Genomic DNA, 71,306 nt, shown 5'->3' on the forward strand with positions numbered 1-71,306 from the left:
TGATGAAGTCATGGAGCAGGGTTTCGAGTTCAATGATACTATTGAAAGGGCAGCCATGACCGCCCTCACGGAGTTGTGTGAAAAACATAAGGTGGAAATAGGGTCGAGTTCTGCTCGATTCTATCCCATAAAACATCAAGATGATGGAATTTGGAGAAGGAGGATTAAGGCGTTGAAGAATTCATCCCGTGTGGAGCATGATGTCCTGGTTGCAACCGCCTCAGACTAGATGACTGCTATGTATAATCTTCATCAATCATGCATAAGAGAGTATTATAATCAAAGAAAGAAGAATGAGGATGCCAAAATGGAGGTATTGGGTGCTAGACATGATAAAGAATTATACAAGAAAGCGGCACTAGACCGGGAACATGATATGGAGAGGATTATGAGGGAACAGTCTAGAAGAATAGATGAATATGAAGAAAAGCTCAGAACAATGAAGGAATTTATGGATGCTAGTAGGAATACGGCGGAGAGGGCACGAGAAGCAGCTGAATCCAATGTTAATAGACTTGAGGCAGAAAGGTTTCAGCAGCTAGATGAAATATTATCCCTTCGTCTGGCCTTAGAAGAGATGCAGGCTCAAGTACCTGCTCAGAACATAGTAAATGTTCCACCGCCTCCACCCCCAGAAGAGCCACAACCACCAGCCCCAGATGAGGGAGATCAGTTTGTGGATATTGTAGGTATCGAGGCTGACATAGCTCCACTTGCAGCTCCTGAAATTGACCTGTATGCCCATGAGAATTTAGAAGGGTTTGATGTTGACATGGAAGATAATTTGGGAGAAGCTCCAGTGGAAAATCATCAATTTGTATGGGCCAATGCAAATGCTGACGGGTTTGATCCACAAGGTTATGGTCCTATGCAACAATGGGAAGAAGCCGAGCATGAGGGCGAAGAAGAAGAAGAGGATCCAGAAGAGATTGAAGGGAATTCTAGTGTCAGCACCTCCGCGTCATATTCATCATCTACATCAAGTGACCAGAGTCAGGGAGTGAGAACTCGGTCAATCAGCCTCCACCTGTTGCTCCTCCAGGACAGACCCTAATGATAGTGGATCAGGATATACTACAGGCCGCTATGGCAAGGCTAGGGATAAATGCTGCAGAACTGGGTATCCATCCATATGATGGCTGAGGGGAGACCATGACAAAAAGATGTTGTTGTGTATTTATGTAAGATAAGAACGATGAAATGATGGTAGTGGGGTTGCTTTGTAAAAATCAAACTTGAGTTGATGTAATATAAATAATGATGTATATAAGTATGGTTTGTGTGTGACTACAATAGTTGTGTTGTTATGTGTGAAAAACAAGCATGTTCATAAAAATGGTGGCAAACTATGGCTTAGATATTAATACTCTGATCAATTTTTGGCAGAATGACGGATCCAAGAGGTCCTCGTGCTTCAGGGTCAGGAGGCCATGAGGAGAGTCCACCCAGGGCCCTGACACTGGCTGATGCTATAGCCAGTCTCATGAACTCGGGGGCTGAGCAAGCCCGGCTGCTTCAAATGATTGTACAGAATACCGGAAATGGTGGGGGTAGACGGGATCCGGAATGTGGTGTGTAACTTACACCCAGTTCCTAGAAACCCGTCCTCCAGTTTTTCTGAAGGCTGAGCACCCGTTGGAGGCAAACGAATGGCTTCAGACTATGGAGCAGAAGTTTCGAGTGATTCCGCTATGCACTACCACTCAGAAAGCAGAATTTGCCGGACTAGTTACCTGGCAAGACAACCTGTTGGAAGGGAGATTACTTGGGAAAATTTTAAAGAAGCGTTTCGTATGCAGTTCGTACCAGAGGGGATTCTGCGAATGAAGCTGGAGCAGTTTCTGAGGCTTCAGCAGGGGAGTTGTAGTATTCTAGAATATACAAATGAATTTGATCACTTAGCTCAGTATGCTCCAGAACACGTTAACACAGAGTCCAAGAAGAGGTACTGTTACCTCCGGGGACTTAACGCCCGGATGCAGGAGAAACTGTCCACCTACACCTTTGCCGACTATAGTTCTGCGGTAAGTGTGGCCATTACCGCGGAAGAGAAGATGAAAATGCTAGATAAAGCCTTGAAGAAAGAAGAATCCTTGAAAAGAAAGAATATTTCCTTTGGAACATTCGGGAATGCCCCGTAAAGAATGAAGGTTGTATACCGAGGTCCTCCTTGACCTGCATATCGACCTTCTTTCCAACACCGACCACTTCAGCCCTGGAATGTCAAAAATCCTACAAACATTCCTCGCCCTGTAAGTGCATCGCCTTCTGGGTTTCACAGTCCTACTCCCCTGGGGAACCCGCAAGTTTGTTTTAATTGTGGGAAGCCGGGACACTTTGCCTGGGATTGCCGTTTTCCTAGAGTTGGGGGAAACGTGAACATGAAAGCTCAAACCTCTGGCCAAGGCGTCGGCCAAAAATTTGTTCGACGCAAGTTTCTGAACACCAAGACTGGGCAAGCACATTACATGAATGTAGAAGAGATTACAAAGGGCGAGCCTATTCTGGCAGGTACGTTTCTTGTAAATGACTACCCTGCCATGGTTCTATTTGATTCGGGTGCATCACATACTTTCATAAGTAGAAAATTTGTTAAACAGCGCCAACTAGAAGTACACACCTTAGACACCAAATATGCTATCCAAGCCACTCGAGCTACTCAAAATACAAATCAAGTAGCTCGCAATGTGATTCTGAATTTAGAAGGAAATAAGATGGGTGCTTATCCTTTAATTTTGGAAGATCAAGGAATAGATATCATTTTGGGGGTAAATTGGATGAAAGAACATAAAGTTCAAATTGATGTGGATAACCGGATCGTTAGTATGAGGGATAACCAAGGACACCCTTTTGAACTCCAATTACCCGCTCGTCCTTGTCTAGACCAGATGGTTAAAAAGACTAGAGCAGTGACTCTAGAATCTATTCCTGTGGTTAATGAGTTTGTAGATGTATTTCCTGAAGATCTTCCTAGGTTACCGCCTGACAGAGCGGTAGAGTTTACTATTGAGCTAGAGCCTGGCACTGCCCCCATTTCCAGAAGACCATACCGAATGCCACCTAAGGAGTTAGCAGAATTGAAATTTCAACTCCAAGAATTACGAGATAAAGGTTTTTGTTCAGCCTAGTACTTCGCCGTGGGGCTGCCCAGCACTTTTTGTTAAAAAGAAAGATGGTACATTGAGGTTATGTGTGGATTACCGTCCTTTGAATGCGGTAACCATTAAGAACAAGTATCCGTTGCCACGGATTGACTTGTTGTTTGACCAGTTAGCTGGAGCCAAGGTCTTTTCTAAAATTGACCTTCGGTCAGGATATCATCAGATTAAAATAAAACCCGAAGACATACCTAAGACAGCCTTCTCAACCAGATATGGGCTATATGAATATTTGATCATGTCCTTCGGATTGACAAATGCCCCAGCGCATTTTATGTACCTCATGAATTCAGTATTCATGCCAGAGTTAGACAAATTCGTGGTAGTCTTTATTGATGATATCCTAGTCTTCTCTAAAACTGAGGAGGAACATGCGTAGCATCTGCGTATTGTTCTAAATAGACTCCGGGAACACCAGTTATATGCCAAGGTTAGTAAATGTGAATTTTGGTTGAAGAAAGTTCCATTCCTTGGGCACGTCTTGTCCGAAAAAGGAATTAAGGTGGATCCCGAAAAGGTCAAGGACATATTGGATTGGAAGCCACCAACATCTGTCCATGAAGTGAGAAGTTTCCTAGGGATGGCCGGGTATTACCGTAGGTTCATTACCAACTTCTCAAAAATTTCCAAGCCAATCACGGAGTTATTAAAGAAAGAAGTGAAATTTGAATGGAGCTCCGAATGCGAAGAATCATTCCAAATATTGAAGAAGCTACTAACTACAGCACTAGTACTGGCTCAACCCGACCTGGAGAAACCCTTTGACATATACTGTGATGCCTCAGGAACAGGGACAGGATGTGTTCTTATGCAAGAAGGTAGAGTGATTGCCTATGCTTCTCGACAACTGAAGCGACATGAAGAACATTACCCTACCCATGATTTGGAGCTTGCCGCTGTAGTTCATGCATTAAAGATATGGCGACACTACCTTCTAGGTAGTGACTGTCGTATCTTTACAGACCACAAGAGCTTAAAGTACATCTTCACTCAAATGGACTTGAATATGAGGCAGAGACGATGGTTGGAACTAATTAAAGATTATAAGTTAGAAATCCACTACCATCCAGGTAAGGCTAATGTGGTGGCCGATGCTTTGAGCAGGAAGGCTCAATGCCACTGCACCACTATTCAATCTAGCCTTAAAACCTTGTGTGAAGAGTTAGAAGATTTAAGTTTGGAAATAGTGACGCAAGGTACTCACCAGAACATTATCTTGCAAGACACACTAAAAGAACGAATTATAATAGCCCAGAAGGAGGATCCATGGGTAAAGATGCTTCACAAACAGAAAGCAGAAGGAAAAATTTCTAAATTTACTCAAGAAAAGGATGGAGGACTTTATTTCAAGAAGAGGATTGTAGTTCCCAAGGATGAAAATTTAAGCAAGATGATTCTGGATGAAGCACACCTGTCCAAGTTCGCTATTCATCCCGGAAGCAACAAAATGTATCAAGATTTGAAGCAGAGATTTTGGTGGGCCATGATGAAACCAGAAATTGCAAGATATGTAGCTGAATGCGATACCTGCAGAAGAGTTAAACCAATCTTACAAAAATTGGCTGGCTTACTTCAGCCTTCGGCAATTCCTGCCTGGAAGTGGGAAGATATTTCCATGGACTTCATAGTCGGGTTACCTACTACTTCAAAAGGGTATGATTCCATATGGGTTATCGTTGATCGACTCACTAAGTCAACCCATTTTATTCCTGTCAAGACTACATATCCAGTATCAACCTATGCAAAGATCTATATGGCTCGGATCATATCCCTGCATGGGGTACCAAAGATAATTATTTCCGATCAAGGCTCCCAGTTTGTTTCCAGGTTTTGGGAACAACTGCAAAAAGATATGGGAACTACTCTGATTAGAAGCTCTGCCTATCATCCTCAAACAGGGGGACAAATAGAAAGAGTCCACCAAATCTTGGAAGACATGCTAAGAGCTTGTGTCCTTACCTTCTCCAAGCTATGGGACGAATGCTTGCCCCTAGCTGAGTTCTCCTATAATAATAGCTATCAAGCTAGTATTAAGATGACACCTTTCGAAGCTTTGTATGGTCGAAGGTACCGAACACCTTTGAATTGGTCAGAAGTAGGAGAAAGGACACATTTAGGGTTGGATTGGGTTGTGGAAAATGAAGAAAAGATCCGAAAGATTCACAAACACCTTTAAATAGCCCAGTCCCGACAAAAGAGTTATTTAGATAAAAGAAGATGGTCTTTAGAGTTTCATGTTGGGGACCTCATAAACTTGAAGGTATCTCCGATGAAAGGAGTGCAACGTTTTGGAGTAAAAGGTAAACTAGCTCCAAGATATATTGGTCCTTATGAGATTCTGGAACGAAAAGGTCCGGTAGCGTACAAGCTTTCATTACCAGACCAGCTTGCCTCTATACATGATGTATTTCATGTATCCCAACTTAAGAAATGCCTAAGAGTTCTAGAAGCAATTCTAGAAGATCCGGAAGTTGAGCTAGAACCAGACCTGACCTATGAGGAGAGGCCTATTAAAGTTTTAGATCAAAAGACAAGAGATACACGAACCCGAAGTATTAAGTTTTACAAGGTGCAATGGAAAAATCATACTCCAGATGAAGCTACTTGGGAACAGGCTGAAGAATTAGAGTCCAAGTATCCTGAGTTATTTGAAACTGTCAAAATCAGATAAACAGTTAAGAGCGGAGCAACCACCCCACTCTCTTTATACAGAAAAGAGAAAGATGTTTCATCTGACGCAGTTTCCTTTCCATTCTCCAAACTGAGGGTTTAACATCTGGAATCTCGGGATGAGATTCTGTTAAGGGGGAGAGGTTGTAACACCTCGTGTTAAATGACACCCTAACGATGCCAATGAGAAGTGGTAATAATGTTGGAGCAAAAAGAAAGAAATTTGACTTAAAGTCAAATTTGAGCCGAATTTAGCCAAAATTGCAATTCGGAGATTTAAATTCGGAAAAATATAGCAAAAATATGAAATGGAGGCTCGAGAATGTTTAGAACTTCAGGGAATAAAATTAGAGACTAATCCTAGTCCTAAACCCCTCAAGAAATGCAATTGAAAAACAAAAATCAAGTAAGTACTGTTCACTGTCCGAAAACAGGAATTTCTGAAAATAATGCAAGTATCCAACTTGGAAAATGAATTATGCCTAATTTTCCAAGTAAGTGGACAAAGGCAACTGCACAACAATGAAGTATGATCTTTGGACGTGTTTGACAGGGTGTTGTTGATCAGGAATAGTGAAGCAATCAAATTCAAATTGAGGCTCAAAGTTAGCACTCTGGCCATTTTTGGCCTAACTACTGAACTGCACTCTTCCAAAGTCTGGAAACAGCAGCAAGTGGCTATGTTTGGAGCAAGATTCAAAGTAAAGTAGTGCAAGAGGCATACGAGTTTATGTGCAAAATGGAACCCCTGTTAGTTGTAGAGCATGAATGGTTAGTGGTTGCGCTAATTGGAGCAAGATCTAGCTATTCAAATCAAGTTAGAGGAGGGGTAAGCGACCATGCAAAGTGACTGTTGAACTGAATCCAAGGTTAAGAACGAATTCAGTTTACCCGAGAGAAAAATTTAAAATTCCGGCCTTTGGGATATTTATCTCGAGCAAGAGTCAATATATAGATTAAAGAGCTCAAGTTTATCTCCAACTTTGTTTAAGGGGCTCTTGGACCGTTGGATGCAAAATTGACCGTGGCTAAGGTCTGAATTTTCGGGTGAAAGAAAGAAAGAAGGGGGAAAGAAAACAGAGAGGCCGAGACATGTCGCCGCTGGCGCCTTTGCCTGCTGTCCAGTTTGGTGCCTAGGGCCACCTCCTCACCACGCAAGCCTACGACTAGGCCACGGTGTCGCCCATGCGCACAGTGAAACTTTTGCATATCTACCTCTCCCGCGCGTCGCTCTTTACCGTGCTACTTTTACCGCCGCAAAAAGCACACCGCCAAGCTTTTGCCGCCGAGCAAATTCCACTGCCAAATCGCCTCCCGCCTCGATTCCTTTCACCTACAGCCCCACCAATGCCTCCCTGACCACCGTGCCTACTTGTTGTTCCACTTCTCCGCCGGCGAGCCCTTAACCGCCGCCGTTTCCGTCCGCCGCCGTTTCCGTCCTCTGCCGCCAAGCTCCCTGCTCACGGTGAGCCCTCCCTTGCCGTCGCTTTTCTTCCTTGTGGTAAGCTGTGGGTAAGTTCCTAGGTCACCAGGAAGCTGTAGAGGTAGTTAAAGGACCGAGTTGTGCTGTTGCCGTGCTTGGCCATGGCCGGCCGTCGGTCAAGCCGCCCGCCGCGGTGGAGAAGGTAGCTCCGACCGTCTCTCGGTGAGCCGCCGCCGCCTACGGGTGCGATGTGGCTTAGGGATGCCTCCCCAGCCCGGCCCCATCGCCGGTGGGGCGCCGGCCGTCGAGCCGCGCCGCCCTCTGCCGCGCTCTGTTTTGGCGTGAGATGGAAGAAGAAGCTGACGCCGGGGGCCCCGCGCGTCGGCAGGAGAAGGGGGAAAGGGTTAGGTGGGCTGGTGGGTGAAGGAGTAAGGCCGTGGGCCGGTTCAGCAAGCCGGGCTCTGGGGGAAGAAAAGAAAACAAAAGGTGGGCCGGTGGGCCGCCAGAAGAGTAGGAAGGAGAGAGGAGGAAGTGAAATCGGCCCAGCAGGCCGGCAGTGTGAGAGTGGGCCGGCGGGTAAGGTAAAAAGGAGGAAAAGGTGGACCCATGCCGCGGGCCCAGCGCGAGTGAGAGAGGGTAGAGAGGAGGCGAGTGAGAAAAGTTGGGCCGGGGGTTTAGGGATAAATTTAGGTTTTTCATTATTAGATTAATAGATTAAATTCGTTTTTCACCATTTAAATCCCAGAAATTTCTAAGAGTGTCCAAAATTAGTGAAACCAATTTTGTTAGGATTATTTTATTTTCCTTTATGCATTAAAATTCTTATACCTTAGGAAAAATAATAAAATTTAGGTATTTGTTTAATGCCTTTTCAGTAAGGTATTTAAATAAATACTTAACCTTTATTAAATGCATAAAATATGGAATAATGTTTTCATATTCACAAATTATCATTAACCCATAGGAGATAAGTTTTGATATTAGAAAAATATTTATAATGTTTTCTAAAAATAAAAGAAAGGGCTTAAGGTAGGATTAGTAAAGAAAATAAAAATGATGGGTTAATCTTTTCGGGTTTTTGTGTGTTGGCTTGCAACTTTATCATGATAAATTATGTAGTCACTTGTTGGCTTGCAACTTTATCATGAAGGAATGTTGTATAGTCTTGTATTCAAAAAGTTGCATCACTAACCCATGCATGTACTATATCGTAGACACCAAAGCACCAGAAGGGGAATTCTTGGAGTTATCAGAAGGACCTTCGGAATTTTAGGAGATCGTTGAATTGATCCCCTATGCAGCCAATCCGTCGGACAACGCTAACATTTTTATAGATCAAGGCAAGCCCCGGTGCATTTATACCTATCTACTTTGGAGTTAATATAAATGCATTAAGTCTAGGAATTGATTGAAACCTATTCTTGTGCATGATCCTACCTTGTTTTAAGAACATCTTTGCCACTTGTTCAATAGTTAGTAATTAACCCATGCTTAGCAATGCGTAGATACTTTAAGTAACTTGGTTACCGAACCTTAAGGTAAATTGTTGGGTCATACATGCTAGATATGGAAAGTTAGCTTGGAAGTTTTGAAAAGCTGACAGAAGCTTGAGATGTTAGTTCTGTCTGCTAGATTAATTTGGTTAAGGCTCAATCGTTGTCTTAACCTTTGATCAAGTGAATGTCACCTGGTTGCTTACTGGGTATGGGACCAGTAAAGCCTGGTAGGTTAGTAGACTCTCTGATCGGGAATATTTCGTACCCACGCTTGACGTGCTGGAGATTGGCAGGGGCGTAGCCTGAAACTCACATGGAGATTGGGCCAGACGTGGGGTCCCATGTGGGGGTGCGTTCCTAGGTTCGGGTAGTCTTATTCCCAATCTTTGGGTATGCTAATCGAAAGGTCGTTATGTACGACCCGGACAGTTGTACACAGCTGGTGATCAGGGTGCTCTCCTACAGGATGTAAATTGATCCGGATCACCGCAATTCTCGGTTATGAATGCACTTGATCACTGTTGAGCATCGTAGTGTAATCTCATGAATGCAATGTCTTTCCGAAATTCATTTGTTGTATGACTTAATTTCCTACTGTTTGCAAAAGTATCTCTTTTTCATCATCTAGACTGGTTAGGTAATAACTCAATTGAAGGAAAAGACAAAGTTAAGGTTTCACTTTTAGTAAGCTCTTTTTGGCAAAAGGTGAGTCAGCCAGTACACTAAACAGCTATCATGCAGTTCCAGAAAAGGTATTATATTGGTTAGTCGGGTAAGTCTTGCTGAGTACCCAGTACTCAGGGTTATCCCTCGTTGCTATTTCAGAGCCACAGCAAGAGTCCGCCGAGGAAGAAGCCTCGAAGAATTAGGGTATTTTTACAAGTCTCATAATACCCTAGAAATAAAACTTAGATGTTTTTCTTTCACCTGGACCAGTTTATGTTTTAAACTCCTAGAACCGCTCTAACCTGCACTATTCAGTTTGTTTGAAACTATGGTCTGTAATAATCCGTACCCCAATATGTATGTAAAAATGTAATGTTTGTTGATGCCTTTCCATCGTGGAAGCGATCCTGGTGTATGGCTATGAGACACGTCGTGGATCTTTCGAGGAGTCTTAGGGACACTCGACGGACTACCGGACTTACGCTGTTTTAGGTGCGTTTCGGATAATTGCTGTTCCGACAGCGATTCGTTGCACTTAAACCAGCTTAAGTTTGGCGGTTCCGCCACAGAAATATCCCTTGGTAGTACAGGGAGAATGAGATTTGCGTTGGTGCTTTGTACCTTAGTGGGGATGAGATGAAAATAGCTGCGAAGCGATATAGAATCAACCATACATTTTATAGGCGATATTAGTTATTGATGATGGTTAAAGCTAAAAAAAATTGACACTGTGTTGCGCCGCGGCCGCGTGGCTCCCTCTTGCATGCTGCCGCTGCGTCCCGGTCGTAGTCGTTGGTGATGGTGACGTGCCACGCATCTCCGTCGTTAACGTGAGCAGTGCGGCGAGGAGCCATCAGAAAGACTAGCAGTAGCAGGGACAACAAAGGCGACACATGGACCACAAAGGTCCAAAGGTCGATCCATCGTCATATTCTTTGAAACTGCATGCAAAAAAAAAAGGTCCAAGGGGTGGTGATTGAGTTAATTGGTGATATTAGGTTAACGGGGTATATAACAAAACATAACAGGGTATATAACAAAACAGAGGGAGAGTAAAATTCAGAATAATCAAGATCGATCAACGGTGACTTGCATCCATTAGTCAAAGAAGAAGCAGGCGATAAAAAAAATTAAAAAAAAAGCTTAGGGCACAGCATGTAGTGTGCTCGAGTCTATGCGCCGATACAAGCAATTGAATGAGACTGAACGATAGTACTGCAGTATAGGGCAACCAAATTTCCATAATCATTGAGATGATTGCTAACCACGGTTGCCTCGTGGTGACACCACCATCCCGGTGAGACCTTATGACCCTGTCGCCGTCGGGTTTGGATGGCGATGTGGCACTAAAAAAAAGTTCTAAAACAAAGCGCCATTAAGATATCTCTCTAGGACTTAATAACGGCCCAGGTCTTGGCAACATCATCTTGGGCTGTGGGCAGGCCCCCCAACGGCGTTGAGACGTCTATGCTGCCATCGTTGTTGAGCCTTGAGGCGGCGTTGCACAGCACACACGTCAACGACGCCGACTGCTGCGTTGAAATATTTGAGTTTCCATATAGGGAATTTTTTTATTTTTTTCTTTTACGATTTTGCAGGAATAAATAGCCGATCCAGAAATTTGCAGAAATGAATCCTACCGCCAGATCAAACGGCTACTGCCGTTTCAACCGGCAGTGAGAGAAGTTACCACCGAATGAAACGGCAGTAGATGTGCCGGTGCACCACGTCAGCGTCAGGAACCACTTACTGCCATCTGAAACGGCGAGCGGCACATGGATTGCTGGCGGTCGTGGACCAGGGAGTTATCACCGGATGGGACGGCGGTAACAGCATGCTGCCGATTCAAATGGCAGGAGCGGGAAGTTACCGCCGCCTGATTTAGTGGTAGGCGGCCCACCTTTAAAAGCCGCGGAGCGGCTGGGGCTGGGGCACGCGCACTTGCCATTCGGAACCAGAGCAACCGAGAGAAAGGGAGGGAAGAGAGGAACTGGGAGAAAAGAGGAAGAAAGGGAGAGAGGAGAAAGAGTTTGGAGATAGTTGGTATTGGTTCCTAGAGAGGGTTAAGCAAATTCTTGTGAAGGTCACGGAGGGTGTTTGTATAATTCATGATCGACACAAAAGGCATTCTACAAGCAATCGAAGACCTATAGAATGGCAATGTGGAACATCGCAGGACGGCGCAGTGGACGGACTTGAAGAGTAGGTGGTGCATGAGGCATATGGAGGCAAAATTTCATAGCCAATTCAAAAACAAGACCCTTATGCAAATGTTTAAACAGCTATGTAACTAGAATCAGGAGAGTAAATTCAATCTACTTTGGAAGAAACTTGATGAGTTTACAAAGAAACAATCTGAAGAGCTAGGTAAGAGGCTGGTAAACAGCGAGGTTGACCACCCTGTGTCTCTAGAGGCTGTCGGACTGGATGGTCCAAATGTCAAATGAAGACGGGGTAGGTCCATTAAGTAATTCTCACAGTGGATTGAGCATGAGCCGAAGGAAAAGTGGGCATTACTGTATGACGAGAGAGGTGTTAGGTGGGGTATAATGACTACAAACCTAGCTGAGGTGTACAACTAGATCCTGTGTAGTGTTAGGGGACTGCCCCTAGTTGGTATCATGGAATTCTTCTTATACCACACCATGAAGTACTTGAGGGAACGGTACGCGGTGGCCAATAAGTCAATGACTGATAATCATAAAATTTATGGATACAAGATGATAGCCTACATGGAGTAAGCAATTAAAAAGGCTTGTAAGCATCACGTTACTGAAGTGGGCGTCGTTGAACGCCGGTATGAGGTTATTTGCAGGGACAAAGGTCGATTGGGAGGGAGGCGTGAGAAACACATATGGGAGTGCATCATTAGCAATGAAGGATGTGTTTGTGCATGCCAGAAGCCAAGACTGCTTCACAGGCCTTACACCTATGTCATTGTTGCATGCCTTGAGGTAGGGAGACTTCAGCCTCGTAGGTTCGTACCACATTACTTCCTTGAGGAAACTATGTAGGCCACTTGGAGGAACGAGGTTTCTGGATAACATTTACTAGGAAACTTCATAAATAACTTTGGAAATACCGCGCATTACATTTCTGACCCTGATTCAGTAATGTTCCAAGGGGTTGAGCGACGCAAGAACAGACGCATCCGAAACAACATGGATCAATCTGAAGCTAGTCCTGAAGTGCGCCTCTGCTTGAAGTGCCATGAAACATATCACACGTACAAGAACTACCCTGCAATGACATATGGAGGCGGAAGTAACCAAGCTGGACCATCAACAGGTGACGCAAATGCTCCAGCACATGGTCGAGGTCGTCGTGCACATAGGAACAATGACGGCCTTCTGTGATTAATGTATGCAACACTAGTATTGTGTGTTGTATGTTTATGAACTCCTACGTTTCTTCAACTTAGTCATATGTAATGTAATTTGTCACGTTTGGTCTATGTGGAGAGACTCGTGTAATTCTTAGATTGTGGATTGAAAGCTAAGTTGTAATATTAAGATATTTTAATAAATCTGTATCCTGTAATATTTCATTTATGTTGTCCTGTAAATTGTATTTCAAGTTACTGATATGTGTTGTAAATTATATTATTTCATCTCCATATCAGCCAAAGTTGATGCAAATGCTTGGGCGGTTAACATCGCCGGTGACTTGATTTGTACCAATCCCTGGTACAAGTGCCCATACCATCATAACAAGGATCGCCCACCGTCTCCGCCTTCCTCCGGGGGTGCTGATTACTATGAGGCTGGACCCTCCCAGCTTTCGCAAAGCCAGTTCTACTAGAAACTAGAGATGGCTCTATCCCCGACTATTTCAATTACCCAAGGCATGTTAGGTTTAGCAATAGCACATATTCAGGATAGCATCCGTGCCGCACATGCCACTGCAATCTATAATTAATTGTTCGGTCTACAGTCATTGGTGTTCATATGTTGTGCACGAATTTCATTTTTATATGTTGTAATTTCGCTGGAAACAACTATGTATTTAATGGCTGGAAGTTCGTTCAATTTCAATTATTTCCTCAAAGCGCTCTATCTCTCTCAAATTAGGAAGTTTCATATTGCAACCAATAGTTACATATTCAAATATTTAGTACTTCCAATGTAACTTTATATTTTTTAACTTAGAGAAAATATTACACGAAAACAACATAATAAAAAAATACTCGAAGTTACATTTTAACCGGCTATAGCTGGCACCCACCGGCGGAGTCGTGGGAGGGGTTAGCTACCGCCATTTCACGGTAGCCGACGGAGTCGTGGGAGGGGTTGGCGGTAGCTACCCCTCCGCTGCAACCTCACGCAACTGCCATTTGAATTGGCAGTAACTCCCTTTCATTTTTTTTAACCTACCGTACCGCCATTTGAACTGGTGGTAGAGGTCTATTTCTACAAATTTGCTATTTATTTTTGCAAAATCGTAAAAGAAAAAATAAAAAATAAAAAAGTGATGCCAGTCTCATCTCATGATATCTTGGATCGTGCTCGTGCAGAGAATGCTATGGTTTAAACATTTGGAGTTATAAAATTCAACCACAAGTGGTGCTTTATTGGAACAATTTTCGTTGAAATGTTCCCCTTTTTATTAGATTTACAGTGATTTCTGGAATGATTCTTATATCAAGTTGTACGAATGTAGCTCAACTGGTAAGATTCTTTGTGATGGAACCTATCCACCAGGATTCGAGTCCTCAACTCAGCACTGTTGCTCGTATTTTCTGAATTTATTCTAGGATTTAACCGATGCTATTCTTTCGGTGGTAAGTGACGTGCCCTTCTTTAACGAGGTGCCAGTGGTGACTTCATCAATCTCAAGGATCCGTCGGCTCAGGCTCTTGAGGATGCTCATAGAGGTAGGATTCGTGCGTGTATTTGTAGGGTTAAGTCTCCCTGCATTTCTAAGCATCTACGTCTATACTGTGTAAAAAAAAAGGAGCCCAGCATTATAGATCAGATTGTTGTTGGGCCTTGAGTGGCGACAAATATAAACTTGATTAGATTTGATGAGAACTATAATTTAAGAAATATAAGAAGGTTTTAATTTAGGACAAAACTAGAATGACTTTTTTTTTACAAACGGAGATATACATGATATGTGTCACAAAACTAGAATGTCAATACTATGTAATTGGTTTTATAATTAGCTCATGTTTAGTCCTCCTAATTGGTATATAAACATTCGATGTGGCAGGGACTAAACTTTAGTCCGTGGAACCAAACACCCCCAGAGTGGATGGATGGGTGATTTTAGATCTCAAATTTGAAATATAATTTTACTCTCAAACAGTGAGTCCGACGATTCCAATGTATAGAATAAATACAATAGAATAAGATCCAGTACGTGTACAATTTACTTGTCTTCTCATTTTTCAAAAAATTATTATATGGAAATGTACTATAATATTTAGAATATATGTTTATAGATGTAAAATTTAACATTTTAATACAAAATGTCTAACTAGTTTATCCAAACGATGAGCTAGGTTTCATAGATTGTTAAATTAAGTTTTTAAAAAATATAGAAGCAAGTATAAATGTACAAAGTCATAATCTAATAAGCAAGATGATTTTTATAGATCGTAACAAAAAGACAAGTAAAGAAAAAAAAATACTTAAATGTTGTGTACCACATGTTACCCTTGGACACACTAATATGAAATTCTCATTCGAATTGGTCTAACTATGTTGAAGTTTGCAAAATTAATTAAATTTAACAAAATAAATATTGCAAGCCTCAGCTTTTACATGTATATCAATTCCTAAAAAATGCATTTTACAAAAATTAATAGAATCATAATTTTACGATTAGATATTTTTATACGCCAAAAAAAAGATCCTAGCTAGGACCTTGATTTTTGACAAAAAACTTCGGCTCCTGTTTGTGTGCTCCTCCAGTAGCCGCATACATGCATGTGAAAAAAATTGCTCAAAGCACATCATGTAGTGTGCTAGCAACTAGGATTTCATTTTCTCAACAACATGATATGAGTGCTTACCACTGTTACCTCGTGGTGACAAGGCGATCCGGGCGACAGCATATGAACATGGGTGTTCCATCTCTCGGAGGCGATATGGTATAACACTATAACTAAAAGTTTAAAATAAATGAATGGTGCAAACTCACTGGGTCCAGTAGCAAAGCCTTTGTTTTGTTCAGGCCTGACGAGGCCTCCACAATCATTCGGCCCACGTTTGTGGAGACCTTGTCATCTCGGTGGTCTCAAAAGTGCTCAAAAAAAAAATCTCGATGTCTCAAATTTTGCAGAAAAAGTAAGGGCATAGAGACGCAGCACTTATTTTTTTTAAAGAAAAGAAACAATAAGATAAAAATCATGCTATTTAATGAACTACACTCAAACCAATGATATCTAATCGACTCCATTACACTAAGGGCCTGTTTGGCTCACTAGTGTTAAAGTTTAACACCCGTCACATCGGATGTTTGAATGCTAATTAGGAGTATTAAATATAGGTTAATTATAAAACTAATTGCACAGATGGAGTGTAATTCACGAGACGAATCTATTAAGTCTAATTAGTACATGATTTGACAATGTGGTGCTACAGTAACCATTTGCTAATGATGGATTAATTAGGCTTAATAGATTCATCTCGCGAATTAGCATAGGGTTCTGCAATTAGTTTTATAGTTAGCTCATATTTAGTTCTCCTAATTAGCATCCGAACATTCGATGTGACACTGTTAAAGTTTAACACCTCGTATCCAAACACCCCCTAAGTTTTTACATTCTTGCCTGATAAACGAACTATCATTATGTTGCAAGAACCGTCACCAGGGTCCAGGGACACACGACTCAATTTTTCCCAAATCTAGACACCTGCAAACTTGGCACACCCGCCGTTGCTACAAGCCTAGAATATGTTGCTCAAGGTAAGGTAGGTTCACCGACACTAATTTAACAGGTCATTTATCATAAAATTATCATAAAATAAACTGAAGCCACCTTTCCTTTTCAATTCATCCAATAAACATTTTTTCAACAGTTCATCATAAACAGATTACAAACATTTTTTTCTGCAACCATATATTACCAGCAGACCCATAGACATCTTAAGAGCTACAGTACATCGACCAATGTTTCAGCCTTTCAAGCTATTCTTACAGTTACATAAGACTACATATCACACCATATTATTCAGGCAGCGTACAGGTCACAAACAGTGTGCTATCCGGATAACTAGGTCACATTAAGACTGACAGTTTTATGAGTTTTTTGGGCAAAACTTCAAGACCCTGATGTAGTTTTCGCCATGGGTGGTCACGATTTTCTTAATGCCAACCGATAGGCTGGTAATCTGAGGGCGCAAACGTGTGGAGATGTTATCCACTCGGGCATCAGGGGCAACCTCGCGAACACGCTTCTTCTCAATTTGATGCCTGGATCTGGATGTGGGTTCTGCTGGGCGGTCTGTGTCCACGACAATGCTTCGAATGATTTCACCGGTTCTTTGCGATATCAAGCGAAGCACACCGTCGATGCCACCAACTGCCAGTGCTGTCGTGTCACCTGGCAAGTGATGTGCACTGTAGATGACGTTTGGGCTGACTCTTTGTTCCCAAAGAGGCCTGAGAGTCCTGAAGCGACAACAGAGAATAAAAATAACTATGATGAGATCACAGTCATGATTTGCTTAACTTTGTCATTAGCATTTGAACTATTGTTGGCAGCAATTAATAAGATAAGGGAAAGCGCTATGAAAATGTGGTTGGTCAAATGAATCTTAGAATGGGCAGATGGCTAACATGATTGCGGTTATCCAATTCCAATAAGAGTTCACATCTAGATAGTAATTCACCAGACTTATAAGCCGCACAAAAGCTTTAGAGGTATAAACTTATAACACACCATGCTAAAGCAATCTGAATTCCCAACTAGCTCATGCGATAAATCATGACAGCTAAATTCATAAAAAAATATAGATTAAAATGAAAAGTAATGACCTTTTCATACAACACAAAAGTACAACACAACAAATTAAATATCTTATACTAAATGCTGCAATAAAAATTTACGCCATGATATTTGCAACTGTTTATTCATCTATTCAAACTTCAAAGTGAAAAGGGATTCCTAATTTGATCAGATAAACATATATGCAATTCCTTTCTTTTGGGACAACTGCAGAAACAATGCTAAAATGCTCATGATTTGTGATCAGTACAGCCTCAGCTATTTAGCAAACCAGACACCTGTGCAGTATTGTTTACTGACCTTAAGTCCCAGCAATGTGCATAACCAGCAGACGAGCCAGCGAATATCATGTGTGAATTTGTGCTGAAAGATAAGGATCTAATTGCTGAAATGGTGAAAAAGAAGACAGAATTCAATTAAGTTACTGAGCTCACAACAGAATGTTTCAAATGAGTTTTGATTAACGACACTTACCATGAAATATCCAATAAGTATATGCCTAATACAGGTTATCTATCAACCAAGGACATATTATCCAATTTTTTACAGGCAATTAACATTTAAAAGTTATGAGTAATAGAAGAACTTGTTAACCTTATATAAAACATCAGATAAAAAGGAACATTTATATAAGCACACACCACTTCTCGAAGTAAAATTAATTTCTCTATCTCTCTGCTTTGACTGTTGTACAGTGCTAATGTCATATAGGAAGGCAACAAAAAAATAATGACCAATAAGCAGAAAAGTTCTGCCATTATCTTGAAATGAAAAAAAAGGGGAAATCAACAAGCTAATAAGACTGAAGCCACAAAAACACAAGAACTGGGCTACCTAGGACCACCTCTAAAAGGTTCTGTATTATTACAGAAAATTGTAGTAATTAGTCATCCTCATCATCACCAAAAAATGGAAGTTGCCCATGCTAATGATTGGCAATTAGTTGAATGCTCACCTAATGGTGCATAAGCTGATTTCAGAACACCTATTTTCTGCCCTGAGGTTTGATCTGCAATAGCTATATTTCCAAATGTAGAACCACCAAGAATCAGCTGGTCATCTGTTATTGTCAAGCATGTCACAGGAGAAGAGTGAAGCCTGTATTGCACATTTTAAACAGGGATTATTCCAGAAGACATGTAGGTTACAATCAGAAACTACAGATTAACCTCAAGAAACAATATTTTTCTATATGCATGACTGTCATAATTCTTTGTTTTCATTACTCTTAGATTATTTTTCTACTTCAATGGTATGGCAAATAAAGTCAGCAACTTCAGGTTTCAAAATTGATCGAGTAATTCCAGTGATCGACTCAGAATACCTACTGGGTGAACTAGAGCTTGTAGTTGCAAACATAAATGCCAACAAATTAAAATGAAGAAAAATCTGGAATGGCACGTACCGATAAATACTTGAACAACTTCTGCTGTACATATCATATACAAAGGCTCGACCATCCTCACAGCCAATTACAACCTCTGGATCCGCATAACTGCACAAGCAAATGAACATTAGGTAAAAATCCTAATTAAAATAAAAATAACACTTCCTAGGCTAATCATAATGGTGGAACGTTCACAAACTTATTCATGACCCCTCCAGTGCAATTTCATGCTCGAAGAAAACTTCAAAATATTAGTAATAGGTGGCTAGCAGCTAATACTAATCTTGTAATTAGCCTGAAAAGGCATGGCAGATCAAGGAATGAAAACCAGCCTCCTCACCTCATGCATAACCCATGATTGAATGAGGCTCCACTAGATTGAAATATGCTTCTTGGTTCACTCCGTCTCCATATGCAAATTTGGGAGCTAGTCAAACCTACAATCTTCACAGAGCATTGGAATAAATTTTCTGGTACGTAAAAAGAAGTTAAAGTTTTGTCAAGACATATGCTGTGGTATAAAATTGTGAAACAAAGCTATTTCAACTACAAGAACACGGTTCTGTAAATGTACATCTTCCATGAATAAAACAAAATAGTTTGGATGACACGGTAATAACTATCGGAAACACCAGTTCAGTCAGTGTGTTACACTATTGATGCATTGGAAGAACAGCTTAAATTTATGCCATATAAATAGGTGATACATGTACTCTACACTACAGCCTGCTACAAAGAAGCATGTGGTGACAAGAAACAATATTTTAAACTTTCTGTGTGCCTTTACTCAAGCAATATTTCAGTCAAACACAGACCATGGCAAGTGATACCCAAATATGAAGAAATTGAAAATGCAACAATATTGATTACCTTATTTTCATCAAATTCAAAATCGACCAACGTTTTAGCATTTGGCACATTGTACTCATTCATGAATTTGCAGGTTTCAGCAGACCAAAGTCGGAGAATCTGTCAAAAAAGAAAAAACAATGTCAAAACTACAAACTATTCGTGATGAGCGATAGATCAGGAACAATAGTGAGAGAAAACAGATCAAGCACTGAAAACAATTTGAAGTCATTCAACTATCAGAAACTTTGGATGATTGATCAATAAGACAGGTCAACATATGAAACAACAGCATAATCATGTTATGTTACATTCTATTTTATTATGGTCAGAAGAGCCACTTTTACAACATTATTTCCACATAAAAACTGCCAGGGATCCAACATGCAAGGGTTCTAAATATTGGTGTATTGCAACATCTAAACCAAATGGCTCAAATCTGGTTAAAAAAAATATGGCTCAACAATATTAATAGAACGCCGACTATGATTTTTAGTTACCATAACTCCAAATTAAATTTGATATTTATGTTGATTAAACATATTAAGAACATTATATGATGCAACACCCACCTTATCTCCAACTCCAGTTAAAATGGAACCACCCTTCATACGGCACAAAGTAGCCCTGAAACAAAAAGAAATAAGAAACTGAAAGCAAAAAATATGAATATTGACTATTGAGCCACTACCCATATGATCTACAGTAGCTCAAAAAATAGTATGATTTGTAAAAGCAGAAAATATAAAGTATACAATGTTCGATGACCTAACAAACGAGAACCCATGTCATTATACACAATATATATAGGAGGTATAACATGAGTGCTTACCTCATTGGGTGACCAACCCACTGATAGGCATCAGCTGGTCCATTAGACAAAGAGGATGCATGCTCATCCATTGCAAGAGCTTCAAAGTAACTTTTTACTGAAATGTTAGAGTTTGAACCTCTTGCTGGTGGATTCCTCTTGTAATACAGATCCCTCATGAGATGAGCGGTTACAATTATCCTATTCCTATAAACAAAGGAGAAAAATCATACTGCACATATTAATCAACACTGGTACATAGCCACAGAGTTTCAGAAATGTCACAAGGAAAAACTTATCAAACAATCCAAACAGGAGAAATGCATCATGAAACAGAGAAAGTCGAACCAAAAAGCACCATCTATTGCAGGAATTTATGGCACAACAATTGGTACCTGGAACCAGAAATAACAGTGGCTTAAAAGATATGTAGGCTGTGCACAGACATCCTTAATACATTTTATAGCACATAAAACACACATGGCAAACAGCCTATCCTTCAGAGGCCCAGTTCTTCTATCTAAGATAAAAATTACCGTTTATGAGGAGCAGGTTATGATTATTGATTACCAAGCTTCCTGATGAAATTAGTACCTTCCTACCACCAAAAGCTAAGTTTTTCCCCCTTTCCTCCCAAAAAGAACAAGCACATAAACCACAAAATGATTTTACTAGACGCCGGTTCCTACTGTTCATTCTGAACTTCAATTAAACCGAACCCACCATGGATGAAAGGGAAAGCAAGAAAAGATGCACAAATCTGCTGTCCGCAAAATCACGGATGAACAAAGATTAGCCACGGAGGCCAAAGATGATATCACAAAACGAAGGGGCCCGCTGCTGACTCGAGCAACGAGGCGGAGAGCTGAAGGGAAAGGAGAAGAGGGGAAGCGGCGTACCAGGAGCTGCAGACGGCGGAGCATCGGGCGAGGTCGAAGTGGTCGTCCAGGCGGGAGAAGACGGAGCGGAGGATGTCGTCGTTCAGCGACTGCGCCGTCGAGCCGGAGCCGGAGCCGGCGCCGGAGCCTCTGCGGCGCTTGAGAGCCGCGCTCCCGCTCCGGCCCCGGCTGCTGCCCGCCTCCATGTTGGCCGGCGGCTGCTGCTTCTCTCCCCCGTCCTCCCGTGCGGTCCGAGACCGGACCAAGGGAGAGAGGCCTCCTTCCTTGCCGGAGCCCGGAGCCGCCGCTTTACTCCAACTGTTTATCTTGGTCCGGTAATGGGCTTAGAAACATTTTTTTTCTTTAAGAAAAGATGGAACAAAAATAATTCACGGCTCTCGCTGTCAGTGGTATCACAGATTCACAGTCTCCTAAGAAGAAGATGTTTTATCTCCATAGTCTTTTCTACATAATTTAAAGAAAATTAAGAAATCACATCTACGACCCTCCCTCACCCCCACTTCTTCCCCTTGATACCGACGTCTAAAAATTAAGAGATCACATCTACGGCCCTCCCTCATCCCCCACTTCTTCCCCCCGATACTGACATCACCTGCCCGCCCTCCGTCTTGCCAGCACCATCCCTGGCGCCGACAAGGCCCGTCGTCGAGCCCTCTACCCCCACCGCTCTCCCTCCAACTTCCCCTTCTTCTTCTCCGTTGATGGCCGCTCGCCCCCGCCTCCACCGCCGCCCTACCCGTCTCCGACGGCTGGGCTGCAGGATCTGCCGCCGCTATCTTGACTGCTCCCGCGCTAACCTGTCGCTGGTGCTCACCCCGCTGCCTCCACCGCTCAGCTAGGGGTCCTCCGTCGCCTGACTCCGGCGGCGCCCGCGCTGCCTCCGCTCCGCCATTGTCTCAACTGCCACCACCGTCAGCTGGCAAGCCGCCCCGAAGCATCCTCTAGGCCCGCAAGCCACAAGTAAGCCCAACCCCCAACCCCAAATCCAAAACCCCAAACCCTAAGACTTGCCTGCGCCATTGTCGGAGCTGGGGGAGGAGAACACCGCCAGCTGTTCTAGCCAACTAAAATACGGCCGGGCATTTTGTAGTCTTTACCCAATCTATTTTTTTTTTTTGAAAAACACCTCTATCTATTCTCCACCTCCCATGTAACCATCAATCAGGCGGTCGCCTATTCTCCACCTCCTATGTAACCGTCAATCAAGCGGTCGCTCTCACATCTCACTGCACGTTCTTAGCTTGCTACTTGTGGAGTGAAGATGTGATAATTTTAACTTTTATTTTACAAAACACACGCTATAGCATGAACATTCACCTCTATAAATACATGTACACAGTTCCACACTATAAGCACCTCCGATAGATTGAAATGGTAAATTCAAGACTTACGAAGTCACCATATGTGTCTCGCTTTATCTCTACCATAAAAGAATAATTCTAGTTAAATTCAGAAAAAATGCGAATACCAAGTCAATGTCGGGAACCCCGACGAACTGGTTCCAAAAAAAAAACTTTATTAACTGAGCTACCATCCGTGATCCCAAGCGCTCGGTTGTTGGATGTACGGCCCTCTTTCGTATTTGGGGCACCATCTGTTTTCTAGAAACATATTTTCTGCGTACATTGATGAACTTTGCTGAAATCTAATCTTTTTTGAATTTACAACAAATACTCCCTCCGTCCAAAAATGATAGATGTATTTGGATTGGAAAAAAGTCTTCCGAAGTAGATCTTAACTCTTAATTTCTCTTATAATATAATATCACTAACTAAACACTCAATATCATCTCAAAAAGACTTTGAATATAAATATATTAATGCAACGCTAAATGTAGCGGTCAAAATTTGTAAAGTTTGACTTTTTTTTATCATGGACGTGAGGGAGTACCGCCTTAAATTGTAGTGTAGATATGTGCAGAGTAACCTTGCCTAATATCCTCCAAACCCGAAGCTTTGCAAATTTAAAAGCCATCTACATTTTAGATTTAATGTCCTGTTTTCAATTCCTAATCTAAATCATCTCAACTCCCTGTAATTCCTGAATGAATTCTAAACTCCAAGTCCTTCACGGGCCGAATTCTAATTCCCCCTCAAAAAACAGCCCGTAGACCCGTTTCACTCCGGTGTGTCTTTTTTCCCTTTCCTGTCACCCACAACCCACGTGTTCTTCTCTCCAGCCTAGCCCAGATCGGCCCGCGTCGCTACTCACTTGTGGTTTTGAGGACACGAGTCTTCCAAAACATTCTTGGGAATTTATTATTTGGAGTCATCTAAAAATTTGGATTTTTTTTTGAATTTGCAAGTTGCAACACATTAAGCGGCTGAATTTTCCAGGAAGGGAATTTCATTTTTTTTTATAAAGGGCTTCCATTTCTTAGTCAAACACATTGTACATTGATGAGGTCATACTGACCCTGGGATACATTCTGGAGTGCTGTGCATAGAGCACAACCTAACTGATGCAAATCACAAGAACAGGAGAAATTACATGAAGTGAAAGAAGTCACAGCCCTTGCTTGAACAGCAAGAAAATGTGCAGAAATATTCTCCTGTCGACTAATCTTCAACACCCGATGAAACTGCTGACCTTGATAGCTAAAAAACTCTGAAAGAACAGGTCGAAGCCTCCAAGGGGCAGAGGCAAGATCCTTCTGTAGGAGCTGAACTGCTTGACTACAATCAGTGCCAACGAGCATCACCTGGATTTACAAAGCTTTTGCCACTCTAGCAGCCAAACCAAGAGCAGCTAGCTCTGCCATGAGAACAGATTCCACCTTCACCTTTGCTTGAATCTGCAAGGTCCATGACTCTGTATTCCCTGCATAAGACAGAAAAATTCCCAAGCCCGCCTGTCTTGGAGTAGCGCCAGGAACATCTGGAGCTAAAGATGTATCAGAACAACAGCACCATTGATGGCCAAGAGACCGAAAGCAAACAGGGACCTGCAAACTAAGATTAGAAGGCAAAGCACATTGCAGTGGAGGTGTGTGGCCATTTGGAGCACAACTTGCATAGCTTCTGTGTAAACATGCATGAAAATCAAACAAGATGGAAGTACTAATGTCGGCCTGCACCTCATGATTCAACCTACTCACAGACCATTTTATATTGTTGAACCTATAGTCATTCCTTGCTTTCCAAAGATACCAAAGTCTAGTAAAGATTTCCTGCAAAATATCATCTGCAAAATTGTTTGATAAGAGAGCAGACAAAGTACTCTGTAAACCATCCAGTTCCTGCAACAAACAGTCAGTTCTCAAAGCTGCTGCAAACCAGACAGCTCTAGCAAAATCACATCCAAAAAACAGATGAAAATCAGTTTCAATAGTACCACAACTTTTACAGGTGCTATCAATTCTAGAACTGAAAGTGGCTGCTCTATGACCAGTTGCTAGAGAGTGTCTAATAAGCCTCCAAGAAAAAGCTTTGATGCAAGGAGGAATGGTTTTATGCTTCCAGATTCTAATGAGAATAGAAAGAGCAGGAGAGATAGCACGCGGACCTTGACTTGGCAAGGAGTGAGCAGTTTGAACAGCAAGGTACTTATAAGCCTCTTTGGTGGAGCAGGTTCCTTGAGAAGAAGGTTTCCAACACAACTGATGAACAGAATTAGGACAGACTTTTGAGACATGCAGGATAGCATCAGCAACTGGTTGTTGAAAGGTCGAGTTAATCAGATTTTCATTCCAAGAGGACTGATGATCATTCCATAAATCAGAAACTAAGTTAGGTAGCTGCCTTTATGAATCTCCAGCACTGCTTGAAAGTAGTATGGCTCGGGAAATATTAGATTGATTATGAAGAGGGCTCATGTACATATATAGGCAAGGATGACCTAGGGTTTGGAAAACAATACTAATCGACGGTGATCCTTGCCTAATCCAATACCATCTATACATCCCCTGAAGAGGGGGAGGCGCACGGCCAAAGGGGGCGGCGCAGGCTACCACCCAAGGCCCATAGGACCGGCCTATACAACAATCTAACACCCCTCGCAGTCTGGTCATCGGCTCGCCGGACATTTAAACTGGACCTGAATTCTGAAAACATCGATGAAGGAAGCCCTTTGGTGAAGATGTTAGCATACTGTGAAGAAGTGGGCACATGCATGACACAAACAGCACCAGTGGCGACGCGCTCCCGAACAAAATGAAGATCAATCTCAATGTGTTTGGTGCGCTGGTGTTGAACCAGATTGGAGGACATGTAGACAGCACTGATATTGTCGCAGTAGACAAGGAGGCGTGCCCAGGGGGAGCATGGAGCTCGACCAAAAGCTGGCGCAGCCATGTAGCTTCAGCAACAGCGCGATACTCAGCTTCAGCACTAGAGCGAGACACGGTGTTCTAACGCTTGGAAGACCATGACACCAAATTATCACCAAGGAAGACCGCAAAGCCAGACGTGGACTTCCTGGTCTCAGAACACCCTGCCCAGTCAATGTCGGAGTACACAGTCAGCTTTGCACTAGAAGAGGGGCGCAACAACAAGCCAAGAACCAAAGTGTCATGAATGTACCGAAGAATCTGCTTGAGAGCAGCCAAATGAGGTTTCCGAGGATCGTGCATGAACAAACAAACTTGCTGAACAGCATAAGCGATGTCAGGCCTGGTGAAGGTCAAGTATTGCAAAGCACCAGCGAGACTGTGAAAACTGGAAGCATCCTTCACAGGAGGACCATCAGACGCCAGCTTGGGATTAGTATCCACCGGAGTCGAGCAAGGCTTGCAATTTGTCATACCGGCACGGTCCAGAATGTCAATCATATACTATCGCTGTGAGAGGAGAAGACTAGTACCACTACGCTGAATCTTCATCCCCAAGAAGTGATGTAGCTCCCCAAGATCCTTCATGAAAAACTCCTGCTGCAAGACAGGATGGTGCGCCAAAGAAGATCCGGAGAGGAGGCTATAAGCACAATATCATCAACATAGAGCAACAGATAAATCAGGTTAGAGCCACTACGGTAGATAAAAAGCGAGGTGTCGGACTTGGCCTCCACAAAGCCAAGAGTAACCAGGTAAGCTACAAAGCGACTGTACCACGCCCGGGGGGTCTGCTTGAGGCCATACAAGGACCTGTTCAACCGACAGACAAAATCAGGGTGAGCTGAATCCTCAAAACCGGCAGGCTGTGCACAATAGACGGTCTCCGACAGGGTGCCGTGAAGAAAGGCATTCTTCACATCAAGCTGATGAATAAACCAGCCGCGGGAGAGAGCCAGGGACAGGACAGTGCAGACTATGGCAGGCTTCACAACAGGGCTGAAAGTCTCCTCAAAATCAACACCCGGTCGCTGAGTAAACCCGCGGAGAACCCACCGAGCCTTGTAGTGTTCAAGAGAGCCATCGGAAAGGAACTTGTGCTTGAAGATCCATTTACCAGTGACGATGTTGGCTCGCAGGGGATGTCGCCAATTGGGGTCGACGAGGGTGCTGCGGAAGGACATCGGCATGGGTGAGAGGAGGCGGCATGGTATGATGCCGGGAGATGAAAACCACTCTTGGCGCGTCGTCATGCCATGTTGGTTCCGCACAGGGGAAATTGGCATAGCGCCGCGAGGCAGCAGGGGCGCAGGGGGTGCCGAGGCGGACACCGGGGCGTGGGTGCAGCAAGTGAAGGGGGCGCAGATGGCGCTAGGATGCCAGGGGTGCCAGGACGGGCGCCAGGGTGGGTGGCAAGGGCGCTAGGGCTGTGGGTGCCAGGGGCCGTGGGTGCAGCGCAGGGCGACGGGGGCGCCAGAAGTGCAGGGCGACGCCGAGCGTAGTGGCAGGGCAAGGGAGGCACCAACGGGCCGGGAGGCGCCAGGCTGGTGGAGAACCGATCTGACGGACGGAGGCCGGCGGAGAACCGGTCTGACCGGCGGAGGCTGGCGGAGCACCGGTCTCACTGGTGGCGGCCAGCAGAGAACAGGTTTGACCGATGGAGGCCGGAGGAGCAGGGTCGGGCCGGCAGATGATGGCCGCCGGCGAGGCACAGGCCGCATGTGGCTGTGCAGCAGGAGGGGGGCTAGAAGTTCCTGCAGGCAAATGAAGCTATGGTGGTCCTATGGGAGCCAGCACAGGGTTAGGAAACTCATCTAGGAACTCAAAAGTAGCTGCCGATCGGGATGGCGAGTGCCCCGCAAAAGGAAAAGCGGCCTCATCGAATATGACATGACGGGAGATGATGACACGGTTCGACGTGTGGTCAAGGCAGCGGTATCCTTTATGGTGGGGAGAGCAGCCAAGGAAGATGCAGAGAGTGGACTGTGGGGTGAGTTTATGGCTAACTGTGGTGGACAGATTCGGGTAGCAGCAGCACCCGAAGACGCGCAAGTGCTTGTAGGAAGGCAGTTTCCTATGAAGTGCAAAGTGCGGTGTCACGAACTGAAGCGTCTTCGTAGGGAGGATGTTAAGGAGGATGTCAAAATTGCATCTAAAGAAGAGATGGTTAGCTGTTTCTCTTTTCTACAGGATGCACAGTTCGCAAACAAATTAGTCTAGATTCATTCGTTTTCTTCCTAGAATATCCCTTGTTGGCAAACGATCTACTAACAGTAGCTAGAAGAAAACTTTGTGTTTCATTTGGCATCTGGATCTCCAAACCCATTTATAAGATGGATGCACCCTTCTCTGACCAATGGTTGCTTTATAAGCTTTACTTGTTGAAAATTGTGTTGTTCCCCAAATGTATGTTCATTGATCTTGTTCCATTTCCATGACGATGCTAGAAATGTGTTGTTGTAAGTTACTTAGCTGCTCATACGCTTGTGTTGTGTTCCCCCGCGACTACTTGGTCTACTCCTGCTGCTCCTCCTCGTCGCCGCCGTCTCTGACTGCGCTTCCCCCTTGCTTCGATGGTGGCCACACCGACCCCGAGCTTGACATGTTCTTCAAGCCGTACCGAAGGCAGCAGCAGCGCATCATGTTCGACGAAGAGATGGGCATCCTCTGCCACGGCGACAATGGCGAGTTCACGGTGGCACATCTTGCGCACCGTCGCCGCCAGCTCGAGCTCTGCTTGCCCACCATCCGCCTCCTGCCTGCCTCCGGCATTCCAATGAAATGGAGTCTTAACAAGCTGCATCCCTCCAGACATGAAGGTCAATCTCTTCTCGTGGAGGACTGATGTTGTTGTCCCCATCGGCAGATGCTTGTGCTGGGTTGACTATTACCAGGGCATGCTGCTCGTTGATGTCCTCGCTGATAGCCCAGATCAGCAACAGCTCCATTACATCCGTCTGCCTGCTCAGGCACTCAAGTCTCGCCGCCCTATATGGACGCAGGTGATCCTGACCCGTTTCGGCGTGTCTGTGTAACTGACGATGGCATCATTAAGCTCGTCTGTATTCTTGTCAAACGTCCTCCTCCTCCTCCTGACTTCACCATCATAACATGGACTTTGGTTGACATCAACAAAGGCAACTGGAGGAAGGATGTGGACACCATCGTGGGAGCTGATGAGTTCTTTGGTGTTTGCAAGGCTGACCAGAGTTGCCTTCCACGGGTGCGGCCGAGTTTTCCTGTGGTGAGCTTGGTTGACCCAGATGTTATCTGTTTCCTGCTCAAGGAAGAGACTGCAACCTTTCCTGGATGGTTGAGGTCAACATGAGGAACAAGGTGCTGCATTCTAGTGCCCTTTATATCCATCAAGAAGAAGGACATCTCTCTGAAAAGGAGTGCAAGAGAAGTTTCTTTGGTCACTACTTTATCCCCACAAAGTTCTCCTCTTACTTGAGTAAGGATGCCATCACAAGGTAGTATTGTATCTCCTTTTGTTTACCTCTGCAGTTGCTCCTTGCCTGTAGCACTTTGCATAGTCTTAAAACTAGTATTGTTCTGTTGATCAGCATCTAGGGTACATTCCAAAACATGAAGAGAACACGATGATTGTTAAGTGGCAAAGTATTTAGCATATCCAGGCATCGCCGTGATTTCCGTTCTAAGTTAAATGACTAGCCAATATGTTAACAGTGGTTTGATGATATGAAAAGATTTATCACCTAAATCGTATTGTCAAACTGTAAGTCTGTAACCCAAAGTTATCATGTTTTAAAGCCAATACAACACTATGCTGTAAGAGGGCCAACAGAAGTGCTGTTCAGTTCATACTCTGTTTCACCGTGACTCCAATTATGTGTTCTGGACCAGTCAGTAGGTCTATACTACTTTTTTGTGATCCAAAACAAAACCAGAGCAACCCATGTAAAACCTTACTAGCACCTTTTAAACTAACTTGACCTACCCAAACCAAATGCAAAGTGTTTTATGATCTCAGCCTTTTTATTTTCTTATGAACAAACCAAATTGATTTTCATACTGTTTTTGATAAAAAAAGACATGTTTTTTCTTACAGTCACATAAACATTTGCATACTTAACCTCACATAAATCAATGTACTACAGTAGAGACTAGGGAGCCTATGCCAATAATTGAAGTTATACAGTAGCTCCTGGTAATCAGGGAAATGTCTAAATACAGAAGAAACCTTGTCCGTAATCTTGAGATTGACCATGACACTGAAAAATAGTCAGCCATGCTCCTAAGAATGGTGTTCATGATAGGCAACTTCCTATTTGTTGAATTGCTGCATCCATTTCTTTGAATGGAATGGTGTGTGTAGGTGGCTTCCCGAACTGAGCTGCCATGTTTGGATTGCTGCATCCGTTTCTCTTGAATGGAATGGTGTGTGTAGGCGGCTTCTTGAACTGAGCTGCCATGTTCAGTTGGTGAAGCCTGTAGTTCTTATTGAGACAGTTAAGAACCTGAAGCATCTAACTAATATCAATAATATGGTTGCATCTCAATAACGCCTAAGTAATTTATGGTTGCAATGTTTTTCCTCAAATAAGAAATGCTTGATTTGTTAATTGTACATGGGTAAAAATAGATGGCAGTTATCAGGAGATGGAATAGAGAAATGAGTTAACTAGTGCTTTCTTTTGTGCAGTCGGGAGCTAAGTGAAATGATGAAGGCTAAAGAGGAGAGGGTGATGCACAAGGTTAAGGAGAAGAGGGCGATGCAGAAGCCTAAAGAGAAGAGAGCGATGCAGAAGCCGAAGGAGTAATTTGCTAGATGGTTAACAGCCTTTTGAAGAATTGATTTATCAGACTGAAGAAGTACGTAACTAATTTTGTCTCATGGGATGGGGAATATCACGGGGGTGATAGTAATTTGAACATATCCACAGTCTCACACCTGTGCTGTTTGAGAAACCTTATTCGATACTCAGCTGTGACATTTGAGAATTCGATACTCAACTATGACACGAGCGCTTGTTGGTTGTGTTTGTGTTGTAATATGTACCCTCCATGGAGAATTTTGGGAAGTCTAAGTTAACCGGGGAAATGCAATATGCATATGGAGAGAAACCTTATTCGATACTCAGCTGTGACACTCAGAGTCAGTGGGCTTTTGGTTGTGTTTGTCTTTGTAATGTATCCTCCGTGGAGAATATTGGGGAGGCTAAATTAACCAGAGAAATGTAATCTGCATATATGATGTTTCTATGTTAATGCTCTGTGAATGCACTTGTTATGTTGCCCAACCATCCCTGGCGCTTCAAGATTTTCGCAAGGGAACCAATGAACCATAGTAGTAGATGGAGTACTAGCTAGCATGCGAAGAGCAAATCAAAGTAGGATACAAGTAGGGGAGCCCAGTTTTGAAACTACTAGTCATGCGGCCACGTGCTTCAAACTGGCACACCATGTGGATGGACCATGGAGGGCTCTTCCATGGTTGGCTGCATTGCATCCTGGAGGTCTAAGATTTCGTTGTGCTGCAAGCATCACACATACCGTATCGAGGGGCTAAAAAATACTCCCTCCGTCCTAAATTTTATATGTCGTTTTGGCTTTTCTAGTTTATAGGTGTTTGTATTTATCTAAATATAGTGTATGTCTAGATGCATACAAATACTTATGAATCTAGATTAGCCAAAACGATAGTATCCAGGGCCTAAAAAACTAGCAAAAACATCTGCTATTCCTATTACAAGAACAAATGCTAGCTTGACATTGGCAATATAACCCAAGGACGACAGTCAATGCATGATCTGATGAGTTTGTCAAATGCTTAACAAGCCACTGGCTGTCAAATAAGTCCAAGTAGTTTGATGAGTTCGTCAAATGCCTAACAAGCCGTCGTGGCTGTCAAATAAGTCCAAGATCGAGGTAGTAATGAGAGTCAATGTCAACCGCACAGAAGTCGAAAACGAGAAGATGATGGGAGCCCAACCCATCCCGCAGCCTAGCAGCTATCACTTGCACTGCTTCCCTTTACCCTTGGTTCTTGTGATGACGGCGAACTGAACCGTGATGACGAAGATGACTGCAGTGTAGTAGAAGTAGATTTGACCGCGTCTAGAAACGATCTCCTGACGGGCGATCCATGCGGATTTGTTGCTTCTGCTTGGGCAGGTGACGCAGGCTGTGAAAACAATGGATTTGCGGCTGCTTGGGCGGGTGATGCAGGCTGTGGAAACCCTGAACTTGTGGCTGCTTCAGCAGGCTGTTTCCCCTTCCCCGCATTTGAAGACTCTCCACCCTTGGAGCCTACGTATGGTCAAGGAAATACATATATGTCATCATGTGCAAATCTAACAGATACAGGTAAGCAAATTAACATGTAGGGAATAGGGCTAATGGGATGGGCGCAGTATAAAAAACAAGACCACATCTCTCCACGCCAAATGAAATAGAACAAGATTCAACAAATATTAGATATATCTAATGATATGTAACTCAAATTTTTGGTTCAGCTGATGCCAATGAGGATATACTCTAGTGATGTACAAGCTAAAATTATTGATTAAGGAAAACATGCTAATTAATGCAAGGAGACTTGGGCTGGATGTTGTATAGTACAAGCACAACATGCAAACATGAGAAAAATAAAGGAATCTAACAAGACCTCTAAATTAAAGGGGGAAAGGACAGGGGTGCAGGCAAAGTCCATTTCAGTAATATGAAGAAAAATAATAAGCAGGGAATACTTGGCAAACAACAATAAAGCATGAGGCACTGTGACATTGGTTACAATGAGTTTCATTTTCTTGGTATGTGATCTTAATCATAGAACGAAAGAAAATACAAGTAAATTTCATCATAAATGTTGTTAGTGTTTCTCCTAAGCGCAATGATGAGTTGCTAGCAAAACAAGCAGAGAAAATTGTCCATGAAATTGAATTGGGAGAGCTTGACACAGGGCGAGGGGTAAATCAGATTTTCTCCCTACAAAGGCCAGGGGACACTAGATGGAGTTCCCACTATAGGTCCATTCTAAGCTTAAAGAAGATGTTTGGTGCCACAGTTTCAGTCCTACGCAACATTGCTAATGATCATTCAGTTTCAAAGTATTCTCGGGGAGATACCAGTGGTGCCTTACGAATTATTGTCACATTTGATTTTGTGTTTATTCTACTCCTAATGGAAAAGATTATGAAGATCAATGATGTATTGTGCCAGACACTCCAAAAGAAGAGCATTGATATCTTAAATGCGGTGGATTCTGTTTCTACCACAAAAGTGTTGCTTGGTGAGTTGCGAGATAATGGCTGGGAACCTCTTCTTGAGGAGGTCAAATTGTTTTGTGGAAAGCACGAGATTGATATTCCGGATCTGAGTAAGAAGTATGTTTTTCCCCTAAATTATTTATTCTTTTGTTAAATTGTACTTGTTCATCAATCAATCCATATCTTCCCATTTGTAGGTATGTTGATGTGACTAAATCTCGAAATAAGAATGACAACACCATAGCCTTTCACCATTACAAAGTAGATGTGTTTAATGTTGCAATTGATCAGCAACTAACAGAGTTAGAAGATCGATTCAGTTCTCAAGTGACAGAGCTTTTATCCCTTTGTGCTTCTTTGGATCCTAGGCTGGACACATTCAACATAGACAATATATGCACTCTGGTGGAAAAATATTATCCTACTGATTTCTCAAGTCAAGAAAGAGCTCAATTAGAGTCTCAGCTGCCACATTTTCAAATTGATGTATGCAATAGTCCAGAACTAAAGGAATTATCAACACTTGCTGATCTAACAAGTGGACCATTTAAAACAGGAAAATATTCATCTTATCCTATGGTGGACAGATTATTAAGATTAGTATTAACTCTTCCAGTATCAACTGCAACCACTGAAAGATGTTTTTCAGCTATGAAACTTGCGAAGACACGTCTCAGATGTACAATGGGAGATGGATTTCTGCGAGATTGTTTGGTAATTTATATTGAGAAGGAATTGGCTGCATCAATCAATACTGATGATATTATTACAGCATACGATCTTGCTGCTAGTCGAAGAGCTAAATTTAAATTGATAGATATGTAATTTTATTTTGGTTAAGACTTATGAAACATGCTATTATTATATCATTATATGTGACTAAAATCAGCTCACGTGGCTATCGGTTCTACGTTGCTTTATCCATTGCCCCCTTACCTCAAATCTTGGCTCCGCCCCTGGGTACACCGGATAAGGGAGATCTATAAATGAGTAGATGATGTATTTCGAATCTTTGATCTAAATAATGAATCCTCGGTAATCCTATTAAAAAAAAAGTGCATTAGCTTGGTGTCACCATTGTTTCGATTAGTCTATTCACTCAAAAAACAAATGGTCCAACAGCAAAGAACCTAGGCTTCCACTCTACTCAATCAGGTAGCCACTAGACAGATATAGAAAATCTGCTACTCAGGAAGCAATAAGCTGTAGTTGCAATAACTGGGAAAAATAAAAACGTGACCAGGTGAAGCTGTTGCCTTTGGAGGAGAAGTAAACATGGACTAATAAAATTTCATCAAAGTTGTCAGATAGTTTCACAGTCTGACTTCAGCAATGCAAGGTGGTTGTCCAAGGACGCGTCCACGCTAACCTTATAACTGCAGCCAGTCACTTTAAGAAACAATGAAACTGCTCGAAATAAAATTTTAAGGACTATATGAGGTCCATGCAAGGAAGAATAAAAAAAATGCATATATACGGTTGATTTCAGGGCAGGTAGTTAGAGTGTTGATCAAGTGGGAATATATTATTTAAGTTGTCACTCCAAAAGTTATGTGCTGACCTGACAATGCCCCTTGTAAAATTTGCGAGGCTTTCACGTTTCTAGTGTTTCGACGGTATTTTGCACAGTGTAAATTGGTTTGTCTAGCGTGCTCCACGTTGTAAACTATATATATGATTTTAAACTATCCTTATCTAAGCCTGATATTAGGAATGGTTTACATGGTACCAAAGGATACCTAGACATGTTTTTCAACAAAAGTTGGAAAGAATTCAGATAAATACCTGAATGTGAAGGATGGCATATGTTGCAGGTACACCGAGCCTGAACTGCAAGTAGCCTACAAGTTATAAAAGTTGGACTTTTTATTTTAAATGATGCGATAAAGTAAGCTAAAAGTTTGAAAACATACTCTGACTTGATGTCAACTTCTGTATTCCTGATCCAATTTAGAAGGATGTTAGGAATCAAATCCTTATTGTATATATGCAGGTATCATCAGCTCAATACCATGATCATTCTTGAATTTTTCCTTCCAGGGTTTAGTAGACTTGTCCTAAAAACACAAATTAGGATAGTAAAGTTGGCCGCAAGGCAATAAAAAAAGAAGACTTGCCAACACATTGTCTTGATATGATTTATTTTTGTTTAGTTGTACAACTCACTAGGCAGGTCAGGCGCAGGCGGCCACATGCTCCCTCCCTTCTCCGAAGCACAGCGCTCTGTGCTTCCCGTTCGCTCCTCAAGACCTCAATTCTCGTAGCAGCCGCCGCTCCCTTCCCTGGCCTTGTTTAGTTCCCAATTTGGAAGTAGCCAAATTGGTATTTTGCTATAAATGCGCAACTGTAGCATTTCGTTTGTATTTGTGAATTATTGTCCAAACATTGACTAATTAGGCTCAAAAGATTCGTCTCGCAAAGTACAACAAAACTGTGCAATTAGTTTTTGATTTCGTCTACATTTAGTATTCCATACATGTACCGCAAGTTTGATATGATAGGGAATCTTCTTTTTACATAGTGTTAAAGTTGGAAATTTAGGGGTAACTAAACATGGCCCCTGTCTTCTTCTCTCCCCCCCACTTCCCTGCCCCTCAGATGGATCTCTACTGCTACTCCCCTTTTCCAAATCCCCCGTCACCGCAGCTCCCTTTCTTCACATCACCCGCCGCAGCTGCTGACCAGATGGAGGCTTGCGCCAGCCACCAGTGCCGGTCTGCCGGAGCTGCCAGTGGTTAGGCTGTTGCTGCTTCGTCTCCCGTTCTTCTTCTCCTCTAATTCCCTCCCTTGCTCACCTCTCTCTCACTGATTTTCCCCTCTCCTACAGTTCTTCTCCTATTCCTCCTCGCTCACCTCCTTCTCACTTACAGTATTTTGGAGGCGACACGAACGCCCAGGACAAAAGAATAAACAAATATTACTTTACAGATTTGAATTGAAAAGAGAGTTCGAACTCACAAATCGTTTCGACGGGGCATGCACGTATTCATCTCTCATCAATCGGAGGGTGCTGGTCTTCGAAGTTGTATATGGTCGAGGAGTATTCTCAACATGCGCTACCATATCTTGGAACGCTGCAACTTTGGAGAGCTATCAAATGTGACAAAATATTCTTTACTATCGTTTCCTTCTCGCATTGCCATATCCCACACATATTGTTGAGATTCATCCAAGCTCTTGTACATTCTTCGCAACCGAACTAATAGCATGCCCCTAGCAGCAGATTCCACACAGCACATATGTGTCTCAATGAAAGGCCTATCCACAGCAGTTAAGACTGGAGATTTCATTGATTCTAAAAAAGTAGTTAAGTTTTCTAGATAGGGTGGAAATTTTGAAACCAAATTTGGTTTGTTCTTGTAGAAAATTGTCCTTATATACTGAACTAGCACTACCAAATCAGCTCTCAATGAGCTACTGGTAAGCATGCCTTTAGGACTAGTAATAACCAGAACATGTCCATTGGTATAGTAACTTTTTAAAATCCTTCGAAGTGAAATTCCCATCCCAGCTTTTGGAATCAGCAAATGCACTTGTAAAATACTTTAACCAAGTTGACACAAACAAACATCCTTCCTTGGTCATCTCCAATGAAATCCTGCCATCTGGTAATGTAACCTCTAATAAAAACTTCTCTTTGTTACTAATAAGATATTCCCCTACAGTCACTCTGAAATATATACAATGTGACTATCGATCAACAAAGCTATAAAATAATGGATTTGGAAAAACACACGAAAGGACTGAAAAAATAATATTTTGAACTCACATTCCTCCAAGTAGCCTGGTACAGGATATGCACCGTAGTGTCCCGTTCTACCCCATAAAATAGAAAGGTATGATCAGGTTCAAGTGTTTTCCTCCCATAGACAAGATACTGGCACTCAAGTTTCGTCTTCGTCTTTTGTGCGTACAGGTGCATCAAATGTTGTAAAGATTGATCCAGACTAACTGTTAATGCCAACTCCCCAGAAACATGCCTCACAAAAATAGATATCACCGATCTATCATCTTTAGTGGAATCACCATCCTGGTGGCTGTCAACATTGCTCAGTCTGCACTCGTTGCCCTGCCGGCTCTCAACATTATTGCTCTCACAGCATGGTTCGAACTGCTGGCTCTGAATATCATGAGAGTCCCCAGTGATGTTGGCAGTAATAGGAGATATTGGGTATTGATAATCTGACTCTGATTCTTCAAGTTCACGCTTTGTTTGCGAAAGCAGTGGCAGATAGACCATGTTTGTTGCAGGGCCAGTTCTTACAGGAACTACACACATCTTGCAGACGCCTGGAAGGAATTGCATCGAGTCTCTTGGCTTATAATAACCATGCACGCTATGAGAAAGCTTCATTATGCATTTTGCTCGAACATCACCCCTTACAGAAATCAACATGTACATCTCTCTAAGTTGTTTGGCTGCAACCACTTGAAATCCTGGCAACCACTTCCTGAATATAAAGAACCATGATGGGAGGTGCAGCACTGGCAATAGGCACCACTTGTGAAGGTTATGTTTTTTGCTGAGTTCACCATCCAACATACTATGAGAAGTAGCCCTCTGGAGTTCTGCAGGAAAGGATTCTCTAGGAAGAGTATCCTCTACATCCACTGTCTTCCTAACCATGTTGTCCTCTGCATTGACCACCCCCTTGTCAATTTCAGACTGTATAAATCCAATGCCTTGGGGCTGCATTTGGTTTGCTCTCTTTAACCCAATGACTAGTGCTTTCCTGGCAGAATACCATGCATGAGGCCCAGTATAGCTGCAATGATATTCAAAGTAATATATTATTTTTTACTGCACATGAAAACAAGGTTTCTACAGTTGATCTAGTCATGCATGCATATACAGATATAGCAGACATACCATCCTTCAAAATTATCCAATTCATCATCCAGAAGCCAGTCACCGCCTTCCTTGTTCATCACTTGATTCTTTTGAATTGAGCTACTGTCCCCTAGAACCAAAATATACTTTGCTCAGAAAAGCAGCTTGTTATATATCTATGATTAATTTCCTTCCATTGAATTGAACTCCTTCAAAGTACAAATACTATTATATTTGAACAAATCAAAAAGCTAAAAGAACGGAATGGTAAAGTGCTGTACACAAATGGGGAGACAATCAAGTGTCCTTATCACAGCCAGAAGTCTTACATGGTATCATGCTTGCAGAGTTTCTATTGAGATACATGGTCTGAAATACTGCCATGTGTATTGGTCCATGTGTGTTTCCCTGGAAAATTCTGGCATCGTTCTTCAGCAGGAGCCACACAATCCTACAGAATTGCAGAAGACAGCTAAGGAAGACGAGTGGCACAAGCAAGAAGATGTACATTATAATTGTGCTGTAAGTAGAGGAGAATCTCAGGCTAGAGCACCTTGGCTCCTGTGTGCTTGAGGTATCAATGAGGAACCAGTAAAGCTCTATGCTCCCTATGGCATTAACTTCGTTGACATCAGCATCCCTCCTCGGAAGCATCTCTATGATATTTATGTCTCGAACCTGACAAACAAAGATGAGTCATTACAAGCGTTCCTATAGATTCAGGTCTTACTGCGATTAGCATAACAAAATTTGAGAAGATCCGTGATTATTCTTTTCTAAAAAAGTATGGAAGTCATTTTTTAAGGGTAAGTATGGAAGACATGAAACTGCAAACGTTGAATAGATACATGATCGTTTTAAGCAACTCAACATATGTATGACAAGAAGGGTAAGCCTGCTTTCATCAAATAGAATTTGGAATAGCTAAACAGTTGAAAAGCATAACAATAGTCAATAAGCAGCGTACCTTGGCAGCGTTAAGTAGAGGTGGCAAGCTTCTCCAGTCAAGTTTATGTTCCACTCCAAATCGGTTGAATAGATGAATCCTTTCACTGGGATCACAAGAAGCAGCATGTGTTGATAAAGCCCCATCCACAGGAGAGTTGCAAATCGACATCTTTGTGCTAACGCCCTCCACCACAACACTCGCTGGTGGTGATGTCTTGTCGTCAACCACCAGAAGCAGCAGCATGACACATCCCTCCGTGGCATCTCTGCAATCGACCTACCTCTGGATTTATCTGCCTTGAGATCCTACACGCAGAAGGTGGCAATTTTGCGTTGAAAGATGCATTCAATTAGAGATGAGCCATGAGACAACGGATGAGTATAGTGATGAACACTTACTTGCAGATAAGACAGAAGATCATCAACTGAGGTGCCCAGTGGCCATTTAACTGGAACCCAGAAAATATAAAAAGACCAAGGAGGTTTCAGTCACTGCAGGAAACATGCATGATTTCAACCGGATCAAGGATCATTGGCAAAGATAGGGCATTGACACGCACCTTGTGTTCACTGGAGCAATCTCAAGCGCAGTCTCAAACTTGGAGCCTTGTTTCAGATAACCCTGGCTCTTTATCCTAGCCACTTGTGCAGAAGAAATGCTAGACACAAGGCCTGTTGATGCATCAGGCCCAGTATAGCTTCAATAATATTCAAAGCAATATATTAGTTTTAACTGCACGTGAAAGCAAGGTTTATACAATTCATATAATCATGCATATAATATATACAAGACATACCATCTATTAAAATCATCCAATTCTTCATCCAGAAGCCAGCCACCGCCTTCCTTGTTCATCAACTGATTCTTTCGAAGTGAGCTACTGTACCCTGAAACAAAATATACTTTGTTCAGAAAAAATAGCTTTTTGTGTATCCACAATTAATTTACTTCCATTGAATTGAATTCCTTTAGAGTTGGAAATACTATTATATTTGAATAAATCAATGAACTAAAAGAAAAGACTGGGAAAGTGTTGTAAACAGTTTGAACAGACAATAAGTGTCCTTATCACTGCCAGATATCTTCTTACATGGTATCATGCTTGCAGAGTTTTTATTGCAACACATATTCTGGAATGCTGCCATATGTATTGGTCCATGTGTGTTTCCCTGGAAAATTCTGGCATTGTTCTTCAGCAGGAGCCACACAGTTCTGCAGAATTGCATGAGACAGCTAATGAATACTAGTGGCACAAGCAAGCAAGAAGATGTATACTATAATCATGCAGTAAATAGAGAGGAGATTTAGGAAAGAACACCTTTGTTCCTGTGTTCTTGAGGTACCAATGACAATGAGGATCCAGTAAAGCCCTATGCTCCCTATGGCGATAATTTCGTCGACATCAGAATTCCCCCCCAGAAGCATCTCTGTGGTATTCATGTCTCGAACCTAACAAAGAAAGACGAGTCAGTACAAGCGTTCCATGATTATTCTTTTCTAAAAAGTATGGAAGACATAAAACTGCAAATGCTGAATAGTTAAGGTACATGGTATTTTTAAGCAATTCAACATAAGTATGACCAGAAGGGTAAAGCCTTACTTCCACCAAACAGAATTTGAATGGCGGAACAGTTGACAAGCATAACAATAGTCAATAAACATCATACCTTGGCAGCGTTAAGTAGAGGCGGCAAGCTTCACCAGTCAAGTTTATGTTCCACTCGAAATCGGTTCAGTAGCTGAATCAAGCAAAGCATGGCCTCTCTCCTTTCACTGGGATCACGACATGAGGCATCCTGTGTTGATAAAGCCTCATCCACAACAGAGGTGCAAATTGATCTCATTGTGCTAATATCCTCCACCAAGACACTCGCTGGTGGTGATGCCTTGCCGTCGACCACCAGAAGCAGGAAGGTAGCAACACATTCCTTCGTGGCGTCTCTGCAATCCACGTCCCCAATGCCTCTGGTTTTATCTGCCTTGGGATCCTGCACGCAGAAGGTGGCAATTTTGCCACGTAAGATGGCATCATTCAATACTAGAGATGAGCTACATGAGACAATGGATGAGTTCATGAGCATAGTGACGAACCCTTACTTGCAGATAAGACAAAAGATCATCAACTGAGGTGCCCAGTGGCCATTTAACTGAAACCCTGAGAATATAAAAGGACCAAGGAGGTTTCAGTCACTGCAGGATCAAGCATCATTGGCAATGTAGGGCATTGACACGCACCTTGTAGTGTTCATTGGAGCAATGTCAAGCGCAAGCAGGGCTCTCCCATCACCCAAAATGAAACCAGCAGACATGTACTCCTGTGCCTGAAGAAGAGATGCTGTGATCCCGTGGCCTCCATGGATCTGGATCTGCTCTACTGGGCCGTTACAGATACAGAGGCGGCCCAAGGCCTCCTTGCTGAAGCTTGTTTCTCCTCCACTTGGGCAACCTCTTCTTTTCTTCTTTTCTCATTCCTAGAGACGTCACCTTGGAAGTCCTTTGACCCGACCTTCATTGCCTAAGACGGAGTTTGTTGTGCAAGCGATAGAAGACAAGTATTCCAAGTTTGGCATCAAGTTTCTAAGCAGACGAAAGATGTGATGGCTTTGTGATGCATGAAGACAATGCAAGGATGAAGCATGTACGAAGAAGAAGAATGAAGCTTAGTCTTCTGATTATTTTCTTTGTGTTAGAGTTTTCTTTCTTGTGTTTTGAGCTCCTCATTGTTAAGGACTAGAGTCTAAAAACTCTCTATAATCTTTTAACTGTATATGTCCACCACGTGGATATAGTAGACCTTCCTCAAAAAAGTCTCAGGCACGCGCTTGTTTCTCCACTTGGACCCTGAAATGTTTTTTTTTTTTGACAAGTAGATCGGCACGAGTGAGAATAGCATGCCAAGGAGGCGAGGACAATGACCATGGCGGCGGAGTCAAACCAAGGACGAAATAAATCGCAGCAAACCACTCGTAAAACCAAACCACCGACGAGAAGGCGGCGCGCGTTCCAATACCAAGATTCACGAAGGCCAGCAAACAAAATGTGCAGTTGAAGAGGCTGACGCGGCGCGAGGAGAAGGCCAACCTCGGCGGTTCTCGTCGCAAGGGCGTCGTCTTGTTCTTCGTCACCGGTCGGTGCTCGTCGCCGGAGCATGACCACCGCGACGAGCTGGGCGGGCGCGTGGAGACGACGACGACGCTGCAATGGGCGTGCCTGGACCGGCGCGTCGACAAGGAGCGGGCGACGGTGCTGCTCCAGCACCTCCACGGCCGGAAGCGGTTCCTGCGGCCTCACCTCCTCGCCCCCCGAATCGCACGCCATTCTCTCGTTCCAATGTTTCTTGGCTCCCCCAAAGGCCCCAACCCCAACGCTACACTAGCTAGCGGCTCACCAATGAGAAGGGGAAGAACAATGCAAAGTGCAGCTTGTTTCTGTGGCTGCTCCGTGCCCTCTCTGTCCTGTGTCTCGCAGCTTTGTCCTGTGGCTCGCAGCTTTAACTTTTGTGCGAGGCAAAACCATGCATCTTTTCTCCAGCCGGGAAAGTCATGAGGAAAGAGGAATACGAAAAGCCAGACCGGCCAAGTTAAACCACAGTTCAATTATCCAGTACTCCATGTACTGGTACACAACGACAAATCATCCTTGCTGATCAGCACTTTGTAACGTGGGGCGACAAGCTATCTTGTTGATGTTCACTGTACATCATGTTTGCATTTAATAATGCCAAATTGATTTGCTGCACACCTTGCAAAACAAAAAAAAAAAAAGTTTGCTGCACTAGTTACTTCGTCCTCTTGGCCCTTACCTCCATCACGTAGAATGCAAGTGTAGAATTATTAGATAGATTAGCATGGAAGAAAATGGCTTAATGCTTGTAACAGCTAAATTTTAGCTGCTATAGATCCAAACAGTACCTAGCTAAAGTTTAACTGGCTAAAGATTCATTTAGCTGGTTGAATCTAGCTAAACTCAGCTAAACTGCTAAATACGAAATTGCCCATCCACCTTTCTTGGGAAAAGTTTCTAAAGTGGGAGGGAGGAGTAGAATAGGCAAATACCTTTTCAACTATCATTTAGCCATTCGATCCAAACACCCTTAGCTAAACTTTAACTAGCTAAAAAAAATTCTAAAATTTAGCTAGCTAAATTTTACTTGGGTGGATCCAAACAAGATCTTATTTGTGCATAGTTGCTATGAGAGTGTAAATAAATTGTTCAGTTTCTGCATGTCATAACTGAGATGCCATAACTGGAGCAAGTGTGCATGAGATGCCTCCCACCCCACCCCACACAGCAGTCCACCCCCAAAGTTGGCCAGAAGGAAAATGGGCCCCCTTTCGAGTCCTGGATCCGCCACTGCACGTACACTTCAGTTTTAGAATTAGCCACGGATCAGGATTGGGAATTAATGTTTTTCCCAACTGTGGCATAATTATTTTGCCCACACGCACATAAATCGCCACAATTATTATATACTAGCACATACATGGAGCATTGGTCTGTCTATAGGCAAATCCCAAAACTGTTTGTGCAACGGTGGCAACTTGCTTACTTAAACTTCTTGATTAGAGCTATCATTTTATCACTCGGGGAGTAGTGTACATGAGGATGGGAAGGAACCAGGGGCAAAAATGCTTTTGCATTAGTCTCATGTTAGCATGGAGTACCATATTAGTATAAGGATGAGTTTGATCAAAAATAAAAGTTGAGGGACTAGATTGGTCTATTTGAAAGTTGAGGGATGAATTTAACCTTGAGGTAAAGTTGAGGGACCAAAATACCTATTTTGCCATCTACCAACACATGTGTGGTAGATATTGAATGCTACCATTGTACTCCTCCTGAATCAAATGGTACATTAAGGCAAGTCTCAGTGGAGGTTTCATCGGTAGTTTCATGACCATTAAATAACATTCCACATAGGCAAATTGCTGATGTGGCAAGGTCATTATGAGGAGAGAGGAGAGGAAGTTTCATCATATGTGTGAGGAGTTTTATCACCATGAAACCCAGCAGGCACAATTACCAAGTTCTTAGATTTGGTAACTATACCATGAAACTGTGCACTGAGACTAGCACACCACGTTCTTCAAAGTATATATTAATAAAAATAGAATGTGTCAATGTAAAGACAAATTTTAATGTAATGTTTCTAGAGATATGAAACAAAAGCCAGCTTGAAACCATGTCTAAAGTCACGCTTCTTTCTCTCTTTTTATGAAAGTGAGTAGCAAGTTTGGCTTTACTTTCGGTAGTTTTTTTGAAAAATAGAAAGTTTGAGGTGCTATGATATATCATATATTTGGTTCCTGATCCGGCTGGCCAAGCCAAATTTTGGCCATTCCAAACAATTTGGGTACCCTATTTGGTTCATAGCCAAAGTTTAGCTAGCCAAAAAGATTTTGACCAAGACCAGTCACAGTAAACGCTCTCTGCACTTCCAAGCAAAACGGCAGCCGAGAATGGGCTTGGCTGCTAGGCCCTGTGCGGTGACGTGTCATGTTTCGGTTGGTTACATTCAATGTTTTATATTTAGGGTTAACAAGCTTGAAATGACTATATTTCTAAACTGTACGTCTGATTTGCCTTCCGTTTACGTTTGATAGAGCAATATATTGTAATCTACAAAACAAGGCCCGTTATACCTATGTTTTGGAAAAAAAAAATACAATGGCATCAAAGGCCCACATGTCATGGTCACCGTTTTAACACTACCCTATTTTTGGCTTGGTCATGAACCAAACCTCCTCTTTCTAGCCAAATTTCATGGTGCCTTGCCTACAATTGGCCATGGCCACATTTGATCAGTTGTACCGTACGTAAACTTTCATGTAGCTTGATAGCAGATGATAGATTATAATGATGTGATCTTCTGTGGCCAAATGCAAACTTATAGGTATGATGCATATTTACAATGCAAGGCAGATTTGAATGTTTTTTTTTTGCCAAACTGCAAATGTATGTCTTTCCGTTTCCCGAAGTCATATCAAACTTGAGGAATGGAAGCCGCCATAAAACTCGGCGGTGCGCATGCAGTACAGTGCCGTAATGGGATCTCTGGTCGGCGAGCCAGGCGATCTCATGGCGATCCGATGCTGCCCATGTCCTGTCGGTCGGGCTGTCCGGCTGTCCCTGTCCTCGAGGAGAGAGGAGCACTCCCAAAGTCCCTCCCTCCCTCCCTCTCTCTTCTCTCTCTCGTGCAGCTTTTGTGGCTCGGTCCTCCATATCCGGCCTCTGGGCTCTCTGTTTGCCGGTTCTGGCAAGCATCGATCCGCTGCGATCGGCTGGCCACGGACATGGCACCTTCCCAAAAAGAACAATGGGGTCTCCCATCACGTCGAAGCAGAGCAGGGCTGCGGGGCCAGTGAATGCAAGGAAGAAGACGAGGGGATCAGCTGCTGCTTTAATATTAGTCGTACGATCAGCATCATCCTCTCAAGTCTCAAATCTCAAGTAGCCATGGATTAGCCCCAAATTATTCATCCAATCTCCGTGAAAAGGCAGCTCTTCTCCTAGTCTTTTACTCCTGAACACAAGCGGAATCGTGTCAATGATCATAAAGTAGGTGGAGAAATATTATCCACTCTACTACCTATGCAGTGATGAAGAGAAGAAACGAGGGCTCATGCCGGTCTCAGTACATGGTTCCAATACACCGTTACCAAGAGTGTCATGTTAGCTTTTTAATGAAATAAAACTGTCACTTTCAGTGTATAGTTTCATTGCACAGTTTCATAGATAGTTTAAATTATTTAATTTTTATATTGTTCTATGATCAAATGTGTTTTGCCATGAAACCATGCAAGTTTTATTGGATTTTATGGAACTTAGTAACTATGCCAAGTGGGTTTTATGGGAATAAAACTTCTCTCCCCTCTCCTCATAATTAACCTGCGGAACTAAATGGCAATAAAATTTATATGACGACACTCCCATCCAGATTGGCCCGGAATCCTTCCTCGGATCATTCGTGGCATGGACGAGAGGATTGGATCGTCGCACGGCTCGAGACGATGATGCCACTTTGCCAACACAGAGAACACCCGTTGCCACGGTGCCATCGCATCAACATTCACCTCTCCCTGTCCCTTTCATACAATAGGCTTTTGCTTGCACTCGTGGTTTTAGCTTTTACTCCTGTTTTTTTATTTTTCCTTTCTGCACAGTTGTAGCTGACGGTTCTCGCACTGTGTGTGTAAACTTCCATGCTTTTTTGATTGGGTCTCTCTCTGCAAACTTCTACGGAGTATGCTTTTGATCGGTCCACTCATGCAAATCTTTTTGAGATCTCAATCTTTTTGCAGGGGATGGACCATGGTCTTTGAGGGCGTCCCCAATGGTTCGGAGGCGAGAGAAAATAAAAAAAAAAGAAAAAACATCGCTGCACGTCGTAAATGAGCGTGGGGCTAGCTAGAGGGATTGGTGTACCGGGAATGGTGCGAGACCATCTCTTGTTGGCACGATAGCTTGTTGCTTTTTCTCCTCCTCTCTCTTCCACGTAGATTAAAATATTACTCGAGCAGACGATTTTGATCAGGATCACCGTTGGAGAAGCTCTGAGTACAGCCTGAACACTATCAAATTTATTAGCTAGGGGCAATTCGAGCCATCAGATGGGAAAAACAAATTTAGGGCGAACATATACAAACAACAAACGGTCTATCTAAAACAAATGACCGATTAACTCTCTCGTGAAATTCAAGGATCCGGTAAATCCAAATCCAAAGAAATGAAAAATAAGGCAATACAAAGTATACCAAACGTTTCCTACAAACAGCTCCGTGCTATATATACAGAACGCAACTTGCTGCTGGCCGTGTTGTTCTGTACTCCGTGAGTCTTTGGCTCTATTTGGATGCACCAGTTAAACTTTAGCTAGCTAAATTTACTGGTTAATTATTCCTTTAGCTAGTTGAACCCAGATAAAGTGATAAAAGACCAAATTGCTCCTCCACCTTCCTCAGGAAAAGTATTTAAAGTGGGAGTGAGGGACATTTAGCTAGAGGATCCCAACACACCTAGCTAAACTTTAGCTAGATAAACTTTAGCTAGCTAAAAGAAAGCTTCTAAACTTTATTTAGTTAGCTAAACTTTAGTTGGGTGGATCAAATAGGACCTTTGTTGGTTTGGAATAATTTCTCTTTGTTCCCTACTTAATCAAATAAGCTACTTCGATACTATAAGTAATTAGTAACTTATTGACCAAGTTGTATCTGTTCTTGAATTCTTATATTCACGACTGAGTGACCAAGTAGTATCGACAGCAATGTGGTGTTAGCCTTTTATTTTTATTTTTATTTTTCGAAACATGGTTCAATTGTAAACGCATACATATATATGCACACACGTTGTGTATGAACATGGAGGAAATATTGGGACATGGTGCTTTTCTAGCAATCGACGATAGGTGCAAACTTCTATGCTTTTGTTGGTCCATTCATGCAATATTTTTATAAGGGGCCATGGTATTTTACTATACAGAAGAGTACGCGAGTCAACGCCAAAGATTAATTAAAAAACCAAATCTAAGGCACATATACGCATGGTCCTATCCAAATCCAATGCGAAGATATGAAAAATAAAGGCGATAAAAAGTATAGCAACTATTTACTGCAACCAGCTCAATGATATATTGTATGTTAAAAATAACTAAAAACACCTTGTACTATTGAACAATACTTACTCAATTTATTTACTGTTGATGAACATCTTAAACTGGCATGTAGGCATACTCGACTAACTAAAAACAAATCTTAGCTACTTGTAACAGAACTAATTACGACATCGCATAGGCATTCCTACCCGAAAGTTAATAGGCTTAAGCATGATCTACGTGTATAATAGGTCAAGAAGCTGCAAGGAGAACGAACTGGGCCTCTCTTCCATGACGATCTAGCTACTAGATCTATCTCTGTAAAGGTCAACATAGTCACAAGGCCTGCTGTGGTCTCCAAGGGCATGGCTCGTTGAGAGGTCCAGCCTTGTTGTATTATATAATATAGTAAATATGCTCGTGTGTTGCTATTGATAAATTTCAACACTCCTAATATAATGAGTATGATATAAAACTTAGATGATAATTTGATTTATTATCCACATTAATTATTCCTAAAATAAAGTGGCAGCTTTAGATGGTGAGTGGGGCCACCGCGGCAGCATGCAGCTATGACAGTAACACGTGTGGCAGAGTCAAAGGTCCGATGGCATCTAGCTATCACACGATATAAAAGATGGAGCGAATTTATGCTTATCAGTGAGAAATGGACACGAGCAGTGTTAGAAAACCAGGTATATTTCGGTATATTTTAATTTCAAAATTAAACATAAATTTTATCATGAATATGTTGAGTGATTTAGTGATGGTATAATATGTGCCAATGTTCAAGTTTAAACATCTAATAAATAGGAACAAGAATAGGCACAAATAATTTAGAATGTACCCTGGGGCGGGGCTAGTGCCGGAGGCACCGGATGCGCCGTTACCATCTGGATTAGTCATACTAATCGTGGGATGGCCTCGGTCGATTTAGTCGTACAGATGTGATGACGGAAGAGATCGATGCAATGCAATCCCTCGAACGGCCTCCGGGAAGTAGCAGGAAGTAGTTGATCAGCGCGGCTTGCAGACGAACAGGTCCTCGGCCACCAGGAAGTAGACATTGCAGTGGTGGACCGTAGACGTCACAAATGAACAGAGAGGGAGCGAGCAGTCGCGTTGAACCTTATCGCCCGCCTATCCTGAGCAAGATCTCTGGCAGAAGGTGAGATTCCGGAGGCTCTGCTCTCGCCAGAACTTGTGCGCGCAGTGCCTGGCAATGGGAATGCAAAGATGTGTAGCAGAATACAGAGGGAGAAGGGAGAAGTCTCCTGAAAGGAATACTTGGTGCGAGTCTAGGAGGAGGAGGAAGGGAGCCTTATATAGCTTAGCGGTGAGGGAGGGGGGATGAACCTGGACACTTGGTATTTAGCCCCTGTCATCAAACGCAATCCAATCACAGCAATCAATCACATCAATCAAACCAGTAACCGTTGGAATATTCCAGAGTTTATTCCTTAGCCGTTAGTGGAATGAATACTCTCAATTGATGACTCTGATGACCAACAAAAGGTTCACCTCACCGCAGCACGTCACATCGCGTCGCTCGGCTCGGCTCGGCTCGGCATGGCACGGCACAGCACGCCCACGCCCACAGCCCGGCTCGGCGAGGCGAGCGAGTGCGCGCGTGCATGTGGCACGCCAATCTTTTTTATTGACTTCGCAGTAGGTGTACTCAAAGTCCACCATTTAAGTTAGCAAAGATCCTCTTCAAATCCCCATATGGGACTAAGCACTTAACTCTCTAGCATTTATTAGTGTTATACTTATTAGAGAGAAATGGACACGAGCAGGCCCTACAAAGATGGTTGAGGTGCCTTGGATCACGTGCCGAGACAGTCGAACATTTTATTCTCACTCTTCCGATCCAGCTCAGATTTTGCTAAGGAGGTGTTTGGATGCGAGCTACTAAACTTTAGGAGGGTCACATCGGATATTCGGACGCTAATTAGGAGGACTAAATATGAGCTAATTATAAAACTAACTGCAGAACCCCTATATTAATTCGCGAGACGAATCTATTAAGCCTAATTAATCCATCATTAGCAAATGGTTACTGTAGCACCACATTGTCAAATCATGAACTAATTAGGGTTAACAGATTCGTCTCGCGAATTAGACTCCATCTGTGCAATTAGTTTTGTAATTAGACTATATTTAATACTCCTAATTAGTATCCAAACATTTGATGTGACAGGGACTAGGGTGTATCCAAACACCCCCTAAGCCAAGCTGACATGGTTTATTGTAGCCGTGAGTCAAAGTTTCGGCTATCCAAAGTTATTGGGCGGTGCAAAAGGGCCTCTAGCCTAGTGGTTAGAATAACTGAGTAGCATCCAGCAGATCCGGGTTCGACTTCCCATAGGAGCGAATTAAACAAATCTAGAATAGAAAAATTATAAAAAAATAGGTAGGACTTCACCGAGTTCGGTCAAAAAATAGTTGGTCAAAAAATAGTTAGTGGACGATCTATTCGGCAGCCCAAGGAATGTTTTTTTTTATGCTTGTATGCCTAGCGTTGCCAAACTTAAAAAATGGCTACTTCAATTTGGCACTCTTTTTTTCTGCCAAAATTGAGGCGCCCACCAGCTTACGCAGTGTAACTAGGTACTGTAATGTCATTGATCATTGCAGATACAAAGTTTGGTAGAATCAAATTCATTAAGTAGTAACTCGTACGAGGACCATAGCACTATAGCAGTGCCTGTAACAAATCAGAGATACTGATGCTACATTTTTTTTTCTCTAAAGAGGAGAGGGGGCAGAAGCAGGTGATGAGGTGAAGGGGCTCGCAACAGCTGGTCCAGTGAATGCTCCAAAACAGAAAAACGATATGAAACTAATTGCCGCGAACAGAAAATGATGGACTACAGAAGCGCACACGAGCGGATACAGCCGCTTGATCCCATGCCTTCCTTTCGAGTGACAGCGCTGCCAGATAAACCTCCAGATGGTGCATATCGTCGGCCAATCAGTACCAATCCACGCCCCGATCCTCAACTGCAAGACGAACATGCACGCGAGCACGACCACGAACCCGTAACGTACTGCCCTCGTGGTCACCACGGCGACCAGAGCCGCGTAGAATGCCAGAAACAGGGTGACCAGCGACACCCACATCAGTTGCAGCGCCAACGCGAAGCTCTTCCACGAGCTAGCGGAGCGCGACACCTTCCCGTAGACGAGCAGGAACACCGCGGCCATGGACGTCGCCACGGCCACGGTGTCCAGGAACACGAAGGCCTTGAAGGCGGGCTTCTTCGCGAGGTTCGCCTCGCCCGTGTCGCCGTACCCGCCGGGCACGTTGAACCCGGCGGTGAACGCCGCGGTGGCGATGAGCACGGCCACCACCGCGAGGCTGTCGGACGTCTTCCCCATCTTTTCCAGTATGTAGTGGTCGCTCCATGGCGTTAGACGGTCATGCCTTTGCGGCCGGAGTTGTGCCTTGAAAGCAACTAGGGTGACGACGAGTTTTACCTGATGCATAAAAGCAAAATGACTAGTTAATTGCAATGCAAGTGTACATGGTCTATCTCGTGTGTGTAACCATGGATGCATCAAGTTGCTCACCATGGTGAAGAAACTGGTTGATCCTACGACGAGATCGAACGCCGTGCGCCCAAGGTTATTGAGAACATCTGTCCTCACCTTGCCCACCCATAGCAGGGTCTCCACGACACCGGGCGCGCCGGCGCCCACCGCGAGGTGGAGCGGCGTGTTCCCGTCCCTGTCCTGCGCGTCAAGGAGGCCGTGCAGCACCGGGTTCTTGACGGCTAAAGATACCACCTTGGATCTCTTCGCCCTGGCCGCGGCGTGCACGAAGGTCCCGCCGTCGCCGCCGCGGAGCTCGGCGGCGTCGGGGCAGCTCCGCAACACCGCCTTCACGACGCTGTCGTGGCCCATCCGCGCCGCTACGTGGAGCGCCGACAGGCCGCCCGAGTCCTTCCTGTACACCGTTCCCGGCGGCCCGGCGCGCAGGATGGCCTCTACGATTTTCCGGTCGCCGTCGGACGCTGCGAAATGGAGCGGGCTGCTGCCGCCGCTGTCGACCTCGTCGGCCAGAGCCGGTCTCCATTCCAGTAGCATCTCAACCATTTCTGCAGGCAACAACTCCGATTAAAATTTTTGCGACATGAAACCACCTTGATCACGAAGTTGTAGTAATCTTGTTTCTAAAAAAAACACGAAGGTTTAGCTACAAAGAAGCAAGCAATTACTGACCTGAGCTTTGGAAGACGGCAGCGTGGAGAGCATTCTGCGAGCTCGGCCCGACAGCCGACGCTTCACTGCACGTACTAACAATCGCTCGGACGGCTTGCACCGACCCGCTCATGACCGCCAAGTACAGCGGCGACACGCCGGCGTTGTTCAGCTCGCCGGCCGGCCCTGCCGCCGCCGAGACCAGGACCTCCACTGCGTCGCCATGCCCGTGCCTCGCCGCCAGGTGCAGGGCCGTGTCCCCGGCTTCATTCTTGCAACCCAGAATGCTCTCACCGAAGTCCTGGCCGGCCAGCTGGACGAGGACTGCGACGGCCCTGACGTGCCCCGCCCTCGCCGCACAGTGCAGCGGCGTGTCCAGCGATGAGTTCCGGCGAGAGAGGAGGCCTTGCTCCTCCCTGAACCTGAGGTAGAGCTCCAAGATCAGCTCGTCGTGCCCTTGCTCCGCGGCCACGTGAAGGACGGTGTTCCTCTCCGCGCTCACTTCTAGTATGTCGCACTGTCCATGCTGAACAATACCTGAAACAGACACGAGGAAATTATTATTTTTGGAGTGCGTTTCAATCCATATATAGTGACTTTGAATTTGCAAATCTCTACGTGAGCATCCTGGAATTTGGCTCGAAGTTCAAATAACTATCAAACCCCTATCCCACCGTTCTCATTTTAAGGTGATTTTGATTTTCTTTTATCCAAGTCATATTCTATGGAGTATATAGTTTTCCATGAATCAAAACCTAATATACTTTTCGTTCTAAGCAAGTACATTGCTACACTTTAGCAGTCTCATAGGTCGTCTCATGCAGTGCCATGTAGGATTTTTACTGATGTGGAGGAGAGAGGGTGAGGAAAGAGAAAGAGGTTGTTGTTTTGCGAAACAACCGCCTCATGACTATGAGACAGCTACTCCACCATTGTACGAGTTAGGGCAAGTACATTGGTGTCATCGAATAGGCGGTTTCATGCATTGAGATATAATCTTGAAATGATTCAACAGACAACCTGTACAATAGGTTGTCTTATAAGTTGTTTGGTAGAGGTATATAATTTTTTAATTTGTGCATAAGAAAAATGAAATATTATGAGTTGCATGGCAATAATAACTCGTACAATGGTTGTTGAGTTGTCTCGTAGTCCTACAATTTAGCTCATGAGATGGTCGTTTCGACCTCTTTCTCTCTCCTTACTCTCTCTCCACATCATCAAAAATCCAACGTGGCACTGCCATGAGATGACCTACGAGACCACTGACATGTAGCAATGTACTTGTTCTTATAGTTGCCATGCAACTCATAATATTTTTTTCTATACATAAATTAGGAAAATAGAATTAGTATGAGATAACTTTAAAAGATAACGTATTGTACAGATTGTTTAAGTAGTCTCAAAATTATCTGTCAATGTATGAGATCGTTTATTAGACAACACCAATAAACTTGCCCTTACGACGTCAGTGGTAACGATAGCTATCAAAGACGAGAAATGAGGGCGCTACCTAGAATATAATTAAGGACCTAATAATGCATCATGTGTATTGGAGAAGCTCAATGTAAGCCTCAGCGGCACGGACCGGGAAGTCAGCAGAAGTTGAAGGGTTCTGAGTTGGCAGCGAGTGATAAAAGGCCGGTAATAAACAGATGAGAATCCACTAAGATTTGGGAGAACTTCAATTGATTGATAACGAGTCATTTTCCGATCCGCAGCTCGGCAGCTCCTACATGCTACATCTTAGGCAACTAAAAACACAAAGTTTTCAATCATCACCCGTGTGACTAAGGAAAAGTAATCGGTTCTGTGGTTGGCGATGACAGGGTGATCCATTGTGTGCTGTCCGTCGATACAGGGACACATTATTCCTGTCACTTAGTACAGCTGTTTCCTTCCGAGGATTGTGCACCACTCAAACAGTCAACAATGTCACAGTACCGTATCGGAACCTGAAATCTGTATGTAGGAATATTCAAACTACTGGAAGGAACGATAAAAATATCCATTGCAGGTGTACGGTTAGCCCAACCTATATGGCGCAGAATTGTATATATCCAACTATATATAGGGAAAAGTCATATTTTCACCCTTTAATTATAGTAGAAGTCTGATTTTCAACCCACAACTACAAAATCGGACAAGAAGAACCATCCAACGGTCAAAATCGGACAAATTTGGCCCTATGGATAGTTTCAAGAGTGTTTTTGCATTTTCTAGAAATTTAAAAGTTGAAGTTTAATTAAAAAATTTATAATTAATTCATTTCAATTAGAAAAATATCGAATTGGTGCCAAAAAATTTCTGAAAATGTAACCTTCCTATTGGTCTTTTCTATTTGGCATTATTTGAATCTTAATTGTTCATGTTCTTTGTATTTTATTAAGAGAAATAAAACACAAAGAATGGTAACTAATATGATTTAAACAACTCCAAATATAGTACCAACAAATAGCTTACATTTTTAGAAAACTTTTGGTACCAACTTCATATTTTTGGATTTGAAACGAATTAGTTATGAATTTTTTATAAAACCAAAACTTTTTAAAAAATAAGTAGGATCGTGGTGACTTTTTAAACCAAACTCGTTGCTTTCCATATTTCTTGAGTTATATATAAAAAAAGAACGTTAGTCATAATCACAAAAGCATTATATTAGAATCACACGTGGTGACGGTCGTCGACTACTCGTCGTAGACAACGACAAACGATATAGTTAAGGGAAACTGTCGCAGATATGGAAAGCAAATAGAGGAAAAGGGCATCGAGACGACGACGCAATGCAAGTTATTAATTACCAGTGGATTGGTAGCGCTCTGCCCCGTGTCGTTGCAGAAGCAGCGCCATGACCTCCTCCGTCCGACCTCCGTAGGCAGTGCGGTAGAGAGAAGGGCACATCTGGACCAAGCGTGCGCCATCAGCATCATTCGGCGATGAATTTGCAGCAGGCGAGCCACTCGAAGGAGGCGCGAGCTGGATGTGCTGCTGCTGCTGCTGACGAGCCATCGTCGGATGGATCAAAGCTAGGTTGCTGCTGCGTGGATGTTACAGTAGAGTGGAGTAGGGAGGCCGCCGGCGTGTGTATGTGTGTGTATAAAAGATGAAGCAACCGCTAGCTCTCCTGGCCATTCACACGTACGTGCGGTAACCAATTCAGGCTGACTGGTCTGATCTTTGTGGAAGAATCACTGTCGATGTATAGACAAGGAAACTTCTCTGCATTTTCACTCATTACCCGCGTCATGACTGTAGTGAAAATATGACTGAGTAAGAAGAAGCGTCCAAACTGTAGTGAAAATATCTTGAATAGATGTGCTGCGCGTTGCGCCTAGGTCGATCGGTCACCAGGTCACCACGTACACCGCGCTGGTCAGCCACGTTCACGTCATGACTCATGACGCGTGCAGATACGCGAACTATTTTCCGGACAAGACGACGCGACCATGGATAGACGATAGAAAACAATAAATTAAAGTTCATCATACTATAGAGGTAGTATAGAAGCAAAAGTATATATTGTATGCCACGGACCAAAAAAAAATCAGAAAATGCTCATCATAATATTATAAGAGGGTAAGCGTATAGAAAATAGTAGAGTTGAGTGTTGTCCAGGTGTACCAGGCTAGTGAAAGATCTTATTTCTGTACCAACAGTAAAATACGACTAAGGCCAGGTCCAAGTAAAATTGGCAAATACATATTATTCACGTTTAAGTTAGATAAAGACATAATTTGACCATGGGCTAGGCCGAATTAAATTGTTGATAGTTTACGTGTTTTTTCCATAAATTAAAATAGAGTAAAGTCAATTTTGCCTCCATAAACCTCCGGACTAAAAAAAATAGGAATTAAACGCACCTTAACTTGAAGACCTCATACTGCATAATATAACAACCTGATGCTGCATCGCATAATACTCCACCAACTAGCTAACTTAACCTCACACCAATTATTGTATATTTACTTAGGGCCTGTTTGGTTCTTTAGTCCAAAGTTTAGTTCCTGTCACATTGAATATTTAGATACTAATTAGAAGTATTAAATATATATTAATTATAAAACCAATTGCACAGATGGAGGCTAATTCACGAGACGAATCTATTAAGCCTAATTATACCATGATTTGATAAATTGAATAACAGCAAATGGGTGCTAATCATGGCTTATTTAGGCTTGATAGATTCGTCTCACGAATTAGCCTCCATCTGTGCAATTGGTTTTGTAATTAGTCTATGTTTAATACTCCTAATTAGTATCTAAATATTCGATGTGACAGGGACTAAACTTTAGTCCGTGGAATAGTCTAATTCTTATGAGTAGTGCCTCAATAGTCTAAAAGTGCCTCAATAGTCTGGCAGCAACATACACCACCATGTCCCTCTACTTTCTCCTGTCGCCTCCTCGCCTTGCCACATGCGCCACCGTAACGTGATGTTAAAGCAAAAACTGGACCTCAGGCTTCTGCATTGAACAAAACGGAGGACTTGGGAGATCTGCTTAACTCTAGTGCAGGTTCCAAATTGGCTCGCAAAGGAGCAAGGCATGCCAGTTAATTTGACCTAAAAATTAACGGTAAATATTAAATTCCTGAGCCGATCGACAGCGAAGCCTTTCGAACTCATGGGTGGGCGTTCTTGGAATAAACACCATGACAAATAGATATTCAATGTAATCATGCGGTGTAAATAAATGAAGCAATAATGGTATGTGCCATCGGCTGTATGAGCCGACGGGCTGAGATAGAAGCATTGTAAAACAACAGTCATAGAAGGATCCCTTGCTAACCATGCGCATATCAGATAGATTAACAGATCTAGTCAATGTCCCTAAAAGTGTAATTGAGGTAACACGAATGAGAGGGTATTGACACCATTGTATTAGCCTAAGATATTAGAACACAACAAACAAGGATGATTAAGCTAACAGATCTAATTAATATCATAATAAGTGTAATTGCACTTAGACAAGGGAACACAAATAAGAGGACATTAACTTCGACCCATTAACTTAATAGACAAGCTCATGATAGCAAGGTCTCGTACGCGTACCTATCGGCTCAATGACGTCTCAAGCTCCTGTGATACGTCAAGCTCCAAGCTCCTATGAGATGTGGATGATACCCAGCCGATGCATCGGCTCTCAACAGTAGCGTGCTGACGTCAAGGGTCCGACGGCTAGCAATACGAGGGTCAAAGGTAAAGATCTATCGGACCTAGCATATATAAAGCAAGTAAAACATGCAAGATCTAACCAGCCGATACGATCAGATAACTGGTGAATGTTTAAATAAAGTCAAGGAGCCGATGAAGATAACCTAACCAGATTTAAGCTGTTTGATAACTGTGAGCGCTTGATAGAACTAAGAGATCGATACGATGTAACTTAATAAAACCAAACAACTCGATAATTGTGAGCAACTATCGAAGACCAGCAGAATATTGGACAAAGCCTAGAAAGTTCTACTTGCAATCTAAGATAACTCGATATCTAGCCACATAACCCAATATCAGAATATAAGACTTAACTTAGAAAGTTCTGATAGAGGTCATAATGATCGGGTCCCACATGATAAATAGGGTGATAAAATAAAAAGAAAAACGTACTTTTTTCATGGGTCAAACCTGTTACCGATCGAATGGGAAATTTTGAGGCTACCGCTATGCTAGAGATTGAGCATGTGAGCATGTCACCTTAAAACTTTTATCATAATAGTAAGTACTTCCTACCTAGGTCCCACGTGTAGTATGAGGTGAATTGCTGCAATATTTTTATATATATTTAGCGCGAGAAAAGTTCGTCCTCCCCGGAAATATCGGTGTACTTCTGTGTGTAAGAAATCATTACCGGTTGAGTAGAATTCTCGGTTCCTTAATGCTTGAGTTGTATGTGTATGATTAATTTATGTCCTGTGCCTGCATGGCGTATATCGCGCACGCTACACTAATGAACTTCTAGCCAAAATAATTTTGTGCACAAACAAAATGTTGTGCAAAAATAACAACTGGCTACGGAACAACCTCCTCTCCTCACGCTGCAGTGCTGCCACCATGCTGTCACCCGGGCCCCACCGGGCTGCTTCCTATGCATCTTGGTCTCTAGCTGCAGCGCCGAATTGTATGCCTGTGAGGCCGGCCGGTTGCTAACAGTCAGCGACGGCCCGAGCTCGGCTTTTTGGCATGCACTACTTAGCTGGGCCCAACTTGTTTATTCGTACCCTCAGTTACATCAGGTACTTGTTTATTTAATTTGCTTCCTCTCTCAGCTGGGTTTTTTAGCTGCTACATATCTCGACTGCAACCACTGTTGGCCCATGCGGGTCAGGCTGCACTAGCTAATAAAAAAGATCACGCTCTCCATCGTAGGTTCAAGCCAATCACTTGCAACGAAGCAAGTTATATAGCATGCACGTGACAAGTGATCTAGCAAATGTTTTTATATTGGTTTTTAAATGCGTTGATAATATTAGGAAATATCATAGGTGATAAAATTAGTAAAGAAAATAATTTGAACAGGGGAATGCTAAACTGCCCTCAAGTGTTTTGGAAAGCTTCAACACTCGATTTTTCAACCAATCGACGAACGCCACACATACATTACTTCTTCTCCTCCTCCAGCAATGGTGAGTGACTTCTCCGGCGAGTTTTAGGGTAGTTTGGGGTTGGGGGTGGGGAATTACCTGTGCCCTATGGATCCAGAGGGAGATTCGGGGTGGCTTGCGGGCCGGCAGTGGAGGCAGGAGAGACGGCGGGGAGCGGAGGCGGTGAGGACGTCGCCAGAGTTGGGCGGTGGAAGACCCACGATGGGCGGTGGAGGCAGTGGGGGCGTAGAAGACCAACGGTTTAGCGTCGGCCGTGGTTAGCGGTGGCGGCCGAGGCGGCATTTCACGCCACCAGAGCCGAGCAGGCAGCCGGTGGCCACGGGAGAGCTCGGTCGGATTTGATGAAGAAGACATCGAGGGAGGAGCAACGTTAAAAGGGGTTAATTTTGGGGGATAGGGTGGGAGGTGGGGGGCTGCGACTCCGGCAACGGCGGCGGCGTCAGAGTCGGGGAGGGAGGTGGAGGCGGGGGGGGGGGGCTCAAGCCTTTCCCCTCGTGCGCCGTGAATGGATAAGGATGCTGCGTGCGGGAAGAAGATAAGGGAGGGTGGGATTTCATCTGAGACGACTACTTTAGATCCAACGGAGAAAAAAAATTGAGTGCTGAGGGCCGCTAAACACTCAAGTATTTTATAGACAGCCCTTGGAATAAGTTATACGTTGAATCCATAGCTATTGATTTCCCTTGCATTTACATTATTTTTTCCTTTTCGTTTTTCTTTTTTCCTTCCTTTTGGGTCTGCTCCCATTCTTAACTGGCCCGAGCCCATATTTCTTCAGCCACTTTTCTCACTTCTCCGGTTTGGGCCGTCAACTTGCAGCCCAGCTCGCAGTCGCATGCCGCAGCCCAGCTAATAGTGCTGACGTCAAAGGCGCCTCAACCGAATCCACCTCCCACTTCCTTGCTGTTGACAGGCTGACCCCACCTGTCACATGGCTCGTACCTCTTCCTTGGATGCTCTGGTTCACGGAGCTCAAACAGAAGCAGATGAGCTTCACGCCTTCACGGTTATGGTACGGTGGGCTGGCGAGCCGAACGGTCGCCGGCACCGAGAGTAACCTGAAGTCAGTCTCCGACGATTACATCATGAGCCCCCTTGTGATTCGAGCGAAAGGGCAAGTAGCGCGAAGGCAGCAGGTCTTTCTTCGCTCGCGTTCAAAGTTAGGCTGTTAGTTTTGCAACCATGATGCAGAGTATGTATAGCGTTTCTCTAGGCTAGTCGACTTGTATGGCTCGTTTGTATATGCTGCGAATTGGAGTTTTCTCAGACGACGTATATGTTATCTCAGCTGCAATTTTGTTGTGTAAATAGCGGAGATCAATAAAGCTGTGTCCTTGGAATATCAGCCGTGTTTGGATTTGCGAGGCATGTTCTTACAAGCGACGTACTAGTCCATTTTTTCCATCTCTGACCTGAAACGCTGCCGTTCCATCTCTGAAACTCTAAGAATGTAGCCAACATTTCCTGGGATATGATCACATGCCCGACACACAGAGTTCCTACTAGCTGACCTACAACGTGTTCAGCGCCACCAAGTATGAGGGTGCCCCTCGTAAATTTTCCTTGCCGTACTATGCGAAAAACGATGATGATGCAGCGCTGCTAGGGTGCTTCCATGCATGGACCGATGGACGCTAAGGTTAATAATCATGAAGCCTCTCCCTGTCAGCAGGCTCCAGCTGCTGGATTCGAACGGCACGATTGGAAAACAAAGCGTATGCCGGACGACATGCTCAAACCAGAAAAACAAGCTTCGGAACATCCTTCAAACAAAAACACACGCAACGGACACAAAAGCGTCGAAACTTCTGTGGATGACCAGAACACAGAAAAGTAGCAGCTGGCTCATGCAAAGAAAATTTTCAAGCTTTAAATACACTCAGCAAGGATGATATGATGTTTTATCCTGCTAGTATATTTTTCACTCACGGGATGATCTGTTGTTTATCCTCCAAGTGCATTTTTCAACACTAGTATTTTTGACATAATGTTTCATTCTAGATTTTGATTTTGGTGGTATTAGACTCCGTGGAAAGCTTGTGATATTTTTTGTACAACATCGTAGGACTCTTCATAAGCTTTTAACAGAGTCCAATATTTTCAAAATTGGAGTTTGGAGTAAAAAGTTATGCTAAAAATACGAAGGGCTAAAAAATACACTCAGACAGGATGATCTGGTGTTTTATCCTGTTAGTATATTTTTCACTTACAGGATGATCTCCGGTATTTACCCTCGCAGTGCATTTTTCAACACTTTGTATTTTTGACATAGTTTTTATTACAATTTTGATGGTTTTGGATTCTATGAAAAATAAGGTGATGAGTTTGACAAGATTGTACAAAAATCTATCAAATTTTATTATCAATTTTTAAGAAAAATACTCTTCATCCTTCTCTTTGTTCTAGCTTTGAGTTATAAACAGAAGAATGAGTCGGACCTCTTCTCATAACTTTTCTTCTTCGGTTGAAGAAAATAAATAGACCGGACTATCTCGGGTCAATAGTCGTGCTGACCTTTCTCCTTCATTTCCTTTGCTCAAACAAAAGTTTCTGTATACATTGGATCAGCTAGCTAGCCAGATGAACTGAGATCACGTGGGTCAATTTGTTCCTGATTTTTTTACTGGTTGAAATTACAAAGTGAGCTGCGAGCCCAGTGCTACCGAGCTTAAGACCAAGAACACAGTACTATATGGATCAACCTTCTGCAATCAAGTAGCAACTAGCAACTGAAGTTGAGCACGAGATGCTGCTGCTGCTGTCGCTCTGCCATCAAGAAATCATCACGGATCAAAACATCAAGCTGGCCGAATCATCGCAGACGACCCAGATAGATCACTAAACCAAAAGCTAACACGCGACAAACATGCCACAGGGCAAAGCAAACCTCGAGCACACGTAGGATGAAAAGAAGCGTCTGGTGACTGGAGAAAAAGTAGGTCGGATGAAAGGAAGGAATGTCCGCTCGTCGGAACTAATACAACGTCAGCTTCTCTGTAACCTTGGTAGCGCAAAATCTGGGATCCTGACTGTAGTTATAGAATATAACGGAGAAGGGTCAGGCTGGAGTTGGACACCGAGTTACTGCACATGCTTCTGAATCGAGCTAACATGGCAAGTAAAAAGATTAAACTATATGCATGCATGAATGGATTAGGCGCTGTGTATTTTTTTTCTTTTTTGATTTACTATATCCAAGATTAAACGGACCTCATTTTTATGACTAAATAAGATTAACATTTGTACAATTTTGTAGGGCTCTTCACAAGGTTCCCATAGAATCCAAAGTTATCACATCGGAGTTACACTCTGAGGATGATCTGATGTTTTATCCTGTAAGTGTACTGTTCACTCATAGGATGATCCTGTGTTTTATCCTATGAGTGTATTATGCACCACATTGTATTTTTGGCATAATTTTTCACATTGAATGCTGATTTTGATGATCTTAGACTCATTGGAAAGCTTTTGATGAGCTCTACATGATTCTACTTAAATTTTATCTCATTTCATTATCAATTTTTGAGAAAACTCAGATTCCTTCATCTTTTGGCTTTAAATTAAAAAAGCAAATAATGAATATGACTTTTTCTCATAATCTCTTGTTTGTTTCTTCCCCCTTGTGGCAAGATCTATGGAGCCCAACCAAGAGGAGGGAAGAGCACTTGAGTTTTCCTCATAATCTCTTGTTCGTTCTGTCAAGGACAGCATAAATCTACTTGCTTGCACTTTTAGCTCACACAGTCTGTTAAGACAGCATAATGGACTATATACCATCCTGAACTAGTACATTTTTTTCTTGAAACCTCTTTAGGAGAGTCGATCTGAACTCATGAATTCACCTAATGGGACTTACTCAAATAAAACATGAATCCATTTGGGTACTTAGGGCTCGTTTGGTGGGGCTCCAGCTCCGGCTCCAATCGTGGCTTCTGCTGGAGCCCTACCAAAGGGCAGCGTCACAAACGGCTCTGCGAGTGGAGCACCCACGGAGCCGGAGCCCTTTTTGTACTGCCGAGGAGGAGCCAAAAATAGTGGCTCCTCCTCCTCTTCCTTGGGGAGGGCCCACAGGAAGAGCCGTTTTGCCAAACGTTTTTTCAAAAGGAGGAGCCAGAGCCGGAGAAACCACTCCACTAGAGGAGCCAGAGCTGGAGCCGTTTTCAGAGGAGCCGGAGCTCTACCAAACTGGTCCTTAATAGAAACTCTAGAACATCTTTGGGGTGGATCTTGATTTTTCATATGCTGTTATGCAGTGATGCTAATTCCAGGATTCACATCAAACTTGGGACTTTTTCATTGATGCTTGTACTGATGCTTGTTGCATTATCTTTGGATCTGTCTTGTGCCATGCTATATGTTTTTTTTCATTGTTCTGTTGGGTTGATAAAATAGCAAATGCAACATAAGTAATGATGAATCATTTGGGTCGAGTGCTAAACAAAGACTGAGAGATCGAGAAATATTTTTTTTGCTTACCTTGGGATGCAGTCAACTGCTACATAGACATCTTTTACTTGCAATGTCACTGATCTATCATCCTGCTTTAACATCAGGTTCCCTTCCCAATCTAGGCTTCCACTACTGTCACCTGTGCCAGCCTCCTGAACAAGCATTGCTTCCACCATTTCTCCAGCAAGGTAAAGAAAGACTCCAACTTTTGTGACTTAATTGGTGTCTTGTTGTGATCACTGACTGTACCTGATGGATATGGCCTCGAATTTTTAATCTTGATTATGGTTTCAGTTTCAGTTTTTCAGATTGTAATGGGATCTAGATTCTAGAGACTCTATTCAGTTGCAATTATTAAGCCATTTGCATTTTGGAAACCTTCAGTTTATTTCCAACTCTTGACTAACAGCTGACAATTAGGACTTCACATTCATTACTTAATTTATTTCTGTGTGCAATTATTCTCTGCACCCTAGAGCTTGCTGTTGACAAAGGAAATAGCAGTCACGGCCATTGCCAATCTCTAGTTGTTGCCTGATTGGCTTATTGCTTTCTTTTCAAACTCTTTGTGTATCAAAATCTCTCGTTAAGTTTGATGATGGTTCCATATGTCTTATGGATATTACAATGTATGCATCAGTCAGCTTAATCATTTTCTTTTTGGCAGGGGATAGAATAATGATGCATGATGGCCAGAAGTATGATATTTTGTAGAATTGATTGCTGGTTCCTGCTACTGCTGCTATCAATCTTGTACAAAGCATTTTGAAAAATGCATTTGATGCAATTTTGTGCTTCCTAATTTTGTCCGTCTGTAAATTTAACCATTTCTGGGACAAAAATATGGGCTGCTGATTGGGCCACATGTGCCATGTAAATTAGTCTCGGCCCAGAATGGGATAGTATGTACATATGAATTTTGCTTGAAATTGCCTCGGAATTACAGTGCTTATTACATAAGATTGGCTAATTAATTGTGTCCAAAATGGTCTATTTGTATGAATTTATAATTCAATTTTAAAATAATTAATATTTGTTAGATGGGCTAGGACCTAGAAATAAACGGCCTAATATGATGCGCAACAAATATTTTTCAGCAAAAAAATAGCGTGGAAACTTAAAACGGGCTAAACATGGCCTAATAAAATTAGCTCACGACTTGTGGGACGAATTTTCATTTATTATTATCTTAGTGACGCATCGAAATAAGGAACGCTACTAGTTGTGGTTTATGACGCTCGACTAATGACGAAGGGTTTTTGTCACTCCCGTGTTATAAATCACGATTTAGGATGCAAAAAACGCGTTTACGACACTTTTTGGTTCGTCATAGGTCGGAAGATTTCTTGTAGTGCTGGTTCTCCCATGGGCCCAATCAATGGTCCATGGTGGTTCATCAATCTTTGGCTCAACATCTATATTGCACCAAGATTCGGAAGAACTCTGACTGTAAACTCTTTCCCATCCAACTATGCTGAAGGTGCTAAAGTCACACGTTGTAGATGCACTTCCTTTGGTGAAGCAGCATCAACTTTCCCTGGAGCTTCACTGACAGCCTTATCAGTAGCCGATCTGTTTAAGATATTCTACAATAGATTTCTCCAACCATCATCTCACTGGTTTGTATATGCTGACAAGAACAACTTTGAATTCCCAACCGATTTGGATTTTGACCAAGTTGGCCTCGATGATCGCAACACATCCGTTTTATTAACAAGCATCTGCCCCTATGTACTCCCTGTAGGTTTTGGTCAAGGAAAATCTTTAAAGCCTTCTTATAAGTTCTATAATCCATCAGTCTTTACTCGTCAATTGGATTTTGGCCAAGTCCCAATCAGCCTGTTTTTTAGGACAAAGCAAGAGCTAGGGACCCTCTAGGTCAATCCTTTGGGTTTGACCGACTGGAAAAACTTAACTGCCTCAATGCCTTTTCCTACCCTTTTGGAATGGCGACGCCTTCAGGATTTGCATCAAAGCTCTTTGTCCTATGATGGAACGAATGGCGGTGTCACCTAGCCAACAAGTCGGCTGCATATTACTGCAAGAAAATCTTCCCAGAATATGATCCAAATAATGAGGTAAAAGCCTTTATCCTTAATCATTTCTAATTTTTACCCTTGCTCCTTATTTTCTTTGCTTCTTCGTGCTATCCAGGAAGTAATCGATAATGAATGTCCGACTGTAAGTAATTCTGGTCAGCCAATTGATTATGGTCCGTCAACTCCTGCTCTGATCCTGGGATCCGATGCCCCCACCTATTTCTACTTTGCTCAAAGGCCCCCCTCCGTCAGTAAACGTAAATTGTCTTCCACGGATACTCATCAAAGGAAGAAGAGGCAACCATACATTGGATCAGCATCAAGGGTATGATCTTTGCTTTCTTTATTTCTAAAGACACCCCTTTTGCTAACTTTCCTTTTGCTCCAGACACCACCAGATTCAGCATCGGCTCCTTACTCAAAAAAATGAAGATTTGGAAGAGCAGCACGATCCAAACCAGCAGCAACCACTATCATCGATTCAAGTAAAACCTTGAACTGAAACATTCATAGTTTCACCATATGTCAACTCACATCTCACTTGCAGGAAGAAATAGTTCATGAAGAATCAATCAACCAGCCAGGAGCTACTTCGTTGGCTTCATTGTCACCCAAGAACCTTCTCAACTCCTCAAGGTCTGCAGCTGACGAAGACAATATCCAAGGCAATGCTCATCTGCAACAACAGACTCATGTCCAGGTATGAAACATTTGCTCTAGAGAGCAACATCCTCTTCAATGAACAATTACTTATCCTGATAAATCTTACAGCTTGACAAGCCATCAACATCAGCCTTATTCTCCTTCAGCATTGATGACTATGTGGATGATGAAGAAATAAGCTCGAGTCTCAAAACATAGTCGGTTACTTTGGATATCAAAGACCAACTGTCAGCTATACTGCAAATGCTTCGTCAGAATACAATGACCCTTATGGAGGACGCAGAACCGATACAGAAGTTGTTCAGGCAATTCATAGATCATTTGTCTCCGAAGCTAGCGTTAGTGTTGACCCCTGCAACCTTTATTGAATCAAACTATATCCAAGTCCAATCAGCCAAAAAGTGCATAGCTGGTACGCAAATAAATCAGCAGGCAAAAACTCAGTTGGAAGTTAATCGACTGAAAGCGAAGGAGATCAAGCAGCAATTCAACGAGTTAGTTGCCTCTTCTTCTAATGCAGAGCAAAGTCTGAAAGGGCTGGAAACTAAACGAGATCGGCTATTGCAAGAATTAAACCGAGTCGATCAGGAGATTGCAGCAATCAAGCATAGGATTAACAACTATCCTCTTGCCACCCAAGAAAAGAAGAAAGAGCAGGCAACTTTCGTCAATGAAGCTTGCCGCCAAAACCAAAACCTCATCAAGATCTCAGGATCAGATGAAGAAGACATGAAGCTAATAGCCGACGTGGATCAAATTCGCCTGTGTGCGATTGAGGCCCTCGAGAAGGCTTTGTAAAAATACTTTATTCCCTTCTTCACGTCATCTTTTACATAACTCTTATGCATTTGTCTTGCCTATAATATTTGGCAACAACATTATGTATCAGCCCAGATGCTAGGATAGTATTTCTTTAAATATCTTCCATTTAAAGCCTTTGCAAATACCTCTCCTTCAAGGAAAATATATGCGTTCCTAGGGACACAATGATTGACTCGATAGGATCCTTCCCAATTAGGTGACCATTTTCCAAACCTATTATCCTTAGTCCCTATGGGCAAGATCGTTTTCCAAACCAGTTCGCCTTCTTGAAAACTCTTAGGCACCACCTTTTTATTATAATATTTGGCAACCTAAACCTTATTGGCTTCAATTCGTTCCAATGCAATCAGCCGACGATGAACCAATTCTTCCAACTCATCCTTCATCAAACCATAATACTCTTCGGCGAAAAGCTGATCTTGACTGTCAACCCTTCTTGACCCGGTCTTGACTTCCCAGGGCAACATCACTTCATGCCCATAAACCAATTGATAAGGTGAAACTTTAATGGCTCCATGATAAGCCATCCGATAAGCCCGTAATGCCTCGTTTAATGTTGTGTGCCACTTCCTGGGAGTTTCATCAATATTGCGCTTTATCAATTTGATCACACTCTTGTTGGAAGCTTCTGCCTAACCATTGGCTTGTGCATAATAAGGTGAAGAATTTAACAGTTTAATCCCCAATCCATCACCAAATTCCTCAACCTCTCTAGACATAAACATTGACCCTTGATCAGTTGTAATGGTTTGAGGAATGCCGAATCTATGGATGATATGTTCCTTGATAAAATCGATGACATTACTTGAACTGGCATTCTTCAAAGGAATTGCTTCCACCCACTTCGTAAAGTAGTCAGTTGCTACAATTATAAATTTATGACCTTTACTTGATGACGGATAAATCTGGCGATGAGATCAATTCCCCATCCTCTAAACGATCAAGGCTTGATGATTGGATTCATAGCCGACGCTGGTGCTCTCTGAATATTTCCAAATTGTTGACACTCTTGGCAACCTTTATAATATTTAAAACAATCCTCCAGCATCATCGGCTAATAATATCCTATCCTTAATATTACCCATCGCATCTTATGAGCCAATTGATGAGAACCACAAACCCCTCCGTGTACCTCATCCATCATAGACTTAGCTTCTTCCGAATTTAAGCACTTCAAGAGGACTCCATCAATTGTCCGATAATACAAAGACTCATCAAGTAGTACATACTTAGTAGCTTTGTATCATAATTTCTTGGTTACTTTTTGAGAAGGATTCTTCAAATAATTAATTATTTCTTTTCTCCAATCATCAGTGTGATCAGTTTGGTCAGCTTCCTCAGCTGTGACATCCATAATCTGCTCTGTCGGTCGATATCCTGACACCATTTGAGCCAACAGATTGGCATCTCCGTTCTGCTCTCGTGGAATATGATGCAATGATACGATCCAAAATTCTTCCAATATCTGCTTACAATCATTGAAGTATTCTTGTAACAAATCCTCCTTGCATTCATAAATCCCTAGTAATTGATTAATAAGCAACAATGAATCGCTAAAAATCTCCACAATGTCGGCTCTTGATTCTCTTAAAATATGCAATCCTTTCAACATTGCCTCATACTCAATCTGATTATTAGTCATCCCTTTCTTGAAAGGAAAAGCAAATTCAAATTTTGCCCCCCAAGGTGACACAATGTATAAGCTGACACCACACCCTTTGTCACATGATGATCCATCAAAGAACAAGACCCATGGAACTAGCTCAATCATGTTTATTGACTGATCTCGATGTTGTATGATAAAATCAGCCACAGCTTGAGCCTTATCAGCTTTAGCCGATTCATACCACAAATCAAACTTAGTCAGAGCCAAGATCCATTTACCCATCCTTCCTTTCATGATAGGAGCCAATAGCATATACTTGACTACATCAGCTTTACATACCACCATGGATTCCGAGGTCAACAGATAATGTCATAACTTTGTGCACGAGAAGTATAAGCACAAGCATAGTTTCTAAACATACGGATATCTTGTTTCTGCATCCAAAAGTCTTCTGCTTAGATACAAGACCACCTGTTCCTTCCTATCAACTTTTTGAACCAGAACTGACCCGATCGCCTGCTCATCAGACGATAAATACAATTTGAATGGCCAATCAGTTTGTGGTGCAATCAAAACTATTGGTGTTTTCAAATATCTTACAATTTCATCCAAGACGGCTTGTTGCTTCTCTCCCCAAACAAACTCTTGATCAGGTTTTAACTTCAACAGTGGCATGAATGGTTCAATATGTGTTGACAAGTTGGATATGAACCTTATGATAAAATTGACCTTCTCAATTAGAGACTGTAGCTCTGTTTTGTTCGTTGGTCGAAGAATAACATTCATAGCTTTGATGCTCCTCTAGCCAACTTCAATGCCTCTTTCATGCACCATGAACCCCAAAAGCTCTCCAGCCAATACGCTAAAAGCACACTTGTTTGGATTCATCTTCAAACCATGTTTCCTTGTCCATTAGCCAAATGTTCCTCAAGGGATTTGGATTTCACCACCACATCATCAATATAGATCTCCACAATCCTACTGATGAGACTACGAAAAATATAATTCATAGCCCGTTGATAAGTCGCACCAGCATTCTTCAACCCAAAGGTCATGACCACCCACTCATAAAGTCCAAGAGCTCCGGGACATCGAATCACAGTCTTTGGAATGTCTTCTTCTATCATCAATATCTGATTTTATCCCGCATTTCCATCCATCAAACTCAAAATCTTATGACCAACGCTGCATCAACCATTATGTCCACAACTGGCATTGGGTATTCATCCTTTGGTGTAGCTTTATTCAGATCGCGAAAATCAACATAAGCTCTTAACTTGCCGTTCTTCTTAATGACAGGGACAATGTTTGAAACCCACTCTGCATACCGGCAGGGTCTGATTAACTTGGCTTCATAGAACTTGGTAATTTTGGCCTTAATATCTTCCAACAATTCCACTTTGAACCTTCTAGCTTGTTGTTTAAATGGCTAATAACCTAGCTTAATAGGTAGCTAATGTTCCACAATGGTACGGCTTAATCCTGGCATTTCATAGTATTCCCAAGCAAATCAATCTTGATATTCTTTCAATAATGCTATCAATCTTTGTTTAAACTCAAGAGGCAACTTGGAGCTTATAAACGTTAGCCTTGGTCTATCACCTGGTCCTATATCAATCTCTTCCAAAAGGTCATCTGACGTAAAGCCTTGTCCTAGCTTGCCTTCGATGCCATAAGTTGCAGCATCCATTGAAGCTTCTTTTCATGAGTTGACTGTTTGTATCGGCTTTAATATTTAATGATCTTATCCCACTGGGCGTGTCAAGAGCGTGTTGATGCAAAAACTGGACCTCAGGCTTCTGTGTTGAACAACACGGAGATTTGCTTAAGTCCAGTGCAGACTCCAAATCGGCTCGCGAAGGTGCAAGGCGTGCTAGTCTGACCTGAAAATTAACAAGGTAAACATTAAATTCCAGAGCTGATCGGTGACGAAGCCTTTGGAACTCATGGGTAGGCGTTCTTGGAATAAACACCATGATAGATAGATATTCAATGTAATCATGTGGTGTAAATAAATAAAGCAATAATAGCATGTGCCATTGGTTGTATGAGCTGACGGGTTGAAATATAAGAAATGTAAAACAACAGCCATGAAAGGAGCCCTTGCTAACCATGGGCACATCAAATAGATTAACAAATCTAGTCAATGTCTCGATAAGTGTAATTGAACTTAGACAAGGTAACATGAATGAGAGGGCATTGACATCAATATATTAGCCTAAGAGATTAGAACACAACAAACAAGATTGATTAAGCTAATAGATATAATTAATGTCATGATAAGTGTAATTGAACTTAGATAAGGTAACATGAATGAGAGGACGTTAACTTCAGCCCATTAACTTAATAGAAAAGTGTCGGTGTTTAGACCTGACAACCTACCGAGGGTGGTGCCTGAGGTAGTGTTTTGGATGGTGGGGCTTGTCGAGATCAGGAATTCGAAGGCAAACGCAGACACACAATTTAGATAGGTTCAGGCCGCTGAATAGTGTAATACCCTACGTCCTGTGTATTGGTTGGATTGAATTGCTTTGATGGGGGTCCCTGCCTTGCCTTATATAGTTGGGGGTAGGGTTATAGGCCAGTTAGTTACAAGAATACTAGTCGGATACGACTAGAAGAATCCTACTCTATTACAATGAGTACTTTTCTAATCCTCGACTAGTTCCTGTCTTTCCATGTAGACTACGTCGCCCCTGCACCATGGTCTCCATGTCAGATGCATCTCAGTGTCTAGCCTGATATTTGGGACTGTCCAAACCTTCTGGTAGGCCCATAAATGTATGTATGACAATACCTCAAGTACTTTTTAGTCAAACGTAGCAGTTTCGATTACTTTTGTAGACTTCACCGACTAGTTTTGGTGCTCTTCGAGTACTTCATCTGGTTGAATCTTCAAAGGTGCCAAAAACTATCATGCAGCTAGAGTGTGTTCAAGCCTCATTGAACTTAGTCTTGCATCCTTCAACCTTGAATCTTATATGTAAGTGTGATGAAAGTCACACTCCATATGGAGTAGCCCTCGAGCCTTAGGTTGAATCGAAGAATCAGGCTGAGGGTCAATCTGTAATTTGCATCATTTTCTCTTAAAACCTGGAGAAAAAACTTTTTTTGTCGATGGACACGTGGCATGCAGCCCCCGAGCCTTTAGCCGACTAGTTTGGTGGGTATAGGGGCCAAACTTGGTCAACGTGACCATCCCTTGGAGTATCCAAATCTTCGTTTCAAAATAAAAGTAACCACCAATCAGGTTTCCTGAATTCTGGGGATCCTTTAAATCGAAAACCATTCACTGCACAGTTTTTACTATGCCACTATTATAAATAACTCAGGAAGTTATCCCTTCCATCTTACCCTTGCCATTTGTCTTTCCAACTTCCGTACTATAGCCCTAGCACCGCCGCCACTGCCCGATCTCTGAGCATTTGCGCTGCCAAACTCCATCCCTCCTAGCCCCCGAGCATATGCAATTGAATACGCTCATGACATCAAGGATGGGGAGAAAAACCGTTGCATCCAAGCCCACTAAAGGCAAGAAGAAAAAGAAGAGATCCGGCAAGGGGAAGGATACTCAGTTACTGGTGCCTAAGTATGGCAAGACCAATTAGACTACGTCGCCCAACGCTGTGTGCACCTGGAACGAGTTGAAGGCAACTAAGGGTAACATCAAGGCTCTTGTCACCACAAAGATGTTGCAAGAGCAGTGCTATATTCAGTGGAGATCCACCCTCGGAAATGCCTA

The 71,306-nt window shown here is 42.8% G+C and overlaps 4 protein-coding genes across 15 annotated transcripts; all 4 read right to left on the reverse strand.

The window, feature by feature from the left end:
* Positions 1-16,379: 16,379 nt before the first annotated feature.
* Positions 16,380-21,621, reverse strand: LOC101757521 (F-box/WD-40 repeat-containing protein At3g52030). The gene is made up of 9 exons (XM_004978817.3): positions 21,314-21,621; positions 20,436-20,621; positions 20,176-20,230; positions 19,625-19,723; positions 19,095-19,198; positions 18,773-18,862; positions 18,323-18,465; positions 17,668-17,752; positions 16,380-17,030 (listed from the first exon to the last, which is right to left on the reverse strand). The coding sequence occupies exons 1-9, from the start codon at positions 21,496-21,498 to the stop codon at positions 16,658-16,660; spliced, it is 1,320 nt and encodes a 439-aa protein (XP_004978874.1). The 5' UTR covers positions 21,499-21,621; the 3' UTR covers positions 16,380-16,657.
* A 4,040-nt stretch (positions 21,622-25,661) lies between these two features.
* LOC106804455 (uncharacterized mitochondrial protein AtMg00810-like) lies at positions 25,662-26,054 on the reverse strand. The gene has a single exon (XM_014805616.1). The coding sequence runs from the start codon at positions 26,052-26,054 to the stop codon at positions 25,662-25,664; it is 393 nt and encodes a 130-aa protein (XP_014661102.1).
* Positions 26,055-31,346: 5,292 nt separating this feature from the next.
* On the reverse strand, positions 31,347-42,793 carry LOC101758338. Of its 11 annotated transcripts, none has more exons than XM_022828934.1 (19): positions 40,828-42,792; positions 40,684-40,747; positions 40,260-40,580; positions 39,911-40,041; positions 39,683-39,804; positions 39,389-39,479; positions 39,152-39,289; positions 38,991-39,040; positions 38,611-38,897; positions 38,197-38,321; positions 37,973-38,094; positions 37,683-37,773; positions 36,582-37,578; positions 35,771-36,025; positions 34,979-35,156; positions 34,726-34,869; positions 34,598-34,642; positions 33,749-33,853; positions 31,347-31,853 (listed from the first exon to the last, which is right to left on the reverse strand). In XM_022828934.1, the coding sequence occupies exons 9-14, from the start codon at positions 38,833-38,835 to the stop codon at positions 35,978-35,980; spliced, it is 1,608 nt and encodes a 535-aa protein (XP_022684669.1). In that variant the 5' UTR covers positions 38,836-38,897; positions 38,991-39,040; positions 39,152-39,289; positions 39,389-39,479; positions 39,683-39,804; positions 39,911-40,041; positions 40,260-40,580; positions 40,684-40,747; positions 40,828-42,792; the 3' UTR covers positions 31,347-31,853; positions 33,749-33,853; positions 34,598-34,642; positions 34,726-34,869; positions 34,979-35,156; positions 35,771-35,977. The 11 variants fall into 11 exon arrangements, with proteins under 11 accessions (XP_022684669.1, XP_022684670.1, XP_022684663.1 ...); XM_022828935.1 differs by having other exon boundaries at positions 35,771-36,482; positions 40,828-42,790; XM_022828928.1 differs by having other exon boundaries at positions 35,771-37,578; positions 40,690-40,747; positions 40,828-42,793.
* A 7,027-nt stretch (positions 42,794-49,820) lies between these two features.
* Positions 49,821-54,537, reverse strand: LOC101760789 (protein ACCELERATED CELL DEATH 6). Of its 2 annotated transcripts, XM_022828937.1 has the most exons (5): positions 54,187-54,537; positions 51,407-51,922; positions 50,756-51,282; positions 50,423-50,662; positions 49,821-50,380 (listed from the first exon to the last, which is right to left on the reverse strand). In XM_022828937.1, the coding sequence occupies exons 1-5, from the start codon at positions 54,392-54,394 to the stop codon at positions 49,931-49,933; spliced, it is 1,941 nt and encodes a 646-aa protein (XP_022684672.1). In that variant the 5' UTR covers positions 54,395-54,537; the 3' UTR covers positions 49,821-49,930. The 2 variants fall into 2 exon arrangements, with proteins under 2 accessions (XP_022684672.1, XP_004980237.1); XM_004980180.3 differs by having other exon boundaries at positions 49,821-50,662.
* Between the last annotated feature and the right edge of the window lie 16,769 nt (positions 54,538-71,306).

The sequence above is a fragment of the Setaria italica genome, chromosome VIII, assembly GCF_000263155.2.
Source record: "Setaria italica strain Yugu1 chromosome VIII, Setaria_italica_v2.0, whole genome shotgun sequence".
Taxonomy (NCBI): domain Eukaryota; kingdom Viridiplantae; phylum Streptophyta; class Magnoliopsida; order Poales; family Poaceae; genus Setaria; species Setaria italica.

Coding starts and splice junctions, on each gene's coding strand:
- LOC101757521 (XM_004978817.3), bottom strand. CDS start 21,498: ATGGAGGCGGGCAGCAGCCGGGGCCGGAGCGGGAGCGCGGCTCTCAAG. Junction 19,724..20,175: donor TAACTGGAGTTGGAGATAAG/GTGGGTGTTGCA, acceptor CTTTTTTGACAG/ATTCTCCGACTTTGGTCTGC. Junction 19,199..19,624: donor TTGAATTTGATGAAAATAAG/GTAATCAATATT, acceptor TGCTCTGTGAAG/ATTGTAGGTTTGACTAGCTC.
- LOC106804455 (XM_014805616.1), bottom strand. CDS start 26,054: ATGACAAATTGCAAGCCTTGCTCGACTCCGGTGGATACTAATCCCAAG.
- LOC101760789 (XM_004980180.3), bottom strand. CDS start 54,394: ATGGCTCGTCAGCAGCAGCAGCAGCACATCCAGCTCGCGCCTCCTTCG. Junction 51,283..51,406: donor TGCCGTCTTCCAAAGCTCAG/GTCAGTAATTGC, acceptor TGTTGCCTGCAG/AAATGGTTGAGATGCTACTG. Junction 50,663..50,755: donor CAACCAGTTTCTTCACCATG/GTGAGCAACTTG, acceptor TTTATGCATCAG/GTAAAACTCGTCGTCACCCT.
- LOC101758338 (XM_022828928.1), bottom strand. CDS start 38,835: ATGCTGCTGCTTCTGGTGGTTGACGACAAGACATCACCACCAGCGAGT. Junction 38,322..38,610: donor CTCTACTTAACGCTGCCAAG/GTACGCTGCTTA, acceptor TTTGTTTGTCAG/GTTCGAGACATAAATATCAT. Junction 37,579..37,682: donor TTGGATAATTTTGAAGGATG/GTATGTCTGCTA, acceptor ATATCATTGCAG/CTATACTGGGCCTCATGCAT.